The following is a 71,278-nucleotide window of genomic DNA, read 5'->3' as shown; positions in this document are numbered from 1 at the left end:
CTTGATCAACACCGACACCTTATCTCTGAATTGCGGCGGGATCTTCCGAACTCGTTGAGCTATTGGTTTCGCGCCACCCACGTCGATATCGCAAACGACGCCCACGGCCGCGGGCGGCAGGGCGTTTCCCTTTCCCGACCAGCCACTTCAGTCTCTTCCAGATGATCTGACGCAGTCGGTCTTCCTGTCGCGCGACTTCTTCGGTCGACTCTCCGTCTGGCGTCCCGACTTTCAAGTCATCGATTTTCACCTCGGCCGTCAACGAGAGATCCGGCAGCAAGGCCATTTCCGACTCAAGGTCTTCGGCGAAGAGGTCGGATCCTTCATGGATCAACACCGCGTCGTCTTCGTTTGTGTCGTCGTTGTCTGGCTCGGTCTCCTGTTCCGACCCCGACGTTGTCTCCTTCCGGACCTCTCTCGCCGCGGTCTCCCCCGTCACAACTGGCGAAGTGTCCGGTTGAGCTTCCCGTTCCTTCTGGGCCGATTCCCTGGAGCTTCCCTCGGGCAGCGGTTCCGGCTCTGGTTCCTTCGGGGCTACTACGGCGACGACAGCCAGCATTGACACCAGTCGCTGTCGCGCGTCGGGCTGTTCACCTTCCACCTTCGGTTTCGGTCGCAGGATCTGCCTGGGCGCTGGGGAAGTGGGGCGCTTAACCATCGGCACGTCGAACTCGACCGGGTCCCAGTTCTCGTCCGCGTCACACGTCGCGCCGTAAGCCAGATTCTTCCACTCTTGGTAGTGGCGAGACCCCAACTGGGCAAAACCCCGCGCTCGCGGGAGAACGTCGATCGGCGTCCACCACGCCAGCGTCTTGTGGGCGTCAAGTGTTATCGCCGAGTCTCCCACGTTCGTCACGCGCAGCTATGTTCTTCTCCTAGCCTTGCCTTTCACGAATGTAGTGACCCATGACTCCTCTCGCGTTACCCACAGGAGTGGCGCGTTCCGGTCTGGCCGAAGCATGACCTATTACGTACGTCCCGGGTTCAGCCTTACAGGCGACTTAACGTTCACCGCGTGCATATTGGCGCCATATAACGGTCTCCTCACAATCATCTGAATGGGAACCTCGTCCGGGAGACACACCGTGCCGGCCGCCGTATCGATGCGCACTCCAGCCGGCACCATGAAGTTCATCCCCAAGATTGCCTGTTGGCCAGCCAAGTCTCCGACCCACAGGTGCATATAGTACACCAAGTTCCCAGCCAAGGTAATTTTGACTTTCGCTCGCCCCACTGTGTAATATGTCTCATCGCGGAGTCCCACATACTCTTGCGTGATGTCCGTGTCGATCAGGCAGCCTACCTCACGAGCAAAGGTGGTGTCCACAATGGACACCTCGGCTACTGTATCAAGCAACAGCACAGCGCGGCGATTGTCCAACTTCCCGTGAATCTTGGCCTGTTTGTACCACTTGTGCGGCGCGTAGTGTTTCCAGTCCCCGCGTCGCTCTCCTGGTTGCAAGTCTATCTCGTCCAGGAGCGGCTCCCGTGCGAACTCGTCGTCCGTCCTAAGTCGGATAGCTGAAACTCGGGGTGCACGTTCTCGCGTGGTACATTCCAGGTTCGATTCACACGTATTATCATTCAGGGAAGTCGGGCTCTCACTAACCACCTCTTGCGACTTCTTGGCCACATATGCATAGACGGAAACAGGTCGCTCGTCTCGTACTAGTTTCCAAGCCAGCGAGCGACTAGTTTAACATCTTCTCGGCTGTCGGGGGCAGCATTCCTGCGTGTTTGTGCGGATCAAACCACTGGCGAAGCTGGTTGAAGAACTCTTCGAACGGGCATTCTCCGGCATCATGCACATCACCGCAGGCCTTGCACACTTTCAAGCATCGATCTGTCGGATGGTGACCTCCACACTTCTGGCACGTCAAAGACGCCAACAATCTCCATCGTCGTGGCGACGCGACCCACAGTGACCGCATCGGTGACGATCACGTCCCGAGCCTTCCGAGTCGAGGTTGCGACGCGGGGCCCCGGCGGGAGGTGCCAGGCCGGTAACGAACAGTCTGGCCCGCTCTTCTTCCTCCTCGCCCTGGTCGTACAGACGATCATCACCGTCGTGACTTTCGCGTCCTGAGTCATACTCGTACGGCGCGGCTTGAAAAATCGCATGGACCACTCGGGCCGGTTGGGATGATGGTGTCGGTGCCTTCTGGCGGAACTTGTTCGAGCCGAAGAGCGTTTTCCTCTGGCGGGCCATCCCGCGGTGCCGGGCACGCAGCTTCTTTTCCAAGGCGACGGAGTCCGGGACATCCATCAGTGTGAGACGCGAGGCGAGCTCTTGCCCCTGAGTACTCAGCGTCTTGACGATGTGTTCGGCGTGTTCTCGCTTCGCTTCCGTTGTGCCATCAGCGTACGGGATATTGGCTCGCAGACCGGCGACGTTGAGCCGGTACAAGTAATCCAGCGGAGTCTCGTCGGGGCGTTGCATCGCGTGATAGTAGCGACTCGCCATCGACACCCCTTTCCCGCAGTACTGGATGCGAAATTACTCCATCAGTTCTGTCCATGACGTTTTGACCTTCTTCACAAGCTGGAGGTACCATTGACGCGCCGGACCGTTCATCAGGACGCTGAATAGCCCGCAAACTTCTTCCCCCGCCATTCCGTCGCGACGAGCTGCACACTACAGATGTCGGAGCCACGCCCGGGCATTATCCTCACTGGCATCTCGATCCTGAAATTCCTTCAGCTCGGAAGACGCCGAGAGACGCACTCGCGTGAGGACCGTGCCGGTCGTTGCAGTTGAAACCGCGGCCGCGTTTCTGGGCGTCCCGATGTCCAAGTCGAACAAGGCGTCGGGATCTTCGTCCACCTCACGTCGAGGTTCTGATCCCGACGTGGAGTGTGAACTGACGGATTACATGGCGACGTCGGCCGGCACTGGGTGCCGCATCATCGCTGGCGCGGAACGTATTGGCGGAGGTGGCTCGGAGTGAGCCGCAGTCGCCTGAGGGTTCGGCGTGTGCATCGCTGTCGACCTCATGAGTCGGATGATAGCGTCTCTTAGCGTCGCGGGGAACGCCTCTCCCGTGGTCGTCGAAGGGTCGGTGTAACGGGGTTACACGTACAAGTGGCTGCAAGCCACTTGTGAATTTAACAGATAGGTTATCTGTTAAAAGTTTTGGATACTTCCTCACCTTGGTGTAAGACACACCAATGGATACATTGAAGTGGGCCACCACAATGAGTGGTCCACACCTACCCAAAGATTCTATTGGTAGAAAACAGAATATTTCTACCAATTAGAGACGTGCATATTAGCGGGGTTCTGACAGCCAGCCGCTGCCAACCCTTTCATAGATGATAAACAGTTTTTAGCAGATTTTAGAGGAAGATCAATTTACAAACAATACAGCTCTCATTTTACCTAATCTAAGTCACTTGGAGTCTTATCTGATTTAAATTATATTTGTGTATTCAAATATAATTAACGCAAGTAATTATTAAGTACTTACGCTTCCTCATACACGTTGCGCAACGTGTAAGCTAAAGTAGTGAGTCAAGTTAGACCCACTACAACTGGTAGCACTTTGTAGTCCGTCCAACGACCGACTGCTTGACATTCGTACGAGGCGTACGAACGCGGAGCCGAGAACCACTTGAGCACGGAGGTGCCCATGGAGAGCTCCAATACGCCTGCAACGCATGTTGCACGCGCTGACTGCCCCCACCTGTCTGACCCAGAGTGGGAGGCCCTCCAACGACTGTCAACAGTCATTGGAGAAGCGGCGATAGCTACAATGCTGCGTACGCTATCGCCGACGGAGCAACATGGTGTTGCTCTGGGGTTCATCGTGAAGGAGCAGCGTGATGCTGCTTCCTCAGTGACGGCGTCGTCAGGGACGACACCGCGTGCTCAACCATTAAAGTTGAGCGTAAGCAATTACGTGGGAAGAGAGGGCGAGCCTCCCCTCCGATGGCTTGTCGAGCTCGACACAGCCATAGCGGCTCGACGCATCGTCGACCCGCTGTCGAAGGTCGCGTTCGCCATGTCCTGCCTTGGCGGACACGCAAGCGGTTGGGCGTATGGGCACCGACTCTCCGATCCTACGTGCTTCAGCACGTACGCAGTGTTCAAAGAGGAGCTCAAACAAGCGTTTGAGCCCCCGCAAAACGAGTTCCGGTCGAGGGCGGAGTTCCTCGACCTTCAGCAGGGCAAGCATGACGTCCATGCTTACGCACAGCGCGCACGATATTTAGTATCAAATATCGTGACTAACCCGATTGACGAGGCGACCAAGGTCGTCACGTTCATGAAAGGACTTAGAGATGGGCCCGTGAAGACCTATCTCTTCCGAGAGTACCCGAGTACTCTCGAAGCTGCAATCACTCTATCGATGCAAGAAGCGTTTAGCCTGCGGCAGGCTAAACTGCATGTAAACGTGCCGAGGCCGCAACCGCGCCCGGTAGCGAGGACGGGAGGTCCGGAGCCAATGGACCTCTCGAACGCAACAACTGCTGGTTACCAGCAGCAGGGAGGCAACGTGCGATGCTTCCGTTGCGGAAGGATCGGTCACTTTGCACGGGAGTGCACAGCCCCCATGCCCCCTGGAGGTGGCCGTCGTGGCGATGCTAGGCATCGCCGCGGACCAACAAAAAACGCGAACATCCAGTAGGCGCGGGGCGCCCTACTGGCAATGCAGTCGCGCGTGCCAACATCGGGCACGCGACACTGAGGACTGCAGCCCCCAGTGAGACCAGCTCTCACTGCAAGAAACAAGATGACAGACCGAACCTAGTCATCTTGAAGGTCTACTCGAAGAGAGCGAGTGACTCTCTTCGAGCTTTGGTAGATTCAGGCGCGTCGAACAACTTTGTTTGACTACGAAGCCTGCCGAGTCTTGACTTCGAGGAGGTAGATACACCTCGAAGTCTTCTGGAGGTACGACTGGCAACAGGTGCCATCGTAAACACCGAGAAGCGCGTCGTGAACGTGCGCTTCTCGTACAAACAACAAGTGTTTGTCGAACACTTTATCGTCCTAGACCTGGACGATAAGTTCGACGTGGTAATGGGCATGCCGTGGCTTGCACGGCATGATCCGGTGATAGACTGGAAGAAGCGCACGCTCGTGCGCTTCGGTCGCGACAGCGGAACAGAGAGCGATGGCCCTGTTACCGCAGCGCACGCACCTGTTGGTGCGTGCGGCTCACCAGTCGAGACAGCGCTAAATGCCGCTGTCCCGGAGTGCCCAAGGAGTGCGCGAGGGCGCGCACAAGTGAGGCCCACGTCAGCAATGCTGCCGACGTCGGAAGAAAAAGATGTGTTGGTTCCGGGAACCAACACCCACGTTCAAGCGTGTAAGGGACAGTCCCTGACCCGAAGAGGTCAGGTCGACAACGACGCGTCGGCTCCGGGAGCCGACGCACCCTCGGTCATGAGGGGCTCCGCCAATGAATGGCGTCGAGGTGACGAAGGCGTGTCAACTCCGGGAGTTGACGCTGCAAACAGTGCGGACGGTTGCAAACGTACCGCACTGACGCAATTTGCATGCTGTCGTGCGGCCGGGCTGCACGACGAAGCGCCATGCGATCAAGCCGGGCTTGATATCGCGCGCCCGCAGACAGGGTCCGCCGGCGAACAACTGTCCACGGCCGGACCTGGACCAGAAGAACAACTGTGCGGAGCCGGGCTCCGCACAACAAGAAGACGGCGCAAGCGGGGAACGCTGCGCAAGTCTCGGTCCGTGACCGAGACGCATCAAGAGCAGTCCGCTGGCAGGACTGGGGCGGAAACGCCGGATGTCGAGACGCTAAGCGTCTTGACGCGCACCGATACTGGATTCCAGTATCGTGAAATGGGACTCGCTAATCCTCCGACGACGGCGTCGGAGTTGACTTCGCTTCCAGCCATGAGCTGGAAGCGCTTCACGCGCGACCTGCGCGATGGACGCATCGAGCAGGTCTGCGTTTTTTCGAACAGCGAAGAACGGAGAGCGAGAGCGAAGAGCTGAGACAGCTCTTCGTGGGAAGTACCACTGAGAGTAAAGACACTCTCAGTGCGAAGACGAAGCGAGAGCGCTTCGAGGAACAAGGTTGGGACTCGCTGAAGTCGAGTCGCTATTACAAATTATTGAGGGAGTACAAAGACGTACTCCCGGAAGAGATTCCTGCGGAGCTTCCGCAGGATAGGGGCATTCAGCACGAGATTGATCTCGTGCCGGGCACGAAGTACTGTGTCACGCGGCAGTGGCCACTGCCGCGAGAGCAAGTGAAAGCGATCGACGACTTCTTTGAAAGTCGTCGCAAAGCAGGACAAGTGCGGGAATCAAAGTCCCCGCACAGTGCTCCGACGTTCTGTGTCAAGAAGCCACAGGGCGGATGGCGCACCGTTCATGCGTATAGCAAGCTGAACTACGCGACGGTACCGGCGCAGACGCCGATACCGCGAAAAGATGTTATCATCGATTCGATGGCCGGGAGCACCGTTTACAGTGCTCTCGACTTGCGAGATGGATTCTATCAGATCCTAATGCGAGAGCGACATCCCTCTCACGGCAGTGAGCACGCCAAGCGGCATGCTCTGGGAGTGGCTAGTAATGCTGCAGGGGCTTAAGAACGCTCCTGCGACCTTCAACAGGTGCGTGACGCACTTGTTGCGCTCGGTGCGCGACTTCGCACCGAGCTACTTCGACGATGTGTTCATCCACAGCCGGACTGTGGACGGGAAGACCGACGTAGAGATGCACAGGGTGCATCTCCGGAAACTACGAGCTGATGCGAAAGCATAAGCTCTACGCGAACCTGAAGAAGTGTATCTTCGGGGCGAGCGAGATACCCGTCCTCGGGTGTCTCGTAGGGAAAATGGTGTTCGCCCTGCTCGGAAAAGGTCAGAGTGATTAATGAATGGCCAACGCCTTCAAATGTCAAGGAACTGAGGCAGTTCCTTGGCTTGGCCACGTACTTGTGCAAGTACGTGGAGGATTATGCGGGCAAGATCTGCCCGCTGTCACAGCTTCTTAAGAAGGAAGCTGTGTGGAATTGGACAACCGATTGCCAAAAAGGCATTCGATGCAGTCAAGTGAGGCTTGACTGAGGCGCCGATAGCTGACCAAGATCGCCCATTTCACGTAGTGTGTGACGCATCCGATTTCGCGATCGGATGCGCGTTGATGCAGCACGATCACGAGGGCCGTGATCGTGTCGTCTACTACCAATCGCGTCAGCTGAAGCCAGCTGAGCGCAACTATCCGGTACATGACAAGGAACTCCTTGCCATGAAATACGCACTCGCAAAGTTCCGAGTGTATTTGCTTGGAAGTAGACCGTTTGTGGTCTACACCGACCATGCATCACTGCGCACTGCAGTGAAGTCACCACACCTTTCACAAAGAATGGCGAGATGGCTCTCATTCTTTGCGGAGTATAACTTCCGGGTCGAATACAAACCCGGAAGATTGAATGTGGTGGCCGACGCGTTATCACGTCGGCCGGACTACGCAGAAGCTGCTGACGTCATGCGATCGAGCAAACCCACATCGCCTCTGTTGGACGATGTGAAGGCCGCGTACGCGCACGACGCGGACGCGAAACTCCTGCTGGCCTACGGCACAGCGCCTTCTGACAAGTCCTGTCAGAAGCTGCCCAAGCACCTTCGAGCGCGTGCACACCGCTTTCGAGTGCACGACGGAATACTGCTTTACAATACAGTCGACGACAACGCGGATCGCGTTGTCGTGCCAAATGACCATGACCTGCGACTCAGGATCATGTACGAGTATCACGATGCCCCGACTGCGGGACATCTCGGACGTGAGAAGACATGCGTCCGTCTCACGCGCGACTTCTACTGGCACCACCAGTATAAGTGGGTGCGCAAGTACATCCGTGCTTGCGAGGTATGCCAACGCGTAAAGCGTGCGCCATTCGCGCAGGCTCCTTTGCAATCACTACCGACTCCGTCGGAGTGTTGGAAGTCCATGTATTTGGACTTCATCTTTGGTCTTCCCCCGGATAGCGGAGGGAACACCGGCGTTGTGGTCTTCGTAGACCGCTTCAGCAAGATGGTACATCTTGCTGCGGTGCCGGCAGAGGTGGCCGCGAAGCAGACGGCCCGTCTGCTCGTCGACATGGTGTTCAAACACCATGGCATGCCGACCGACATCGTGTCGGACAGAGACCCGCGCTTCACAGCGCACCTGTGGCAAGAAGTGTTTACACTTCTTGGGAGCCAGCTTTCCATGTCGACTGCGGATCATCCGCAGACGGACGGTCAAACCGAGCGCGTGAATCGCGTGCTCGTCGACATTTTGAAGAGCTACGCTCACTCGTTCCAAAACTGGAGCGAGTGTTTGTCGATGGCGGAATTCGCCATCAACAACTCGGTGCATGGCTCGACCGGGCATACACCGTTTTATGTGAATGCCATGCGGCATCCCCGTCTGCCGAGTTTACTCGGAGTGGTGGCTCCCACTTTAAGTGGGGGAGGATCTACGACTGCAATACAGCAGCCGCAGAAAACCGCTGACACTTGCACAGTGTCAGCTGCAACAATGGACAAACCACATGAGTCTGTGCAGGGCGCAGACTCCTCCACCGACAACGACAACGACAACGACAACGGGTCTGCGCAGGGCGCAGACACCGCAAAGAACCACGCAGAGGCCGGGCCTCTAGCGGAGAGCGAGCTGAATGACTTCAGCTCGGATGCAATCAGTTTCATCACCAAAAGACAAGCCGTAATTCGGTTTGTCCAAGACACAATAGCAGCTTCTGTTGATCAACAGAAGCTGAACGCAGACAATGTGGGCGGAGGCAACACAAATGAATTTAAAGTTGGTTCATTAATTTTGTTAGCTACACAAAACCTGCCTAGACATGCAGTTTCGGATTTCGGAGCAAGCAAGCTTGCTCCGCGCTTCATCGGGCCGTTCACTGTGTTGGCACGGCACGGCAACGCTTACGCGCTAGACATACCGTCTAGCATGCGCCTCCATCCGACCTTTTACGTCGGACGGCTGAAGCCATACCTGCAGCACGAGCCATCTAGCTCGGCTGACCCGAAGCCTCGGCAGGAGCCGAGGCAGAAGCGGAGGACTTGGCCTCGGCGACGAGCAGCCTCTCCTCCAGCGCGCGGACGCGCTAGAGCAACCCCTTCATCTGGGTCCCCAGCTCGACTTGGATATTCGAGGCGGTCTGCGAGACCGCCGCGACCTGGGCCTTCTGGTTCGCCAGCTCCTGTTTCAGGGCGGCGAACTCAGCGCCCTGCAGACGCTCCACGGCGGTCACCCGGTCGTGGAGAGGCGCATACTGATCAGCCCGGGGCTGATCATACCCGGGGCGTGTTCCCACCCCCGCCACCGCCGATCCGTGACGCCCACGGCTCAACCCGCTGGATTGTTGAGCGGATTGTTGACCATAGTATCCCGAAAACGAACCCTCAAGGGGCTCGTATTCGTATTCGTTGGAGAGGATTTGCTCCCCATCAAGATACATGGGAGCCGCGGAACGTCTTGGTGGAGGACGTTCCGGAAATGGTGAGGGCGTACGAAGAGCAGTACGTGCTGGCGCAGCGGAAGTAACACGAGCGCTGCGATCATCGCTAGCGCCCGAACCCTCACGTGCTAAGAATTTAGCACGGAGCTCTTTGAGACTTTCGGGCACACGGAACGACGTGTACCCGTTCAGGTCGCGGTCGCTCAACCGGACCGCGCCTGGGAAGCACTTCGTGCACTGAAAGCCCTCGGGCACAGCGCACGGCACATTTGCCTCCTCCGCAGCAACGTGGAGTTGCTCCAACTTTCCACGCTTCGAGTACGTCTCGAAGCGATCATGGGCTTGCTTAATCCGATCACGGTAAGCACTCGGCCTCTTGTTGAAGTTCTCAACAAAAGCATTCCAACTTTGACAAAGTGCCTGCCACTCGGGCACTTTGCTGCGAGAAGAGGTCTTCTTGCTTTGAAACCATCGGAGCTCATAAAAGAGTCCGATGTAATAATCGTGCCTTTGATGCGTTTCCACATCAAAGTGCAGCTCGGCAGCCACAGCGTCATCTTTGATGGCGCTGCATACGTACAGCGGCACCTCATTCGGAGGTACCGAGTTCCCATACCGGTCCGTGATCTCGGACGCGGACGGCATCCATGGATCGCGCGCTGCAGGCGCAGCGCGGAGAGCCTTGAGCTTTGACATCACGCGCTGCAACAGCAACGCACGGAGAACTGAGAGCCCCAGCGGAAGCGAGTGGGGTATCGCTTTCAGTTCGCGAACGCTTCGAGCTCGAAGCGTCCGATTCGTCCCCTTCGCGCGGGCGAATATTCTTGGCATGAGGGTTGAGCGATTCGCTCGACACTGAGTCTTTGCGCTTTGAGGACGAGTCCTCCTCGCCCTCCATATCTTCATCGTCGTCGTCGAAGTCGACGACGTCGCCATACTTTGCCTTTTGGCGCTCGAAGTAGCCATCGATGGAGAGATGACTCTCCACCGACTTCGGAGTCTTCTTTTCTTGAGGTGCGCTCATCGTTGAAGTCGACGACGTCGCCGTACTTCGCCTTCTGGCGTTCGAAGTAGTAGTCGATGGAGAGATGACTCCCCACCGACTTTGTGGACTTCTTCTGAGGCGCGCTCATCGTTGAATGAGCGCGGATTTCTTCTCCAAACGCGGAGAATTGACGAATGGTTAATTCCGAAGATTGACGTGCGGAGACCCCGCGCGTCTAACCTTAAGGGGGGGGATGGTGTAACGGGGTTACACATACAAGGGGCTGCAAGCTACTTGTGAATTTATCAGATAAGCTATCTGTTAAAAGTTTTGGATACTTCCTCACCTTGGTGTAAGACACACCAATGGATGCATTGAAGTGGGCCACCACAATGAGTGGTCCACACCTACCCAAAGATTCTATTGGTAGAAAACAGCATATTTCTACCAATTAGAGACGTGCATATTAGCGGGGTTCTGACAGCCAGCCGCTGCCAACCCTTTCATAGATGATAAACAGTTTTTAGCAGATTTTAGAGGAAGATCAATTTACAAACAATACAGCTCTCATTTTACCTAATCTAAGTCACTTGGAGTCTTATCTGATTTAAATTATATTTGTGTATTCAAATATAATTAACGCAAGTAATTATTAAGTACTTACGCTTCCTCATACACGTAGCGCGACGTGTAATCTAAAGTAATGAGTCAAGTTAGACCCACTACATTCAAGGGCATACGCTTAGGCGATTTCAGGCTGCTGTCAGAGTCTACGCTCGACTGGTATCGAGGCGGGGGCGACGGTGTTGTTGCCGACATTTGAGTCGTGTCTGCCACGGACGGGGCTTCATCGCGCTCGACGGATCCCGCTAGAACCGCCAGGGGATCCAGCACATCGCGGATCATGCACGTCCATGCCTCAGCATCCCAGTGGCACACCTTCTTCATCTCAAACGCGCCCAACACGGAGCCAGATTCGCGCAGCATCTCGAAGAGCGTCGGCGCCGCACGCATGACACTCGTGAGGCTGTCGAAGTCTGGCGCCAGGAATGGGCCCGTGAACTCGCTCATCAGCTTGGGCTTGATAAAGCTCAGGATCAGGTCACGCTCCAGTGGCCGAAACAGCCCTGTGCGGACCAGCACGTGGCGCATCTCCGCAGCGGTGTACTGGCGTCCCGTGTCCTTGCCTTGCGGCTTGGACAACGATTCGTCTGCCGAGTCCGGCGCACGCAACTTCTTCCTCTTCTTCTTCTTCTTCTTCTTCTTCTTCTTCTTGGGCGACTTGCGTTTGGCGACGGCCTTGGTGGGGGGGGGGGTTGTCGGTCTTCAACCTTTTCAGGCTTCGGACCGGTACTGTAGTGGGTCTAACTTGACTCATTAATTTAGGTTACACGTCGCGCTACGTGTATGAGGAAGCGTAAGTACTTAGTAATTACTTGAGTTAATTATATTTGAATACACAAATATAATTTAAATCAGATAAGACTCTAAGTGACTTAGATTAGGTAAAATGAGAGCTGTATTGTTTGTAAATTGATCTTCCTCTAAAATCTGCTAAAACTGTTTATCATCTATGAAAGGGGTTGACTGCGGCTGGCTGTCAGAGCCCCGCCAATATGCACGTCTCTAATTGGTAGAAAGATGCTGTTTTCTACCAATAGGATCTTTGGGTAGGTGTGGGCCACTCATTGTGGTGGCCCACTTCAATGTATCCATTGGTGTGGCTTACAGCGAGGTGAGGAAGTATCTAAAACTTTTAACAGATATTTATCTGCTAAACCATAAGTGACTGTTGTCACTTGTGTGTGTAACCCCGTTACAGGTAGGACCACGACTTGCGTCGTGGCCCTTCGTGGCTCTCTCATGGGGAGTCACATCGGGAATCGCAAATTGTTCTTCGTAGCCCTCTTGATTGTCGCTGGCTCCTTGGCCTGTCGTGAAGGTTCCCTCCGAGCTCCACGACGCGTCAGGTCTCTCTCTGTGCTCACTTGCTGTCGGCGACCTTCCAACCGACGGCGCACCTGCCTCAGATGCCTGCTTGATCGTTACCCTGTCGTTCGAAGTGTACTCCCGAGTCGCGGCACCATTGTGGAGTAGCGCCCTCACAGAAAACCGTAATTTACTGTAAGTTCGTCCTCGCACAAACCATGCACGACCAATCCGGGGCGTGTCGGGCTATTTCCCGGTCCTGTGGGTTGCGTATCTTCGGGGGGGGGGGGCATCCATCGTGTCGCCTTGCCTCATCGGCGGCAACTTCTGCGTTTCCCCGGGGCACTCTTCCACATCATTGTTGACTGTGATATGGGTGACGGTGAGGACGAGAGTGACTACGACAGCGATATCTCGAGCGACGGTGAGGAAGAAGTGGAGCCCTCATATGAGACTACCGAAGACGAGCCCCGTGCGTTGACAGCTAGCGGGTGGAGCGTGTACGACGCTGACCACAGCGGTGAGTCTATATTCTATTGAATTGTGTGCTATCCCAGTTCTTATTCTGTATACGCCCTGTGCATCGTGGTGATCACTCGTTGGTCGACACGAGCAGCTTCTATGAATCCGAAACGCAGTCGAAGTGCCGACAATATCTTTGCACGCTGTGCTCTGCTTTCACCAGTGGAAAGCCACACGGAACTAGCTACTTCTGTCCAACATGCAGTGCCTACTTCGGCGGTCGTGTGCCGTTGTGTACGAAGATCCGTCGCCTCGAAGATGGTAACACGCAGACCTGCGCCCGAATATGGCACGATGTCTGGAACGACGGCAGGAATATCCTGGGGCATCTGCACCAGATTCAATTCCTCAAGGAAAAGCGAAAGAAAACTCGGTTAGGCACAGAGGAGATGGGAGACAATTAATCAATACATTTTTTTGCTTCGTGGGATATGCCATCTTCACTGGGAATGGGAGGAACTTGGCAATTCTTCCTTTTGTATTTCCTCGTGGCGTTCTCCCATCCAGTCAGCGCGAATGACCCCTATGAACAGTTTCAAAGGGGGTTATCAAGCTAGAGGTTTGTTACATCTATGACATCCGCTCAAAGCCAATAAAAACTCGAGGTTGCACCAAATGTTCTTCAAGTGAAACTTTTTTTTGTATCTGAAACGCATTTTTATACTGCAATTTTGTATAGATAGGTCATATGTCTCCTCTTTTTCTTAGAGGACTTCCACCCAGATATGTTTTGGTCTGCCTACAGCATAGTGAACACAAGTGGTTTTCATATTCTGTTGAATACAGAATAAAAGCCGGGAGTAAAGGGGTTAAGCAAGTACAGTAGACCTTCCAAATCAAATACCCTAACAAATATGCAATTGTCAGTACTTGTATCTTGCTACTGGTTAGCAACCAACTGGCATGTCCTCGAGTGCGGCCACCTTGACGTGGAATCTTAGTGTGTGGCGGTAGCATGACGCACAAAGCTGCGCGGTCGCAACGCGGGGGAAGAGCGTTTCGACAGCCTCGATCAGGAAGCGTTGGCGGTGCGCTTTCATCGTTGTACCAGGCGGAACAGCGAGGATCTCCGCCCGGCGCTCTGTCATGAAGTCCTTCACAGCCGACTTGAATCCTGAGAACACGTTCTCAATCGGGTTAAGCACAGGTGAATAGGGGCCCAAACGTAGGAGAGTTGCTGCCGCAAACTCCGGCTCCTCGAGACGGCCTCTGCGCGGGCGTGGCATGGTGTATTGTCTAGCACCACCACTTTCTGGTACTACTGATATGTATTAGATTAATATTAGTGTTGGACTGTCATATAAAACTTAAGTCAATCCGATATCAGTAGCATAGTACGCTAAAAATATTGTGCGTTTCATTCAAAATTCTCATGGGCGGTTCATCGAACCGATCGCCAGCGAACCGCCGCCCAATCGTCCTCCTGTTAAAAAGAATAATCTATGCTTTTTATAGATAACCAGTGAGGGTAGATCTCACTTGCGCCAGAAGCAGCGATGGCGAGCGGCGAGAGTTCTGCAAGCGAGGACTTCACGGGGAGCGAGAATTCCGCGGCTAGCTTATCACAACAAGCTCACGCACGAAGCAGACGAGCTGCTCATCGAATCCACCCCTACACCGGGCGTCCTGCCGCGAGGAGGTCCTTGCAAGAAGTCTTAAGCCCCGACGATATTCAGCTAGCGCAAGATTCACCGCAGTTTGCATCACCGACCCCGAACGCCACCGCCGGTGGCCCCACGTCAATGAACCCGTCTCCTGCGATTGATCACGGCCTCTCCCCAACGCAGCACATAGCAGACAGCCACTAGGCACGATTGAACTCGGAGAAGACTCCACCGGTAAGGAGGTCGCCTCGGTTAGCTCGGCTCGCATCTGCGGGAGCGGACGCCGACACTCCCGACGCAGTATTGACGGCGCGTGTTGGGCCGGTTGGGTGCAGATCACCCCGTTTGGTAGAACGTCGCGCACATGCCGGCAGCCGCAATTCTGGAGGGGAGAATGCAACCTGTAATGCTTTTTTGTACAGGCTAATAGTGAAGCCAATTGTCAAGCAGGCAGTGAGTCAGCGTGATGCTACAGGTGAATCACTGGAGAGTTTCGTTGCTGAGGGTTCAACCTTCAGCGACATGCAAAAAAAAAACCGTGGGAAAAGTTTCGTGAAAACATGAAGGGCAGAGCTGTGAAAGCAAACGGCGACAATTGGTCTATCCTTGAACTAGATATTAACGACTGGACTAAGATGATGCAATTTAAGTACAAACGTCACCTCATTGACAGCGACAAAACAGAGCAGCAGTGGAACTCGTGGCTGATCAGTCATGAGAAGGATGCAGTTGTTGTGCGTGTATTGCTGTACATATACGAGTACGGCAGTAATATTGATACTCTACAAGCTCTTGTTTCTTTCAAAAAAGCGTGCATTGATCCCGTAGCAACAGATCGAGCTGAAGCAGCTAGCGAGTCGACTTTGCAGGAGATTGCTGATCAACTGCAGTAGAGATGGAGCTCAACATTTCAAGGGGCAGCCATATTATGGAGAATGTGGGCAAATGATATTACTCGGAATCTAAACAGTTCAACTTGGAATGCAGCGATAGAGCAGCCTCCGCCTGGATACGTTGCAAGATTGCTCCACCCAGCTGAGTCTAATCTCGAACAACGAATATCTGGGATGTCTCGCTCAGCTAATCTAGCATTGGATTGTGTCAATGCAGCTAATTCCTTCCTTGAGCAGCCGAGATTGTAGTAACCGTACAGACAGTGTAAAAGAGTGTTGGGGTGCGCATGGTGTTTTGTCGCGGCAGCTTCCATCTTCACCCGATGCTGCGTCGCGGGAGACCACTGCAGACAGCTCAAATAACTGAGATCTAGTATAGGGTCGATTGGCCGGCGATTCACCCCAAGAGTCACAAATAGATCCCAGAATGGAAGTTTGGCCGAAAACGACAACAGTTAGTTGTTTTTTGTTTTTGCAAATTATACCTCTGTAGCGATGACATGATGACATGATGCGCGCTTGGTTTGAAAAAACTTCTCGTGAAATCTGGACCACATCGATTTTGTGCTGGAATCAATAAGACTTGTAGCAAATTCCGTGTTCGTATGTGACTTATCAATAAAGACCCCCCCCCCCGTGGACGGTACCTAAACTGGACTTACTCAATCCCTTGACGAGCGCCTAAAACTCACCATCTTACGCTTCCATCCTTGCCTGGCGTGTGCCTAGAGCTCGCCAGAATGCTCGCTGTTGTCGGTTAACAGGACGAGAAGAGCGTCTTCTGGGACGATAGTCCGATCGTGGGAACCCAGCCACATCGCAGCAAGGTCTTTACTAGAGAATGATAGCTGCTTTGGCTTTAGAAGCACCGATACATAGGGGCCCCACAGGGGGAACCGACTCATAAAGAGAAATAGGACAAGAACTATCAGTTGGTGCAGTTGGCCAGCTTAGCACAAGCAAAATATCGATAACCGGATTGTAGTTAGTATTCGCACAACCGTTTGAGAATTTGTAGACACTTAGTTTAGTTTAGGGTGTGCAGTAGATACTAGCGTTTGCAAACTGCTTACTAATTGTAGAATATGCTTTGTGGTATATGAGTGTTTGAATAGAACCATCGTGAAGCCCTCGCAATGCTTGACAGGCTGGGCTGCGGATTTGTATTTCACGATTAACACTACTGGTCTCGCTGACGTGGTTGTCTTTGGTGCAGACCAACGTGGGTAGAAGACAGATTCGCTAAGAAGCAGTATTCCGAGCAACGAATTTGTCAATAGGATGGCAAACAGGCAAGCCCGTTTGTAAACGTGTATATTAAAGTCACAAACTTGTCAGCGCGGTACGTTACGTACTGTGCATCACTACGTTGATTAAGACGTGGGGACTAGGCTGGGTGCTAGGCGCCAGCTACACTATTACGGTGATACTACCCCTGCATGGAGCAGAGTGATGATGTACATCACCGATCCACAGCGCCAGCTGAACCGAACCTAACGAATCATATTCAGCAGGTATTTCGATTGGAGAATAATTGCACATGAGTGGCATCCGCCTAAGGACTCTGGATAAAATCCAGAGAACTTAACAGTCTACGCGCCTTCGCGTTGGGGATTATGGATGCGTTTCGCATAAGTTTAGAGAAGGTGTTTATAATAGTCCATCGGCGACGAAGCATTTGGCGGTGTTTGAGACTTGTGTCGTACATTGGTTGGTTTGAGGTGGCAAAGGTGTAAAGAATTGATGACCAGCTACTTACTTCATGGGCACTCCTTGTTGAATATAACTGTTAGTTGACGGGTCGTCCCGTAAACTTCACCTTTGAAACCGTCCCGTAACTCGTCCCGTAACTCGTCCCGTAACTCGTCCCGTAATACTATCATAAATTATCGTAAATTATCGTGTAATTGTAAATTACGTGCTCTGTATAATGCAACGAGAAGCACTGCGACGATCTTCTTTTCATTCTTAGTTTTCCAACCTACTACCGAGAAACTCCAGTTACAACGATGAAGTTCTTCTTTCAGGCTGTGGCGGCGGCGGCTATGCTACTGGCAAGCGGCACCGACGCGGGTTGGGAAAGATATCGATTGAGCGAGAAATTCGGCGAACCACACGGCACTTTTTTTTCGGATACGAACTTTGCCATCGCTGGACAAAGCGTGCAGTCCATCACGATCCGCACGGGCGAACGTGTGAATGGCGTCGGAATAGACGTTACAAGCCCGGACGGGAAGACGAGGAACAATCCGTTCCACGGTGGTAACGGCGGCAACCCAAAGACTCTCACTCTGAAATCTGGTGAACGCTTCCAGTGTTTGGAGGCCCACTGGGGTAAATATCATGGTCGTACGCGCATCCGGTACATTAAGATCACCACTACTAGTGACAGATCGATTGATGGTGGTACCCCCACGACCCAGACTGGAAAGGTTTGCGCACCGGATGGTTTCCAACTGGGCGGTTTTGAGGGTTCGTCGGGCGTGGAGCTCGATCAGGTGGGTGCCGTTTGGACCATGAACTAGGCTCGGATCAAGTTCCTGCTCCAGTGCATCTGAGTGGTGGATTTCTCAAGGTGAGGCTACTACCGATTACCGAAGGCGCATGGAGATCAATTCGTGTAGATGTAGCGAGCGCCAAACCAGCTACTCCGATAATTGACAGTTTCCCGTTTGAAATCAGTTTTTTTTTTTTAATTTAAGCGGTCAACGCTGGTGGCGCACTGTAGTAGTATCGTATTGGAGAGGCTGACTGGTTGGCCCCTTTGGCACTGTCAGTGACTAATCCAGAGCCTATTCTCTGAAACTTATTTCAGAGTCAAATACCCTTCAAAATACATATCGCATATTGGTTGTAAAGAGATAACCGCTTTTTCCCTGCTGGATATAATAAAATGCACAACACCATATACAGTGTACTACCTGAATGTTACCTGTGTCGTCCACCTCAGCTAAGTGCGAAATCTATTAGCCAATAGGCTTTATCCTTGAAATCTATTAGCCAATCGCATTAATCAGATGTAGCACGAAGGTTAACCCATGCGATGCCACTCCAAGCGAGCGGTTCCCGGAGTCGTCTAACTGCAGAGATGTTTATGCTCGTCAAATGGCGTGGAGATGAGGATGGAGGAGGTGACCGCTGATCCTGTCGTCTAGTCACATGAGCATTCGTCGAAATTCTGCTACGGGACCAACGTTACCAGTTCTCAAATTTCCAAAGTAACCGAACCCGCCCCATTATCTGAATAACCAGACCATGACGTTTCTGCCCTCCGTCGTCGTTCTCCTGTCTGTCGCGGCTGTCGTGCCCAGCTCTGCTACGCGGGACCTGGGAGAACAAGCTGCTCCAGATAGCGCCTTCTTGTACGTACTCGTTCATGATGGCATGCTCATGTACTGCTCGGATCCTGTGGGTCCAGAGTTGAGTCTGGATGACGCTGCATGCGACCCACCAAATTTTGCGGTAAGGGGGTTTGCCAATTTAGTGCACTTTTCAAAAGGCATCAGTCAAGGCGCGGTAGCCGAAAGTCTACTGTGAGTTTTAGTGTGCAATATGCATGCCCAGACTGGTGTTTGTTTACTCTCTTTCACAGATTAATTCTGGTATGGAGAGGCTCTTATTGGGTAGTTTGGATGGATTGTAGTGAATGGCCTATTTCCTGCTGATTGCCAGTTTAGTGCTCCTTTTTATCTTAGTATTTGTATGAACCAGCAATTCTCAAACTGGGACAGTGTTTCTTTCGTTCAGTGGTTAGGTAACCTATAATACACGATAAAAACGCAAACACATCAGTATTGAAAGGATATGTATCTTGGAAATAATTTGTCATTTCGACAGTGCTGACAGCTCAGTCGGTTAACGATGCTGGCTTAATGAGGGCCCTACGGGGAGCAGGGTTGTCGCGGGTTCGAGTCCCCTCGGACACGTTAATTTTCCGCACTGTATAAAGGTATGATTATCTGCTCATCTGTGTGTGCAATTGACTTACAGTAACAAACATTGATTTGCTTGTCTGTCTTATCTCTTGACTAAACTATTGCTTCAAACAGCGATTGCTCGGGTGCGCCTGGAGCATTTTCAACCTCCGTATGAACCGGTGTCAGTCGGGAACCTTTTTGCCGTGCCTTTCGAGGCTTTGCTTGTATGTTCTCTAGTAGTTCACGGGTTAGCAATCGTCCACCAACTGTCGCTGTCTTCCGCTTCCTGCCTTTCGTGCGTGGTGGTGGGAGGACGAGAAGCTGTTGTTGGACGATTTTCTTCACGTGAAGCCAAGCGGCTTGCTTAATCGACGCCGGCGCCGCTTCATAAAGCGCCTGTACCAGCCGCTACCAACGCCAGTGCCCGTGGTCATCTCAGCGATCGTGCTGGCCTTGGCAATGATTTCCCCACGCTTAGCCGGCTTCCCGATAAGCTGTCGCCCCATTATCCACTCACAAAGGTTTTGCTCTGCCTCAGCTGTCAGGCGTGGTTGAGGGCCACGCCACTGAGACTCCATCGATTCGCCTTTCTTGCGCTTGCCTACCCACTTAATTAGCGTGCGGTAGAGTTTAGCTTGCTTTTGGTGTAGTCTCCGCGCTTCTTGGTCATGATTCTCGGGGCGAGGTCAATTTGGTAGTGATAGTCAAATAGTTAAGCTCATGCCACTAGTACTAACTGCAAAGCAGACGAGACAAATCGGGTGGTCGAGAAGGAGCTGTATACATAATGGCAGGTTTTACGGTTTCGATTATTTCATCCAGTAATATACCAGAGCTCATAGGGTTTTGGTGTGATTGGTCGTTTCTATTAGTGCACTAATATGCTTCTAGTGCACTAAAGTGGCAGATTCCCTTAGTATCCGGCCACTTCCTCAAGACTTGTTGGAGATCGTCCCGTACGGAGGAATTTCCATAAATCAGTGATTTTCACTGAGATTCGTCGAAACGATTGTGAAAAAACCAAACTATTGACTCAGTGATTAGGGAGGTAGTACTACAGTAGTACTGTAACTGTACTATCATATTCCTGATCATCAAATGTGATGTTGGATTACCTGTCCTCTAATTAAATTATGCTGGTGTGTTGACCCATCCAGTTTTTATATTAAGCTAAAAAATCTATTATTTCTAGTAACTTGTACTCGAGTATGGTGTTGTGCATTTTATTATATCCAGCAGGGAAAAAGCGGTTATCTCTTTACAACCAATATGCGATATGTATTTTGAAGGGTATTTGACTCTGAAATAAGTTTCAGAGAATAGGCTCTGGATTAGTCACTGACAGTGCCAAAGGGGCCAACCAGTCAGCCTCTCCAATACGATACTACTACAGTGCGCCACCAGCGTTGACCGCTTAAATTAAAAAAAAAAACTGATTTCAAACGGGAAACTGTCAATTATCGGAGTAGCTGGTTTGGCGCTCGCTACATCTACACGAATTGATCTCCATGCGCCTTCGGTAATCGGTAGTAGCCTCACCTTGAGAAATCCACCACTCAGATGCACTGGAGCAGGAACTTGATCCGAGCCTAGTTCATGGTCCAAACGGCACCCACCTGATCGAGCTCCACGCCCGACGAACCCTCAAAACCGCCCAGTTGGAAACCATCCGGTGCGCAAACCTTTCCAGTCTGGGTCGTGGGGGTACCACCATCAATCGATCTGTCACTAGTAGTGGTGATCTTAATGTACCGGATGCGCGTACGACCGTGATATTTACCCCAGTGGGCCTCCAAACACTGGAAGCGTTCACCAGATTTCAGAGTGAGAGTCTTTGGGTTGCCGCCGTTACCACCGTGGAACGGATTGTTCCTCGTCTTCCCGTCCGGGCTTGTAACGTCTATTCCGACGCCATTCACACGTTCGCCCGTGCGGATCGTGATGGACTGCACGCTTTGTCCAGCGATGGCAAAGTTCGTATCCGAAAAAAAAGTGCCGTGTGGTTCGCCGAATTTCTCGCTCAATCGATATCTTTTCCCAACCCGCGTCGGTGCCGCTTGCCAGTAGCATAGCCGCCGCCGCCACAGCCTGAAAGAAGAACTTCATCGTTGTAACTGGAGTTTCTCGGTAGTAGGTTGGAAAACTAAGAATGAAAAGAAGATCGTCGCAGTGCTTCTCGTTGCATTATACAGAGCACGTAATTTACAATTACACGATAATTTACGATAATTTATGATAGTATTACGGGACGAGTTACGGGACGAGTTACGGGACGAGTTACGGGACGGTTTCAAAGGTGAAGTTTACGGGACGACCCGTCAACTAACAGTTATATTCAACAAGGAGTGCCCATGAAGTAAGTAGCTGGTCATCAATTCTTTACACCTTTGCCACCTCAAACCAACCAATGTACGACACAAGTCTCAAACACCGCCAAATGCTTCGTCGCCGATGGACTATTATAAACACCTTCTCTAAACTTATGCGAAACGCATCCATAATCCCCAACGCGAAGGCGCGTAGACTGTTAAGTTCTCTGGATTTTATCCAGAGTCCTTAGGCGGATGCCACTCATGTGCAATTATTCTCCAATCGAAATACCTGCTGAATATGATTCGTTAGGTTCGGTTCAGCTGGCGCTGTGGATCGGTGATGTACATCATCACTCTGCTCCATGCAGGGGTAGTATCACCGTAATAGTGTAGCTGGCGCCTAGCACCCAGCCTAGTCCCCACGTCTTAATCAACGTAGTGATGCACAGTACGTAACGTACCGCGCTGACAAGTTTGTGACTTTAATATACACGTTTACAAACGGGCTTGCCTGTTTGCCATCCTATTGACAAATTCGTTGCTCGGAATACTGCTTCTTAGCGAATCTGTCTTCTACCCACGTTGGTCTGCACCAAAGACAACCACGTCAGCGAGACCAGTAGTGTTAATCGTGAAATACAAATCCGCAGCCCAGCCTGTCAAGCATTGCGAGGGCTTCACGATGGTTCTATTCAAACACTCATATACCACAAAGCATATTCTACAATTAGTAAGCAGTTTGCAAACGCTAGTATCTACTGCACACCCTAAACTAAACTAAGTGTCTACAAATTCTCAAACGGTTGTGCGAATACTAACTACAATCCGGTTATCGATATTTTGCTTGTGCTAAGCTGGCCAACTGCACCAACTGATAGTTCTTGTCCTATTTCTCTTTATGAGTCGGTTCCCCCTGTGGGGCCCCTATGTATCGGTGCTTCTAAAGCCAAAGCAGCTATCATTCTCTAGTAAAGACCTTGCTGCGATGTGGCTGGGTTCCCACGATCGGACTATCGTCCCAGAAGACGCTCTTCTCGTCCTGTTAACCGACAACAGCGATTACAAACCTACAACGATGCTTGAGCGTGTAGCACTGGAGATTGTAGCCCAGCTGGAGTACGAATATGGGGGTGGGTATCAGCCAAAAAGAGTACGACAAGCTCATCAACGCCGACAGAGTCGTGCAAGACTCTGTCGATGAAGAAGGCGTATAATAGGTGGGCAGTACATGCTCACGGTGAGCTCGAGGGACAGGGGCATGTTGGCAGCGAGCGGGACGCGCGGGCCGGACGCAAGCGTTCACAAGTGGCGAGTGAACAGCAGTCGGTAGTGAGTGACGACGAGCAGTCACGGACCGAGGTATCACGAATAGCGAAGGCACGCAACTTAGGTGGAGAGCGGCCGGCACCGTTCAAACCAGCAGTGAACGGCGCACGACGTCGTGCAAGCGGAGATGGGGTGCTTGAAGTACCTCATGGGGCTTGATATGTGCACCCAGTGTAGGCAGTGCATGCTAGCAAGCGGCAGTCAGTTTAGAATATTGCGCGCGAAGCACAAGCGGCAGTCCGTGTAGAATTCGCGTGGCGAAGCAGGGGCAGTAGCTAGCTCTATCCGTACCAGTTAATACAAAGCTGGACGGCCGCGGTCGTAGGCGAGCAGTCCGGAAGGGGGGAACCAAGTGGGTTCCTGACGGCTACCAGCGAGTTCGGGTTGAGCGAGGCGACCAATGAGGACGCGATGCAGTATCAGCACTGGGAGCCGTACGGCTCACAAGCAGGTGTCAATTATATACTTGTTACAGTAGTTTTGGAAGGCGCCCACTAGTTTATCATGGTTAGCCGTCGCAACTAAATTAACAGTAAACGCTTACATTCACTATATGATCAAAGGAAACCCCTGTGCTGCAACGCATTTTAATTCGCAGTCCGAAGAACTGTCGTTTGGGACTGTTTCATGTCATCAAGTAACATTGATGCAACATTCTCTACTCCAGGGATGACATCGAGTAACAATGGTGTAACACCAGCCATCTATGGAATACAGGGCGGTTAAAAGCCAACAACGCCCGCGGTCGTCCAGATGTCTACGACTACTTTGTCATTCGACAACTCGTGGGCCATGATGGACGTGCTGGTCTAGTCGCTACAGGGAGAGTGCGCCTTCATGATGCATTCGACAACTCGTGGATCATGAGGGACGTGCTGGTCTCGTCGCTGGAGGGAGAGTGCCCCTTCATGATGCCGCCGCCGCACCGACTGCACCTCCCGCTCACTATGGCCACACGACCGGTTTCTTCGTCTGGCTCATCGTCAAGCCCGTGAACACCTACGTCGAGCATAATTTCGAGGTGGGCGTGGACGAGATGCACAAGGATGTTATGGCCAAGAATGAGATGCACTGTCCCCATAAGCCGTCCAAGCTCCGGTCAGTGATGTTGAAGCTGGAGGCTGCAATTTGGGAAGCGGTACGGAGCAACGAGACGTGGCACAGTTGTATAGCAAGCTGTCTGCGGTGCGCGAGCAAGCTGTGGTCGGTAATGTTGAAGCCGTAGGTTGCAATTTGGGAATTGTGCGGAGCATGGACAGGGTAGTTATCCGCACGGTGCACTGTAGGAGCCCAGCATCCGCCGGTCTTCGTCCCGTTTTGCAGTGTGGAGGTTTGTAGTGGGTCTAACTTGACTCACTACTTTAGCTTACACGTTGCGCAACGTGTATGAGGAAGCGTAAGTACTTAGTAATTACTTAGGTTAATTATATTTGAATACACAAATAGAAGTTAAGTAAGATAGGATTCCAAGTGACTTAGATTAGGTAAAATGAGAACTGTATTGTTTGTAAATTGATCTTCCTCTATAATCTGCTAAAAACTGTTTATCATCTATGAAAGGGTTGGCAGCGGCTGGCTGTCAGAGCCCCGCTAATATGCATGTCTCTGATTGGTAGAAAGATGCTGCTTTCTACCAATAGGATATTTGGGTATTTGTGGACCACTCATTGTGGTGGTCCACTTCAATGTATCCATTGGTGTGTCTTACACCAAGGTGAGGAAGTATCTAAAACTTTTAACAGATAACCTTTCTGTTAAATTCACAAGTCAACGCCTTCAAGTGTCAAGGAACTGAGGCAGTTCCTTGGCTTGGCCACGTACTTGTGCAAGTACGTGGAGGATTATGCGGGCAAGATCCGCCCGCTGTCACAGCTTCTTGTGAAAGAAGCTGTGTGGAATTGGACACCCGATTGCCAACAGGCATTCGATGCAGTCAAGCAGGGCTTGACTGAGCCGCCGATCTTGGCAGTGGCTGACCAAGATCGTCCATTCCACGTCGTATGTGACGCATCCGACGTCGCGATCGGATGTGCGTTGATGCAGCACGATCACGAGGGCCGTGATCGTGTCGTCTACTACCAATCGCGTCAACTGAAAGCAGCTGAGCGTAATTATCCGGTACATGACAAGGAACGCCTTGCCATGAAATATGCACTCGCAAAGTTCCGAGTGTATTTACTTAGAAGTAGACCATTTGTGGTCTACACCGACCATGCATCACTGCGCACTGCAGTGAAGTCGCCACACATATCACAAAGAATGGCGAGATGGCTCTCATTCTTTGCGGAGTATAACTTCCGGGTCGAATACAAACCCGGAAGATTGAATGTAGTGGCCGACGCGTTATCACGTCGGCCGGACTATGCAGAAGCTGCTGACGTCAATGTCATTGACGTCATGCGATCGAGCAAACCCACATCGTCCCTGTTGGATGATGTGAAGACCGCGTACGCGCACGACGCGGACGCGAAGCTCTTGCTGGCCTATGGCACAGCGCCTTCTGACAAGTCCCGTCAGAAGCTGCCCAAGCACCTTCGAGCGCGTGCACACCGCTTTCGTGTGCACGAAGGACAACTGCTTTACAATGCAGTCGACGACAACGCGGATCGCGTTGTCGTGCCGAATGACCATGACCTGCGACTCAGGATCATGTACGAGTATCACGATGTCCCGTCTGCGGGACATCTCGGACGTGAGAAGACATACGTCCTTCTCACGCGCGACTTCTACTGGCACCACCAGTATAAGTGGGTGCGCAAGTACATCCGTGCTTGCGAGGTGTGCCGCCAACGCGTAAAGTCTGCGCCGTTTGCGCAGGCTCCATTACAATCACTACCGACTCCGTCGGAGTGTTGGAAGTCCATGTCTTTGGACTTCTTCTTTGGTCTTCCCCCGGATAGCGGAGGGAACACCGGTGTTGTGGTCTTCGTCGACCGCTTCAGCAAGATGGTACATCTTGCTGCGGTGCCGGCAGAAGTGACCGCGAAGCAGACGGCCCGTCTGTTCGTCGACATGGTGTTCAAACACCATGGCATGCCATCCGACATCGTGTCGGACAGAGACCCGCGCTTCACAGCGCACCTGTGGCAAGAAGTGTTTACACTTCTTGGAAGCCAACTTTCAATGTCGACTGCGGATCATCCGCAGACGGACGGTCAAACCGAGCGCGTGAATCGCGTGCTCGTCGACATTCTGAAGAGCTACGCTCACTCGTTCCAATACTGGAGCGAGTGCTTATCGATGGCAGAGTTTGCCATCAATAACTCAGTGCATGCCTCGACCGGGCATACACCGTTCTACGTGAATGCCATGCGGCATCCACGTCTACCGAGTTTACTCGGAGTGATGGTTCCCACTTTAAGTGGGGGAGGATCTACGACTGCAACACAGCAGCCGCAGAAAACCGCTGACACTTGCACAGTGTCAGCTGCAACAATGGACAAACCACATGGGTCTGCGCAGGGCGCAGACTCCCCCAACAACAAGGCCAACGACCACGGGTCTGCGCAGGGCGCAGACACCGCAAAGAACCACGCAGAGGCCGGGGCTCTAGCGGAGAGCGAGCTGAATGACTTCAGCTCGGATGCAATCAGTTTCATCACCAAAAGACAAGCCGTGATTCGGTTTGTCCAAGACACAATGGCAGCTTCTGTTGATCAACAGAAGCTGAACGCAGACAATGCGGGCAGAGGCAACACAAATGAATTTAAAGTTGGTTCATTAGTTTTGTTAGCTACACAAAACCTGCCTAGACATGCAGTTTCGGATTTCGGAGCAAGCAAGCTTGCTCCGCGCTTCATCGGGCCGTTCACTGTGTTGGCACGGCACGGCAACGCATACACGCTAGACATACCGTCTAGCATGCGCCTCCATCCGACCTTTTACGTCGGACGGCTGAAGCCATACCGGCAGCACGAGCCATCTAGCTCGGCTGACCCGAAGCCTCGGCAGGAGCCGAGGCAGCAGCGGAGGACTTGGCCTCGGCGACGAGCAACCTCTCCTCCAGCGCGCGGACGCGCTGGAGCAACCCTTCATCTGGGTCCCCAGCTCGACCTGGATATTCGAGGCGGTCTGCGAGACCGCCGCGACTTGGGCCTTCTGGTTCGCCAGCTCCTGTTTTAGGGCGGCGAACTCAGCGCCCTGCAGACGCTCCACGACGGTCACCCGGTCGTGGAGAGGCGCATACTGATCAGCCCGGGGCTGATCATACCCGGGGCGTGTTCCCACCCCCGCCACCGCCGATCCGTGACGCCCGCGGCTCAACCCGCTGGATTGTTGAGCGGATTGTTGACCACAGTATCCCGAAAACGAACCCTCAAGGGGCTCGTTTTCGTATTCGTTGGAGAGGATTTCCTCCCCATCGAGATACATGGGAGCCGCGGAACGTCTTGCTGGAGGACGTTCCGGAAATGGTGAGGGCGTACGAAGAGCAGTACGCACTGGCACAGCGGAAGTAACGCGAGCGCTGCGATCATCGCCAGCGCCCGAACCCTCACGTGCTAAGAACTTAGCACGGAGCTCTTTGAGACTCTCGGGCACACGGAACGACGTGTACCCGTTCAGGTCGCGGTCGCTTAAGCGGACCGCGTCTGGGAAGCACTTCGTGCACTGAAAGCCCTCGGGCACAGCGCACGGCACATTTGCCTCCTCAGCAGCAACATGAAGTTGCTCCAGCTTTCCACGCTTCGAGTACGTCTCGAAGCGATCACGCGCTTGCTTAATCCGATCACGGTAAGCACTCGGCCTCTTGTTGAAGTTTTCAACAAAGGCGTTCCAGCTTTGACAAAGTGCCTGCCATTCGGGCACTTTGCTGCGAGAAGAGGTCTTCTTGTTTTGAAACCATCGGAGCTCATAAAAGAGTCCGATGTAATAATCGTGCCTTTGATGCGTTTCCACATCAAAGTGCAGCTCGGCAGCCACAGCGTCATCTTTGATGGCGCTGCATACGTACAACGGCACCTCATTCGGAGGTACCGAGTTCCCATAGCGGTCCGAGATCTCGGACGCGGACGGCATCCACGGATCGCGCGCAGCAGGCACAGCGCGCGGAGAGCCTAGAGCTTTGGAATCACGCGCTGCAACAGTAGCGTGCGGAGTACTGAGAGCCCCAGCGGAAGCGAGTGGGGCATCGCTCTCAGTTCGCGAACGCTTCGAGCTCGAAGCGTCCGATTCGTCCCCTTCACGCGGGCGAACGTTCTTGGCGTGAGGGTCGAGCGGTTCGCTCGACACTGAGTCTTTACGCTTTGAGGGCGAGTCCTCCTCGCCCTCCATGTCTTCATCGTCGTCGTCGAAGTCGACGACGTCGCCGTACTTCGCCTTCTGGCGTTCGAAGTAGTCGTCGATGGAGAGATGACTCCCCACCGACTTCGAGGTCTTCTTCTGAGGCGCGCTCGTCGTTGAATGAGCGCGGATTTCTTCTCCAAACGCGGAGAATTGACGAATGGTCAATTCCGAAGATTGACGTGCGGAGACCCCGCGCGTCTAACCTTAAGGGGGGGATGGTGTAACGGGGTTACACGTACAAGTGGCTGCAAGCCACTTGTGAATTTAACAGAAAGGTTATCTGTTAAAAGTTTTAGATACTTCCTCACATTGGTGTAAGGCACACCAATGGATACATTGAAGTGGGCCACCACAATGAGTGGTTTACACATACCCAAAGATCCTATTGGTAGAAAGCAGCATCTTTCTACCAATCAGAGACATGCATATTAGCGGGGCTCTGACAGCCAGCCGCTGCCAACCCCTTTCATAGATGATAAACAGTTTTTAGCAGATTATAGAGGAAGATCAATTTACAAGCAATACAGTTCTCATTTTACCTTAAACTAGCTACTTGGAGTCTTGTCTAAGTTAACTTATATTTGTGTTTTCAAATATAATTAACCTAAGTAATTACTAAGTACTTACGCTTCCTCATACACGTTGCGCAACGTGTAAGCTAAAGTAGTGAGTCAAGTTAGACCCACTACAGATGGAGCATCAGGAATTCGTCGTGGGGTTGCACTCACCGGGTTATCCGGTGCGCTCCCTTCTCCGTTGGAGTTGTATGCGTACACCTCAATGTAGTACTGCTGTCCGATTATGAGCTTCTTGGATGTCTGCGTCGGCAAGTAGTAGCATTGATCGCAAGCACTACCGAATATTTGCACGGTTGCATCTTCCGGGAACAGTCTTGGCACCTTAGCCCAAATGTAACTGAGCGGAGACGACACGCTCAGCAAGTCCACAGTCCACACGTAGCCCTTCGTCGACTCATACACCGTCACCGCTGTTTGTGGCGGTCCTAGAAACCCCACGCCTAGAACAAACCAAACCAAAATTACCAATGAGCCAGGTTCGAAACGGTTTCATGGTTTGGTTTGAATCGACTGAGACGCTGCAAACCAAAGCAAACCACGAGAATGTGGTTGGCTAAAAACCTCGATTAGAAACTGTTTACGATGCGGCTCTTATCGAGAAGTGCCGCGCTGCACAGCCAAAAGGCCGAGCGTCGTTGAAGGCTGGAGCCGCTGTCAAAGATGTAAGCTGCATCAGGGTGAGATGCTCACCGCCTTCGGGAATGCAAATCCTGCCATCCAGGAGGTGCAAGCGGATAAGCCAACCTTGCTACCGATACCAGCCGCCGATTCTAATTCTTCGGGTATAGCGCTGGCTTGGGCGCGGCCTTTGAAGAGAGCCCGCCGGGAGTACAGAGAGTCATACTGACCAACCAGGCAGCGGAAAAAGCAAACCATCGGTTGCAGCTGAAGCCCAACTCCAAACCACGAAACTCCAAACCTCAGGAATGGTTCAAGAGCGTTGGTCGGGTAACGTTCAAACCAAAGTATCGGCGAAAATTGGTTCAAAGGTCGTGAAATTTAACTTCGAACCAATAGTTTGCACTTTGGTTGGTTTGGTTTGTTCTAGGCGTGAGATACCTGACTTCATGTCCACTCAAGTCTCCCAGGTACTGCCGAGTGCTCGACAGCCCGGAGAAACCAAGTCTGTGTGAAGTGTGTACCAGTCACCGCCGATGCGGATCCGATACCCCGGCAGCACCGAATAGGGGGGTAGACTCGCCTCGACATTATTCAACATCGCATTGTAAAGATCATCATTGCGGGAAATATCTTATTCCCCTTGAAGGATGAAAACCGAAGTTCAAATAAGGAAGTTAAGGGGTGGTTTAATTGTGTCTGTTTTGTGGAGTCGTTAATAGGGCTGTGAACGTTCAGCTTCAGAATCGGTTTACGATCTGAACGTTCACGGACGGTAAAGTCGTTTTAAACGCACCGTGAACCTCCGTGAACCTCCGCATGATTTTGACTTGGAAAAACTATACTCCGCGATTGTGTAAGAAACACTACCCAGCGATTCTGATCCTGTCAGTGTAGCGGCACTCTCCGCATTAGCGAGTGGCACGTTGGAGCCGATGAGGAGTACTGTTGCCTAGCCCCAGATAGCCTTTCGCAGTGCTGGCCAAGTTCGCCTCGATATGCTGTTCAAGGTGTCCTGAGTTGAGCTACGCCATGATATGCAACGTAGTGGACGACGTCTTCGAGCACAACGTACGGCGCATCACGTTGTCATCCGCACTTCTCAGACTAGCTGCAGGCCGACATCATATTGTGCTCGATCGACTGTTTGTTGAAATGTGTTGCTGCGATTGATGGGAGTGCTGCTATTGGTGTTGTGGACGGAGCTGCAGTTGTGGCTGAAACGGCGAAAGAATACCATTGCTGATAGTTGGTGTGTGCTCGAGCTGCGATCTAGCTGCTTGCACCGGTAGTGCTGACGCCGACGCAGGACCGAATGAAAGTAAGCGATGCGCACGGCGAGCCGCTGATGGTACAGGAGGACCTCGACGTAGATCGCCGCTCTGCGGCGTCTGGCAGTGAGTTGGTTGCCAGCCTTCCATAATGGAAATGAAGTGTCATTTCGATAGCTTTCGAGGTACTTACATACTTCAAAACTGTATGTGCATGCTGAAGTCTAGTGTACCCATGCGGGAGGTTCAGGGGGGGGGGGTAAAAGGAGGTTTGGAGAGGTTCAGAAACAGCAAAATCAAATCTCCGTAGTAGAGGTAAAGAAAGGGTTCGCGAACGTTCAGAGGCTGAACATTCACACCTCTAGTCGTTAATACGAGTGCATTCCGACAATTGTCAAGAGAGTAGGCTCAATCTAATGGTGCTAGGTGGGAGTTGAACGGCGCCATCAACAGGTTCAGGGAACCCCAGGCGCAAAACTGTCCTGATCCCGTCACTATTAGGGGGACTCAAACCTGCCGAAAATAGCACTAGTTTCTCGTTTGGTTGATCCCTGGTTTTCGCCACGAAGGGTTGCTGGTTTCGCCGACCTACGCTTTTCTAAACATGCAAGTGCTGGTTTCGCGCCAAAATCTTCTTCTCGAGGCGATGCGCTTGCGCGCGAAGGTCTTCGCGCCCAGAATCGATGAGGATCTTGTAACGGGGCGGGGGTATCGCCTTCGTTCACATTTCAACTTGCCTACCAGCGGCGAAGACTCTAAGCACACGCAGCCCCCTCCCTCCTACCCCCCTGTCGTTCATTGTGGGCGCGTCATGGCCTCCAGTAACGAGGCGAAGAACATACATCTTACGGAGGCTGACATCAAGGTTCTGCTGTCTTGGATCGAGAAGCCAGCAAGCTTCGAGAGCATATACGGCACAAGTGGGAATACTACAGTAGGGGGGAAGGCTAAGATCACGAAGTCGGCAGCGTATGCGCAGATGGCCGCACATCTCCGCAGCAAAACCAAGAAATACGAGAGTCTCAAACCAAGAAATATGTAGCAACGTTGGGAGAACGTGGTGAAGAAGTTTCGCGAGGTGCTCAAGCTGCAAGGCGGAACCGACATGGGCCTAACAGCTGCCGAGATACGTCAAGGTGTGTCCCTCCCAACCAAGTTGGAGAACATGTGCCCGTGCTTCTACAGGCTGGAGGCTCTTTTCGGTGAGCGGCCAAACATGAACGCGCATGCTACGGTCGAGCTCGGCGCTGTTGTATGCACTGCAGTCACTGAGAGCGTGCCTACCGAAACGGAGGTCCGAGCGCTAGCTTATGCGTACGAGAATGATGATGCATCCAGCTCGAGCCCTCACACCAGCTCTTCTGGAGGCAGCAGCGCTATTAGTGATGAAAGTGACGACATCGTTGAGCGCCCACAGCGCATGGCTGGTCTGGCGTCAAAGACTGCAACAGCAATGTTTTCTCCAGGTACACCGAATTCGCCATCGCTTGACGAGTTTCAAGACGATGATTTTCCTCCCAATCCGCTTGTCCAGCCGAGTAACTCTACGCCTGCTACACCACAGCCAGCGCTACCGCAGCCATCACTACAGCGCAAGCGAGTCGCGAAAATCGAGATAGCCAAGTCTGCAAAACGAGCAAAGAAGGACAAGCAAAAAAAGACAGCAAAGAAAACCATGTTGACTACCAACTCAAACGCTCCCCAGCCTCCGCAAAGCAATTCTCAACCGGCCGACAACAAACCCACACATGCTTCTGCTCACGAGACGCGCATGTCATTATCTCAGGCTTATGCTAGAAACGCAGAGGCCAAGATTGAGTTTCTTGGAGCTAAACTCGAGGAGGAAAAACGCCAGTGGAATGAAAAGCAAGCTGTATTGCGGCAACAGAATCTGGACGAGCTACAGGAAAAGCGTTCTGCCCGGAAGCAAGCTCTGCTGATTGAGCTGATTCGCCAGAACAAGTCCGCTGAGGACATTGAAGTCTTCATGAAAATGGTTGAGTGATCACAAGTTATGACCGCCTCGCTCTCAACGATCATGCATATCCTCTCTGGTCACGTGCCCAAAGTATTCCGCCATGCTCACGGGCCTTCCGAATGGAGCGACGCTTAAGTTCGCGTCGAAAACCAAACTCATCTTCATCGGTATCAATAATTGTTTGATTTTCTTCATCGTCCAATTCGCTGTCCGACTCGCTTTCATATTCCTCAGTCCATTCATCAGCAAAATCTATGAGCATGTTGTGCAGCACCACGCAGCCGGTTAACCACAGGGTAATTCTCTTTACGTCTTCTTTCTTGCGTATTTGAATACGAAGCTCTTTGAGAGAGCTCCACCTCCCCTTCAGAACGCCGATAGTGTGCTCGTTTACAACTCTCACGTGGGCCACGCATGTGTTAAAGTCTTCATTCGCATAACCTTTCATGTTAGACTTGTACGAAGGGACCAGAGTATTGCAGACAACATCAGCTGGGTAGGCCGAATCGGCAATAAGATACTCCCCTTGCGAGAAAAACAAAGGCTTGTTCGTGTTGTTCGCAATTGCCATCTCGCGATACACGGTACTGTCGGCGCAAGAACCTGGCCATCCGGAGTAAAACGCAATAATTCTTCGACGGTCATCGCAAACTACTTGAGCATTGACACTATAACGATGTTTCCGATCGAAGTAACACTCACCATTGACTGCAGGCTTTTGGGAAAGCGGAAAAGTAGTACCATCAATGAAGCCGACACATCCACGAAAACCCTGTTGTGCCATACGGTGAGATGTCGACAGCCGCCTCGCATTATCTGGCCACACGACATACTTAGCAGAAAGGTCCTTCAGTGCGAGAAGAACACGAGTGGTGTAAAGAGCGCATGTATCTTGGCCAATCCCCCAGAGCTTCTGGGTTCTTCCTAGTGACACGCCGTTGCCGTAATTTCTCAAACGATCCAGCGCAACCGCTAGCTGCAGCCACACCGGTGCCTATCCGCAAGCAGAATTGTTTTGAAATATTCCGTGACACTCGATGCCCGATACGATACGGAGAAAGCTGGCATGACTAACCCTCGTCATTTGGCGGAACTGCTTAGGTGAGAGAGACTGAAAACCGCTTTCACGGAATTCGATACTCATAGGAAGGCGTGTATGGCCCTCCAAGTATCGACGAGACTCCACCAAGACGAGTAGAGAGGTAAGCTCCTCAGTTGACGACGGAAGCTCCTCGGGATCAACCAGTTGCCGCGCCATGTCGTCACAGCTTAGGTCATGTAGCTCTTCCTCGTCGTCCTCTTCGATACTTGCAACAGCCAAAACGTCAATGATTTCGCCGAGTAAGCGCTGGCACTCGCTCACACGTAGCATGCTGCCGTCTGTGCGGGGGGATCTTTTCAAAAGTGGCAAGCGCCGTTTGAATGCTCCCTTTGCGATGCCAAACCGCTGCTGGTTTCACGTTCTCGGAAATGCTGGAAATCAGAACGCGCGACTGCTGGTTTTGATTGGCGTTTAGGCAAGGTTTGAGTCCCCCTATTAAGATTAAACTCGGTTGATCGGCGATAGAGGTGCTGATAGTGGTGTTAGTTGAGCAGCTCAAACGGTGAATGTATGGGCTGATCGCACCCACACGTGGAAATAAATATCGTTCCGGAGGCACATGGCTGTATAGATGCGCCATAGAAGGATCTCACCAAAATGGCGCCATTCGTCATGGACATCGCGGTCGTACGGGGAGATCAGCAGCTACCACCCCAGGGAGCATCGAAAATCTGGAGCCCATGGTTCTGTCACAACACCTGGACGGGGTCACACTCGAAGAGGCAATACGTAGCAGCCTCTATAGCCCGGCAGCCAGGGCGCACACAGTGTTGCGCCAGCGGTGATACTGCACTCAAGTGACCCTGGCCTGTAGACTGGAGGTTTATTGGCTAGACTTTCGGTATTTGCCAGCGGGGGCACTTTTTACAAATTTATTGCCAATAATTGGGTCAATTTTATATTGTATTGAGGTCAGTGTAGGCCAGTAATAAAAAATTATATTGAAAAAACTGATTATTTATTGTATTGCACTATTTTTTTCCGACCTCTGACCGTAATCACATTGAAGCCTTCCAATCGACTTATCCTATCTTTTATCCTACCGTAGTTCCGGGTGCGGCAGCATCCTCTGTGTGCTGGGCGAGCGTTCTCATTTGGGGAAACGCTGTGGTGATAGGGAAATGTAAGTTCATTCTCCATTTTCCATCCTACTCCCCCAGCACCAAGTTCAAGCTACGACAATGAGGTTTTTCTTCCAGGCCCTGGCATTGGTCGCGCTATCGACAAGCGGGGCTGTTGCGGATGTGGAACCTGCTGGGGAAGACCAGACTATCCTTAGCCAGACCTTCGGCGAATCGCTCGGCACGATGTTTACGGATACGAGCTTTGCAACGGATGGACAAACCGTGCACGCCATCACGATCCGCTCCGGTGTGGATGTGAATGGCGTCGGCATCGACGTTACAAGCAAATTCGGACACCGAATCACTCAGTACCACAGCGGAAATATCGGTACCTCGAAGACGCTCACTCTGAACTCTGGCGAACGCTTCCAGTGATTGGAGGCCCACTGGGGTACGTACCATGATCACACGCGCATCATGTACATCAAAATCACCACCACTTCGGGCAGGGTGCTCGAAGGTGGCACCCGCACGGCCAAGATCGGAAAGATTTGCGCTCCAAACGACTTCCAACTAGGCGGCTTCATTGGGTACGCAGGCGTGGAGCTCAACGAGGTGGGTGTCGTTTGGACCAACAACAAGATAACGGGTCCTCAATAAGTGCGGTACCCAGCTTCCAAGTAGGCAGCTTTATTGGGTACGCGGCATGGAGCTCAAAGAGGTGGATGTCATTTGGGCCGACAACAAGGTAATCGTAGTCTAGATTCGGAACAGAATCGGACACTCCTGCTCTAGTGCATCTACGTGCGAGTTGTAACACCGCACAGTGGCAGGTTTTGGACACAAAGTGAATATCTTACTGAAAGCTGTCCAAGCGAATCACGAGGAGAAGAGCAAGCTACAAAAAATATACGCACTGTACTTCACTTTCCCACGATCTACTGAATAAAAGTCCCCAGCACTCATAGCGGCTGGGCGTACACAAAGCCGCCTGTGACGACAGTACCGTCTAGTAACACTTGTTGGTCTGGACAGAGGAGGCTTTGTGTGTTAGTGCGCTTGCAGAAGGCGCTCCTCAATGCTTGAGCATTTTCTGTCAGCACTTGCACGTAGTATGTTTTGCCCGACACAAGTCCCGTGAGCAGCAAGGTTACGACGGTACCCGCCGTCGAGCTCTCAATGGGGGACGAAAAATCGCTCTTTTCAGAGTATTGTATCACGTAATCTTTGACGTCGACGCCGCCGAAGACCATATTCGTGGTTCCAACGATGGGGCAGCTCCCCGGTGCCTGCAACGTCCCTGCACATGGATAACCATGAGCTGGAATCACCGGCGCTTGCCATGTCACACGTAGCTGCCCCGTTACATTCGTAGCAGCTAACGTCAGCGAGTTTGGTTTGCCTGGGTTCGTCACCACTGGGACGAAAGACGCAGGCGTCGATGTCTGCGGTGTGCCCAACCCGCCACGGTTCTTGGCGAACACACGCACGTAGTATAGTGTGCCAGGAGTGAGGCCCATAATTGTGTAGGATTGCTGCGTCGGATCGCTCACAGTCACTGTCGTCCCCATTGAGAGTGCGAGCGAGTCGAAGCCTGCCGCCACATCCCACTGCACTACGTAAGCGGAGATAGTGTCGCCTCCATCGTCGCTTGGAGGCGCCCAGCGAACTGTGAGCATTGTCGCGCTTGTGATACCTAGTGCAACTTGCGTCGGTGCACTCGGCGTCGTGTACGGCTGCATCTTCGTAGGCGAAGACTGTTGGAACACACCAAATCCCTGCGAATTTTGAGCTCGGACGCGAATGTAGTAGGGGGTTCCTTTTGTGAGCGACGAGATCACCCGTCGGTACGGTGCTATCATGCCGGTTATGATCGTCACGATCACTGAACTTGGCGTCGTGAAGACGCTGTCGAGCGAGTACTGAATCTCGTAGGCTGTCACCGTGTCGCCACCATTATCATCTGGGGGACTGAAGAGTACGACCAGCTCTGATACCGAGTACACTGCGAGCGTGACTGCAGTCGGTGGGCCTGGTACAACCATAGGCTTTTGCGGGTTCAGAGCGACTCCGGGTTTCCCGAAGCCGACTTCATTATACGCAGACACGCGCAGATTATAGAGCTGCCCTTTGATCAACGCGCCCGTGGCTGGGACGATGCAATTGCCAACGCAAGCAGCAGGCAGCACGCCAGCGCGCACTTTCGTAGTGATCACGTTGTACGCCGCTGTAGGACACGTCAGCGGATCGTCGCAATTGAGCTTGATATCTTTCGCGACCAGAGCAAAGCTGTCGCCCGTATCGAGAAACGTGATCGACCAGGTGTAGCCTCCGTCCGCCGCTGCAGTAGGACTGCGCTGGACATCGACTCCGTTCGTAATTACTGAGAAATAGTTGAGCTTGGACTGCATCGAGCCAGACTTCTCCAGTCGTCCGAACGGGAAGTTACCGTTGCTGTTGCATGTCGGGCTGGCCACCGTACAAAACACTTTAGAGCTCGAGATGACGGTGGAGGCTACTTCGTCACGCGACAGGGCGACAGCGTCCCACGGAATGGGGTCCGAGAGGCTGAATGCGCCGAACCGCGTGAGCTGTAGACGGAAGTATCCGCTGGAAATCGGTTTAGTTGTTGGGTCGCTCGTGCGGACAGTTTGTACACGCCAAACCGCATACGTTGGCGCCCCTGGACACCACGCGTCCTGCTGGCCTCGGTTTGTAAACAATGGAGACGGGTCGAATTCAACACGATACATCCGTACAGGACTGCCACCATCACTTGTCGGGGCTGCCCACGTCGCTAAAAGCTGGGTAGCTACGCCCGGGTTTACATTCACGGACACGTTGGTCGGTGGACCAGGTACCTGGAGCGGTGGGATCACACTCGTCGGCGATGTTGATGCACGAATTCCCAGTCCGAGCGCGTTCTTGGCTGTGACTGCGACGAAGTACGTCTTTCCTGGTATCAAGCCTGAGATTGTGTAGGTTAGTGTGGCTGCATCCAGGGTTTCGTAGAACGCGTAGTCCACGGCTGCTTCGCCCTGAACGGCTAGCTCCACCACTGATTTTTGGGGAGCAGTCTGCTGCCTCAAGGCAATAACGCCGAGAGGGAACGATCCTGGACACGCTATGATGTCACTTCCAGGCAGACACAGCACCCCGTTCGCGTCCACAGCGTTGTCACCGTCTTTGACGCCCATGAACGCATCCACTGGCGTTAACGTTGCCGAGTCAATAGTAAGCGGTGGCAAATTGCCCACATTTGAAATGAAAGTGATCGTCCACACCTGCCCGAACCTAAACACTTGTCCGGCAGCCGCCATGGTCTCCAGATTCACGTTCACAGCGCCAATAGTGGGGAGGGCTTCAAGCGCGAGCTTCAAGTTAGCCCCACTAATAGTGGCAGGCAAGTAGTTCGTCCAAGGAGAGCCCTTGTATCCCAATCGGAAGTACCCGCCCACCGTTTGTGTGGCATGATAGGTCACTAGAACTTGCACCTCTGACTTCCCCGGGAACGTGGTTGAAGCAGGCACAGCAATGCCCGACGTAAGCTCGAAAACTCTTCCGGTAACGTCTGTACTGCCTATCACGTTGTCAATTTGGAGCTGAAGCAAGGGCTGGCTCCCAGGATTCATGTTCACATTGGCGAACGTCACGGTCCACTGGTATCCCAAATTGTTGTTTATCGTAGAGCGCGAGACCTCCACGTTCCCCACCGTAAGTGCACCTCCTGCAGCGATATTCATGAGCGCGCTGCGTAAATTTTCCGGCGTGATATCCATGGCCAACTGCTCTGACGTGCCACCAGCAAAGGCGAGAGTGAACGGCGCCTGTGTTGGGATCGTCGTCCACGCGAGCTCGATCACTTGAACCTCTGGACGCGACTTGGCTCGCCACCATTCAATTTTGTAGCTGGTCAATCCCAAGCCGCCGTTGGTCGCAGGCTTCTGCCATGTCACGGTGGCCGAGTCAATCGGAGTTGACGAGACCGTCACGGTGGACACCTTTGCATTGATCGGTCCATCCGCATGTCGTACCGGCGCGACTGGAGCCGGTGCCAACGTCGCTCGACTGTATCCGATGGAGTTCTCGGTCTTCACCTGCGCGAAATATTGCGTTCCTGTCGTAAGGCCCGTCAGGTAGAAGATCCGCGGACCTCCAGCATAGAGCTCTGGGATCAACCCGCTACTAACAAGCACCTCGATCGGCGCGCTTTTGCCTGCTGAATCGAACGTCGAAACCGTGTCGATATCGATCCAGAACGCAGTGATTGCAGCACCTCCTGTCCCCTTTCCATCCCGAGTGGAGGGCTGAACCTGCAGTTGGAGTATTGTACCAGAGAAGGGAAATAGTTCAACAGAAAGAGGTGCATCGGGCACTTGATCTTTCGTCATCACGGATAAAGTCACGCTCCACTGGCGGTTGTCAGGAGGGTCACCGTCCAGAGCAATTTGCTGGACTGGAACTGAGTTCACCGCTGCGACTCGCACGTAGTATGTAGTCGCGATAACGAGGTTGGATATCAGGTAACGGTACGGCGGAGAACCTTGGATCAAAGCGCCTGCCACGGACGCTGGTGGGAATATGTAGTACGTCAGTGAGTATGTTCGTGTGTTGAAATTGGGGCAGTCGTGGCCTCCAACGACCCGCACCACCGTATCACTCACGATCGTATCAACTTCCATTACGCACCCCAGCTCAGTCACCATGAACTGCGATCCATTCGCCAGTAAATCGGAGAGCGGGGTAGTGACTGTCAGCACGATTCCAGTTAAAGCTTTCGCGCACCCTGTACAGACCGAAAGTCCATGTTTGAAGGTAGCGGCGAGGTCCCACTGCACGATGTAGGACGAGATGTCCTTGTTGAAATCCGGACTCATGTTAGAAGTCGCCATCACAGGCGGAGAGAAGAACACCTCGATCTCATGGCCCGAAACGACCTGTAAATCCATGTCCGATGGAGCATCAGGAACTCGTCGTGGGGTTGCACTCACCGGGTTATCCGGTGCGCTCCCTTCTCCATTGGAGTTGTAAGCGTACACCTCAATGTAGTACTGCTGTCCGATTACGAGCTTCTTGGATGTCTGTGTCGGCAAGTAGTAGCATTGATCGCAAGCACTACCGAATATTTGCACAGTTGCATCTTCCGGGAACAACCTCGGCACCTTAGCCCGAATGTAACTGAGCGGAGACGACACGCTCAGCAAGTCCACAGTCCACACGTAGCCCTTCGTCCATTCGTACACCGTCACCGCTGTTTGCGTCGGTCCTAGATACCCGACTTCACGTCCATTCAAGTCTCCCAGGTACAGCTGAGTGCTCGACAGCCCCGGAGAAACCAAGTCCGTGCGAATTGTGTACCAGTCACCGCCGATGCGGATCGGATACCCCGGTAGCCCGTACGCAGCAGCGTAGAAGTTGCACGTCTCGCCAGCCGAACACGTCACGAAAATCCCGCCCTCCGTCACATCCACCTTGCCCTCTAGCGGTTGATACGACTGTTCTTGGGCCACACCAACCGTTTGGATGGTGTCGAGGTCCTCCAGCGCGTACCGAAGCTGGTCCGCACTGGACTCAGCGTTCAGCGGACGTGTGTACTGGCCCTGGTAGCCCACCTGGAACGTGCCACTCATGGTGAGTGCGGGGTTGTCGTTGTACACGCCGTTGATGGACGCGTCTGTATTGGGCGTAATGACAGCGTTGGGGTCGGTAGCGACGACGGTCATGCTGATGTCTCCGTACACACGGTCGAAGCTGATCGTGATGTCCGCCGGATTGGCCGTGCTGCACAACACCGTCTGCGCCGGCACGCTCGACGCGCTCGACACGCTGAGGCTTTCGGCTTCGGCACCGAAGAGCGTGAGTAGACTCGTCTCAACGTCAGTCAACAACGCATTGTAGTTCGGACTAGCGCTCGTTCCGTTATATGTAAACTGCACCTGGCCCGTAGTCGCCTGGCACGAGAACACCATAACCTCTTTGCGGAAGTTGGTTGTCCCTGCTTGAACCTCCACGACCGACGCGACGGTTGCATCAGATGGCTGTAGTGGTGGTAGATCACCGGGCTCTGTCGTGAACGTGATCAGAAACTCAGCGTTCACTGCTAGTGCAGTAGCAGCCGAGGAAATGACGACCGATCCGACACTGGAGAGCGCCTCCAGAGCTGCGACGAGGTTGGCTAGCGATGTGGCGCCCACCGTTTGGGCCGTTGCTCCTGCTGTGAGTGTTGCGGTTGCCACGCCACGGAATTTCAGAGTGAAAGTCCCCACTGCGAGAATCGTGAGCTTTTGGATTTCAGACACCGGAGACTGGATCATGTTGTTGGACCACGCCAGACTGGGGGCCCCCGTCGTGATGCGTTGCGTCCGGTACAAAATATCCGCGTCCGTGATGAAGACGTCCGCGGGATTCGCTGTGAATTGCGCAGAGGTATCCCACCGCACCTGGTACTTGGTGATGGGACTGCCGTTGTCCGTCGCTGGCGGATCGAACGACAGCCACAGCTGATCGCCCACCGCATTGGATCCCTTCGTCATCTCCTTGGTGAAGACAACCGCACCGACGCCGGTCAAGTTACTAGCGTCGCCCTGTAGCAACGGCAGGTCTCCTAAATTCAACACGTCGTCTAGGAACGTCACAACCCAGCTGTACCCCCCTTCCTTGTCGGGATCCGAACGCTGAACACTGACTTGACCAACAACATCCAGCGCCTCGAGCTTCTCTTGCATGGACGAACCGTCCGGACTCGCCGTCGCAGCCATCGCAAGGGCGCCAAAGTCGATCGGATCCGTCACAGAGCTGTAATACGCGAGCGTGAAGTTGCCACCTAGCGCGTTTCCCTTCCTCACTTCCTGCACCGAGATTTGGCTACCCGTTCCTACCAATGAGCTGGTAACGAGTAGCGTAGGTACGTCTCCCCTATAGTCCAGGAACGTGATCGTCCACGTGTAGCCTAGCTGTGGGGATGGAGCTGATTGCTTCACCTGTACTGTACCAACCCACGACATGGCCTCTAGCGCTGCTTTCATCGTTCCAGCGTCTGCATTGAACGGAATTGGAGCAGAGGCTTCAATAAGGAAGCTTCCACTCAGAACATTGCCATCCGTAAGCGTGCCTGTTTCGCACCCAGTGCCAATAGCAGCGGTGAATGTTGCGTCCACAGCACAGATGAACTGTGGTAAATCCCCTTCCGAGTCGTTGAATGCCACCGTCCATAGGTATCCACCTTGCTCATCCACGAGTGACTGCGACACCAGTACGTCACCAAAAACAGGGAGTCGATCCAGGTCTGTGGTAAGCTCGGCTGCCGTAGCTGTGGCAGCATCGACGAAAGTGTTAGCTGCATTGAAGCCTCCATAATCCACCATGGAAATGCTCACTTGGCCGTTGACGCCAACATCAGTGAGCGCATTTCTCTCCAGTGTTTGGAACGTTGTGTTGCACGCTACGAATTCGAGCAGGTTGACATCGCCGTATACCCCGTTGCCGTGGAAGAAGATCTGGTAGACAAACCCGTTGAGAGCGATCGAGGCGTCGCGCGTCCGTGTGACAAACACCTTGTCGATGTTGTCCATGCCTTCCAGAGCTGCGTCCATGATACTAGCCGACGCGTCGAATGAGATGCAGCCTGAGGTCTTTGAGGCGCCAAGGTGATTGAAGCGCAGACTGTACGACCCCGCCACCAATGGTTTGCTTGCGTTTACTATCACTTGCTGCACAGCTGTATCCGTCCCCATTGCTATGTCAGTGGCCATATCCACGACGCAGCTATACGATGCATTGCCTGTGGTTGTAAACCCCACGTCTCCACACGTGATCTGTGAGGTCTCTCCAGCAACGTTGTTTCCAACGAAAGTGATCTGAAACACGTACCCATAGCCAAAGTCCTCCGATGCATCACCATCACGCGTGACCACGATGTCACTGGCAGTGACAGCACTGTTGGTTACTGCCGCCAAAGCAGCCTCGACATCACTCGCATCGGCATTCCAGAGAATGGCAGCAGTTTTGGCGCCAATCCATTTGAACGAGCCTGCATTCGCCGGATCCGCGATTTGCCTCGTAAACAACAGTGTAAATGTTCCTGTGGTGATCGCTGCCTGCGCCGAGATAGTCACCGTTTGAACGGTGGGAACACGGAACGCAAAAGAGCCTCGGATGCAAGAGCCACTAGGACACTGGGTCGGGGACGCGTAAGTTTGTAGTGTTTGGACCTCCGCGATGCTCGCCGCGTCGGTTGTGATCTCCTGGATCTCCGTGATGTGGGTAGCTGCCAGTCTAACCTCTTGTACCTCATGTTGGAAAAGTGCGTATCCTGCTGCGATATTCTGCACCGCGGACGCGGTACCGCTTGGAATAATGGAGCCTGAAGCTGTGAATGGGCCAGTACCGATGTCGGTCATAGCAGCAACGTGGACGTAATAGTTTATTCCAGCCAGGAGGTTTGAAATCACGTACGAGTTGGACGCGGATCCTGGGATGAAGTCGTCGATGACCGTCAGGGTCCCTCCGGTCAGTGCGTTCGTCTGCTGGGTAAGCTTGGGGATGTTCCCAAGCGATGACTGAAACTTAATGGTCCAGAGAAACCCGTTCACCTTGAAGACATCGAGAGTCGTAGCGTTGGATAAATAGCTCGACCCCGCGTCTGGGTTATCAGGAAGTGCCAATGGGATGGAGTTGCTAGTAAAAGATGGCACACCGGTGGCCCCGTCTTGGATAGTCGATACCAGGATGTTGTTGGCGACAAGGTTTATCAGGGTCCCCGTGGCTAGAGGCTGCAGGTTCCCAGCTACCGAAGCTCCGCTGAAGTAAACCGTGTACACATAGCCCTGTGGGGCCAGGTTTGCATCTGTCCGTCTTGTGACCGTAATGTCACCCGCCGTCACCCCAGGGACAGTCAAAGCTGCCTCCAGGGCGCTTTCAGAGGCGTCCCAAGGGATGGTTCCAGTGGCCTGGTTCACCAGCGTGAGTGTATACGAAGCTGCAGCGTTGGTGGGGTTCATCACGATGAGCTGCTGGACTTCGAACTGCTCGCTCATGACGCTAAACTGCTGCGAAATGCTGTATGCTGTGTGAGGTACGCCGGGGGCTTCACCGTTGTAGTAACTTGTAAGGGCAAATTCACCTGAATTCGTCCCGCCTTGTGTATCCAGCGCCACGGACGCTTTTACTGTTGGGCCCGGGTTGAGGCAAGTCGAAGTAGCTTCTTGTACTGCCAAGAGGGGTACGCTACCGGTGACCAGGTCTCCCACAAACGTGACGCGATGAATGTAGGCGTCGACCCCAACCTTCACATCTGTATCTGTAGACACTGCGACGCCACCTGACCCAATTGTTGATAGTGCATTCAGCGCACCCTGCACAGCCGACGCATCCGCACTGAAAGGGAGACAAGCCGTTGTTTGACCCAATAATGTCAGCTGGAATCTACCTGCGGCATTCTTGTTGTAGACCGTCAAGACTTGAATCTCGCTGCTGCCACCAAAGTCGATCATTTCCACGGAGGCTAGGCGAACGCTTCCTCCGTTCTGAATCCATCCCGTTGTACACGCAGGACCTTGGCCTTCGTGCTGCAGATACAGCTGCGGTATCGTCGCGGCCGCAGTGTAGTTCATAAAGAAAATGTCGTACGTGTACCCGGGTGATCCTTGCCGCACCGTTTCCATGATCAAGGCCGGGTGGCCACCGATCGCAGTCGACGAGCAAGGTGTTTGCGCCACGTTCACGATTTCGAGCAAAGGGACATTTCCGAGCACGGGGCTGTATCCACCAGCCACAGGACCTCGGAAGTTGATCAAGTACTCGTAGCCGAAGCCCCACGTTGACGAGCCATCGCCATCGCGAGTTACGTTGATGTGGTCCGCGGCGAAGTTCAAATTGCTGAGACCATTGAGCTCCTTCTCCAAATTATCGGCTGACACTCCATAACTGATGCAGTTCGTTGCAGCAGTTTGACCTTGTAGCGTGAACTGCAGCTGGAAGAGACCAGTGGTGTCCGACGTGACTTCAGCGTCAGCAGTCATTCGAAGACGCTGGACTTCTGTTTGCGATATCCCTCCACCACGCCTCGTTACTATCACTTCGCCAGTGCTCAGCTTGGTCTCAAGAGCATTCTCCACGTCGCTTGCAGCTGCTCCCCATAACAGACAATCTGTCTCCTTACCATTGAGAGATATCTTGTAGTATCCGGTAGTGTCAATGACTTGTCCGGAGTCTGTAGCTAGAGACAGCCGTTGGTGGGGCAAATTTCCGCCTTGCGTGACTACGCCGACTGCAGCACTGCTAGCAGTAACCCCCGTACAGAAAATCCCTCCTGTTGTGATCGGGGTGATCTGTAGTGTTGCTACATCTCCCGACAACGCATCTCCGAAATAGTAGACAGTATACACGTATCCCGTCGTTGTCGCCGTAGTCACAGGACCGGCTCGAGACACCAGCACGTCTCCAGCATTAGCGTTCATCAAAGTCAGTAATGCGGCTTGCAGATCCGAAGCCGCTTCATTTGCAGGAAAACAGGCCGTGGGACCGTAGATAACTCCCGCCCTGGAAAACGTGAGAGCGTAGAAGTCTATACCTTGTTTTGAGTTCCAGGAACTTGTAGGAATCACCACGGTTATCGTTTGGATTTCGTGTCCTGAGCGCTGAACCTCGTAAGCAAGACCGTCGATTCGGAGCGTCATCCCAGGATACAAAAGCTTCGTGGAAGCAGGGGTGGAAGCCACGACGACAGGGGATAGATCACCCACGGTCACTGACGATGTTGTCGTGACTGTGGTGAATGGAGTGTCTCCGTCGGAGCCCACGAGGTTGTCAGGTGATGTAGAGCCGAAGCGAATGACGTCTGTCGGAGAGATAAACTGCCGGATGTCGTCAACGCCAGTGATTGTCGCACTAACGCTGTCTCGAGCTATGCTGGCAGTCACTCCGGGAATCTTCTGGGTTAGCAAGTACCCCTGCGTCACATCCACTTCGCCGAATAAATCCATCGCCTCGATTCCCTGCTCAACGGTTGCGGCTGTGGACGAGTAAAGAAGTGAAGGAGTCTGGGCGGTGGCAGTGCCGAGCATGAAGGTCCCGAGAATGGGCAACGAGCCTGCCGTCTCCGTGTAGACCTCAACTGTCCGACCACTTCCATTCAGAGACGTCAGGTAGTCGACCGTGAATTCATCCAGGTTGCCACTACCTGGCGGAAACGTGACGCCTTCGTATTCCCCGGTTACACGCAGAAAGCGGATCCTCCAACGATATCCTCCTCGAGTCCCTGGGTTTTCAACGGGTTGGTCATCCCAGCCGCCAGAACACAACGAGTCTGTACACCCGGTGTCGACGGAAGGGTATTCATACCGCTCTACAGCCACCCTGCCAATGGTGTCCATCTCGTTCAGCTTTCGTTCCAGACGTTCCGAGTCCTCGTTAAAGGCCATTTCACGAGGCCCAAACGAAGAATGAAAGTCCAAGAAGAACGAGCCACTCAAGCCATCCGACCCGCGGGTCACCTCCGTCACGCCGATCGGGTTGTAGTTCAGTGGCGTCTCCGATAGAAAAGATGCGGCGATAAGTGGTAAATTGCCAGCCCCCAACGGTGTATACGACGGGTTAGAGATGAAGTGAACCAGCCAAGACATCTCGCCGTACTTCCCGTGCACTATTTTCTCGACGCTCACTATCCTCCCCGAGTCAGTCGCTGCTGCTTCCAGCACTCGCTCGACAAGACTTCCGTCTGCGTTCCACGGAATGAGGATCGATAGACCTACTGGCGCTGCAGTATTGCCGGAATTCAACGCAGCGCAGTCTAACGACTGCACGTTGATGTTTGGCGGCGTCACATCGACGACCTTGAACATGCAGCTCGTGAACGCCCCCACTATAAAGCTGTCGTTTGCCAGGAGGCTCGTTTGGATCGTACTGGTTCCAGAGTTGATTGTGAACGTCGTGACCGTGCACGGTACATTTGATCCCGGTGTGTTTGCACAGTTGACACTGACTGTGTACTGTTGAGCGACGCCTGTATCGCCCTGGACCTTGAAATCCGTGAAATCACCTCGTAGAATAGCACCGGTTTGGGTAGTGGAGACCGTGGCGTTGGGGTTGGACCCATTCAGTTGTGTTACAACTGTAGTCATTTGAGGGACGTTTCCGGGGGAGTTGCAGAGCTGCGTGCCGTCCGCCAAAGTCTCAAGCTGCTCGCACGGGTGGGTGGGGTCACTAGCATCTCTCAAAAAGGTCACAGTCCACTCGTAGCCGCCGTTGGTGTCGTTCACAAGACTTCTCGACACGTCGACGTCCCCCACGTTAGCCATTCTCTCAAGGATCTCTTCAACTGACGAGCCTGAATTGCCACTCTCTTCCTTTGTCGCCCACGCGTTGTTTGCAATCGGATCGCTCGTTTCAAGGGATTGCACGGCCAAATGGGTCGAAAGTCTCGAGTCCAATGAAACGGCAAAAGTTCCAGCTAGCGGACCAACTCCTGGAGTCACTACGGACGTGTTACAACCTTGGGACCCATCGTTGGTAGTTGTGATCAAACTGCTTTTATCGCACTGAATGAGAGAGGGGTGGCCGACTTGACGCCCCCAAGCTTTGGAGTATCCTGTTTCCCAAACCGCGTCCCAAGCTGCTGCTGCTCCCTTCCAATTGCCGTCGATGCCGGCGGAGTGGTCGATTGTCGGATCCGCCCACACGGATGAGTGAAACGTAATGAACCACGTGTATCCCATCACTTGGTCTGACGTTGGCGGGCCACGAGAGACGATCACGCTGCTGGGTTTGATGGAACGCAAACTATTCAGCTGAGCTTGCATCGCTGACGCATCGGCCTCTGCAATGATCGGCCCCGTCGTCTCGCCATTGAACACCAGCTGAAACGCCCCAGCGAGCTCGTTGCCTTTCAAGACTTCAATTACTGAAGTACGCCCGTCATTGCTCCCTGCAGTTGAAGTAAGCTGTGTCGCTAGCACAAGGCTCGGCACGTCACCGCCTGTACTGGGATCGATGAACGTAATAGTCCAGTTGAAGCCCAGCGCCTGCGAAGCCGGCGAACGCATAATAGTGATCGTTGGGATCTTGAGATCGTTGATGAAGAAGTTCTCAAAGTTTGCGTCCTCCACAGTTTGATTCAGTGTGACCATCGACGTATCCACACCAAGCGTGCACGTTGCCGTTATCCCCTCAAATGTAATGTCCATGGTCCCGCCGATTTGGTTCCCATTGTTGCAGCTTACTGCAGGGTTCAACAGCGGGTTTGCTGCATCGCCAACAGTCATTTGGGCCGTATAGAGGGTGTCGTTCGAGCTCTTGAGGCCTGTGTCGTCCACTTTAATGGTTGGGATATCCCAAGGGCGACTGGTAAATGTAATCTGCCACGAGAACCCACCCGACCACTTGTTACCCGTGGGAGAATAGACGCTCCTCTGGATGTTCACAGTTCCAAAGACCACTTTGCCTACTTGTTGATCCACAGCTTCCAACGCGGCTTGCATAACCGACTCGCTAGCATCCCAAGGGATGTCACCAGAGTACACAGCCTGTGCGTCAGTGTACGCAGCGTCCGGGTTGTTCACATCCGTGTCATCTTGACTGAGCAATCCAATCTTGAATGTTCCCGTGAGTGTGCTACCGATGGTGCTCCGTGTCACCAAGCAAATCGCCGCGGTACCAAGCTGGAGAGGACTGATACTCGACGAATCGCACTCAAGCATGGGGATTTTCCCTGACCGCTTGGTGAACGTCACGGAGTAGACAGCCCCAACAAAATCGGAGGTAACAGCAAAGTTACGCTGAACTGTCACGGAATCAATTACAGGCGCGAGGTAGCCCTGTATGTCTCCGCCGTCCGCTGCCACCGCTGCCGCCAGCTTGATGGGAATGCTCGATGCTACCCTCTGCGGCGCCATGTATAGCGGAAATGCCGCACCAGTGAAAGTACTGCACAAAGCGCCCGGGTCGTCGGCAGTGATGCCAATCGCACTTGTTGTGGTAAACGTGATCGAGTCGGCTTCAAACGAGCAAACACCAGCGATTAAGTTCATCCCTTGCGTGATTAGAGTACTCACATCGCCGGTTACGGTAAACGTTGAGCCGTCGAAGTCCGTCACGCAGGCATCGCACACCTCGTTGATCGGTGTGCACGCAGTGCTGTACGATGATGCCATGTTGGGGTCTGAATACGATTCGCAGGTGTATGTGACCGAGATCAAAGAATACGCGGGTGGCTGGTTGACGTCAAAGTCGGGTTCGTTTCCCTGAATCTCTTGTTGGATAGCTGGCGTGATGGTACTGCTGTTGAACGTGATCGTGCCTCCAGCTGACAGTAGCGGCACGTCTCCTCCGACATAATTACCAGAGAATGTGATCAGGTAGATGTAGGTAAGGTCAGCTCCTGATATGGCGCTGCTTCGACTTACGGTCACCGAATCAATATTGTCCAGTCCCGCCAGTCCCGTTGCTATGGTTCCTGCCGCAGTAACATTGTCGGATTCTTGTAGAGACGAGAGGAGATCTCCCGTATCAACGCTGTGTTTCGTCGTTGACAGACAGTATGTGCAAACGGTGCTGTCGAACGTAAGGTAGAATGTCCCCGAAATTGATCCCATATTCCCAACTCCCCCAGGGAACGCTAGCGTGACGCTTTGGACTTCATTCACGCGCTGGACGCCGACTTGTATGTCCTGCACCTCGAAGCCTTCCGTGACTGTGGTTCGTACTGCCTGGACCTCGTCGATATCGTCGTCGTCCAAGCAAATCTCCTGAATCTCATTGCCATCGTTGGCTGTCGTCACCACTTGCTGGACTTCGTCCACCACGGCATCATTCGTGGTTGTGATCACCTGGATTTCGTCGACACCTGTAAACGTGCTTCGTACCTCCTGCTCCTCGTTAACCACCTCCACCGTAACATCCACGAACTGCTCTTCGTTCACGACGTCGCCCTGAAGAATCACCGACTGCATCTCACGCACAATTGGGATCGTTGCACTGGAGCTCTGTCCACTGGAAAAATCGTCCTGCTCATCCCATTCAATCTGGTACGACTTGAGGCTCGACCCGCCATCAAACAAGGGGTTCGTCCAGCCTGCTTTCACTGATGTCGCTGAAATGACACTGAGCGTGAGGTTTTGCGGTGGGCTTGGAGGCTGATTCGTTACCACGACTGAAGAGGGGACTGTAGGCTGGGGAGGCCCGGATCCTTGTGCGTTGAAAGCGGTGATTCGGATGCTGTACGAAGACCCGGCAATCAGAACGTCGGACCGGACGCCCGTGATGGCGTCGTCGCCGCCGATAATGAAGGAGCGCGTCTTCCCATTTACGAGACCGAATTCAGCGGGCGAATCGAACGCTGGGGAGGTGTCCCATTCGATCATGTACTGAGTGATAGGGGATCCGCCGTCTCCTCCGTAATAGTACTTGTCGGTCGAAGACGCATTCCACTCCACCAAGATGGCATAGCTCGAGAGGACGGTAGCCATCGCATCCTCGACTCTACCAGGGGTACGATTGGCTGGCCTGGCGTACTTTGGAGCAGGAATTGCGTATGGACCATCGCCCTGATCGTTCAAAGCGAGTACCCGTACGTAGTAAGTCGTCACGACCGGCGCGAAAATATTATAGAAGTAGGGGCCAGTGTCGGTGGAAGTTACGCTGACGACGGTTTGATAGTCGTAGTTGGGGGTGTTCACATTTGGAAAGGTGCTAGCTGTGTCCCATTGGATTTGGTAGCCCAAGATGGCTGTCCCACCATCGTTCGTGGGAGAAATCCAGCGCAACTTTAGGTAGTTGCTTGATAGCACCAATAGTTCGACGCTTTGGGGGGTGGAAGGCGTCGACCGTGGAATCTGAAACGCGGGGGTGATACTCGCCGTATAGCCATAACCTTCACTATTGTGCGCTCTCACTCGAATGGCATATTCCTGACCTGTTTGCAGGTTCTGAATGACGTACCGCAACTTCCCCGGCATGTCAACCTCGGCAGGAAAGCCTGCAACCCCGTTTTGCTCGCAATACAGAAGTGGTTGGACTCCGGCAAAGGTTCTAGCAGCAAGAATTCGCGCCCCAGGGCCTTGCAACTCTGTTCCATCCACGCTCAAAAGCGATATATCATTCTTGAACTCTGACAGGAAAGTGACAACCCAGTTGTACCCGTATCCGTTGGCAGACCGGGTCACATTAACAGCTCCAATCGTGATCAAGTCTTCGAGTGCAGTCTGTAAATCAGCTGCCGAGATGTTTTGCGGCAGGGGCGGCGAAGTATCTGATACCCCTCCGCTGGCAAAGGCGACTCGGAAAGTTCCACTAATCGGTTGCAAACCTTTCTGAATGGAGTCAACAAGGATGCCGGGATTATTGCCCGTCCAGCTATCGCTCGGAGATACTTGAATCAGATCCTGCGGACCAACGTGGCCTGCCAAGAACGTGATCTTCCACTCGTAACCAAACGCGCTCTTGAAAACTGGCACGGGAATCGTGACTTCCAGAGCTGTGTCAATCGTGAAAGTTGTAGCGGATGGAAGGGTCAAAATCGATCGTTGGTTCCCCGCGATCCAGATTGTGTCTCCCACTGCTAGATTAGAGTAAGCAACTGAAGCTGTGACTGTAGTGCTGGTAGCGGTCACAAGGAATCCGCTAACGACTCTGGTCGATTCTTGCTTCGAAACAGCCACCGTTCCAACCGTCGATAAACGCTCCAATCGTTCCTTCACCGAGTTCAAGCCAATCGCTGGTGCATCCCAATGGAGGTTTTCTGTCACCTCCCCGCCAAAAGACAACCTGAAGTATCCACTCAAGGTACGTGAATCAGCAAAGTTCACCAAGCGCTGGATCTCTGGTAGTCCCTTCCCAGCTGACGTCGTAATAGTCTGCTGTTCCTGCGTTCCTTCCGCGCGATACCACTCAATCTTGTACTTGTCGACGCTACAAAACTCACCGTTCCCAGCACTCGCACTCCAGTCCACTTGGAGCGTTGATCCATCCACGACGCTGGCAGTAACAGACTGGGGAGGGGATGGCTGGCTACAGGTCACGGCGCTGGCGAGTGGCGATGTTGCCGACCCGAAGCCATCTTCATTGTAAGCCATCACGTGCGCGTAGTACTTTACGCCTGGCCGAAGGCCAGTAAGCGAAAACCGGAACGGGTCCGACCCTACGACCTTGTTCGCGACGCGCACCACGGCGCTCGTGCCGGTGAGCTGCGGATTCGTGACAATCATGGTGAATATATTGCCAGCTCCAACCATCTCCTCGCCTCGAAGGTACGCGAATGTAACAGACCAAATCGCGGTGTTGATTACCGCGTTTCGTACAGTCTGAGTAACCTTGATGGAGTACGCCGTAGTTGTCGCTTGCAAGGCTGCTTGCATGTCTAAAGCTGACGCGCCAACTAAGATCGTCCCCGTTGTCTTGCCATTGAATGTCAGTTGAAACGATCCACCCACCGCCTGTACTCCATCCGTGAAAATCTCCTGGACTTCGTGCGTAAAGTCCCCGATGGCTACATCATTGAAGCCCTGGACAAGCTCAATAACCTGGATCCGAGGGAAATCGCCTGTCAACTGCCTCCCATTGGCGACAAGTGGAGCTAGATCGCCGGGGTTGTGCAGGAAGGTGATTTTCCAAGCGTACCCCCAGGACACCTGCGCTCGAGAGACTTTCACTGGGTCGACTGCGACATTCGTTGTGTCCGAAATGATGGCAAGCGCTTTAACCATGTCCGCTGCACTGCAATCGAACGGTAACGGGGACGTTGTATGCCCACCCCAGGACAGTGTAAAAGTCCCCCCGGCACCTACAGAACTACGATAAACCGTGGTCACTTGCTGCACTTCGAACTTCTTCTGAATGCTCGCCACACCATAATCAATACTGGAGCTGTCGAAGTTCGGGGATGAATCCCATTCTATCCGATACATCGTCACATCCGCTCCTCCGGAATAAAACGGGGCCCAATAGTTGATCGACAGCCAGGTGGATCCATGAAATTCTCCAAGAGCCACACCAGTAGGTGGGGTGGGGACTATAGAACTTGTCGGCGTCTGATCCTGGAAGATCGACACCGAATCGCTGAAGCCCTTGGAGTTCTCAACAAAGATGCGGAAGGTGTAAGCTTGACTGTTTTCGAGGATCAAATTGTCCTGCTTGGTCACCGCAACAGCATCGTTGCCACGAACGTAGGCCATTAAGTTACCAGAGAGGTCGGGCGTGACTACGAGCAGTGGCAACTTTTTCATCGGGTAGGTTCCCCAAAACGAAATGGTATGAATGACGGTGCCCGCACTTAGCGCTGATGCGACACTTACGCCATCCACGCTATCCAAACTCTCGAGTGCAGTCTTCAGATCGTTGTCGATAGTTGTCCACGGAATATTTGTCGGATTGGTGGTTCCTGCATCCACAACTGTTTCACCGGCAAAGGTCAGCGTATACGGTGTTGCGATCCCGGTATTAGTGACCTCAAGAAGAATCGTCTGGGTAGCAGCAGGGTTCCCCACGTTGATTACATTCGGAGAAACAGCTTTCGGGCTTCGCGTGCCAATGCGGGCGTCCGTGCCGCGCCAGTCATGTCCGGGAATGGCGTCAACAGTGTCCAGACTGCCATCGTAAGACCGAAATACGAGGTTCCACCTCCGTCCGTAAGAAACTTGGTAAGCTTTCGTTCTTACAATGGCATCCGTGATACTTCCAGTCACCAATACGTATCTCTGCGTTACTGCGGTAACACTGTACTTGGTCATATCTGCCGATACAGAGGGAAGCCACAAGTCATCGCCCGCAACTACGAGATTCCTCAGGTCTTCTGTCGTCTGGAGTTTGTTGTCGAAAAGATACACTGCTGGGCTTCCGCTAGCAACACTGTCACCTGGGTACGGCACATCAGTCGTGACACTAGCTCCAGATACTCCAGTGACCGTGAACATTGTACCAGCGATGAAAAACACGCTGCTCTGAATAAACCCATGATCTGAAGGCAGCTGAAAGGTGTTCAGCCCGTTCGTCACAGCAACAACTTGCATGAGAGGCGAGATGCCAACGAACCCGGGCAACGGCTTCGTGTGCTTCGTGATCAAGCCAGCCGACACATCATAATTCTGGATTGTTGCCGTGCCAGGTAATGGGTTCGTCAAGGTGATATCCACGGGTGTTATAGCCTGAATGGTGTTCGCAAGATTTGTACCGACCACCAGTGTTTCACCAATGGCTAGAAAGCGGGTGGGGTCGATAGTCATTCCGCCAACCTTGAGCTTGACATTGGAGAGCGTTTGGCTGCCTCCGGTTGCGTCAGCGGTGAGAGATAACGTGTAGACACCAATGTCACCTGCACTCGGATCGCCAAGCGCCACCACAGAATCCACGACAGTGAGCTTTTGCAGCTCCTGGGTGACCTTCATGTGAGTTGCTGTGAAGCCAATGGGCTCGGTAATTTCTCCGTTAAATGAGATTCGGAACGAGCCGCTGATATCGTTCTGCTTGGCGTCCGTGAACACAGTGACCGTGGGGTATACGCTTATCAACGCGCTTTGACCGGTCAGGCGCGAGTGCTGGATGAAAATGGCATCTTGCTTTTCATCTTGCGCCTCCACGAAGGTCACGTGCCACGCCTTTCCGTAGGCACCGTACTGGCTCACGCTCACGTCGACAATCCCTGGTGCAGTGATCGAGTCGATCGCATCGCGCATTTCACCAGCGCCTGTTGTTTGAAACGGCAGTGGCGACGTCACTTCTCCCATGTACGACAGTGTAAATGTCCCGCCGATGGTACTCGACGCGTCTGCGAGGATCGTTTGTATCCCGTGTTGACCTTGGGAGCACACGCCTTCATATTTAACAGTATGAACTTGCCCGTACACCGCTTGATTAGGCACGGTTGGCGCCCATGCCGCACAACCACTGGCGCCAGTTCCAAATGTTGCTGAATCAAACTGTAGCGTTGGCCACTCGCCTGTCGGGTAATGCCCCCAGAAGCGCACATTGTAGTCGTAAAAGTCCAAAATCTTCAGAGATCGAGCTTCGCCGGTAAAACTAGTGCAGGTCCCAGACCCAGCGGTGGTAACAGAGATCGTTGTATCACCGACGGCTGGAGCCGCATTGATAACAAATCTGCAGGAATGCCTCGAGAAATCGTTGGGATTCCGGCTTACTTGGATGACGGTGTCTTTGAGCAGGACAGCAACTTGGCCAGTGGTAAGACCACCATTAGGCGTTACTGAAGTATCCGTGCTAACAACAGTGAGGGAGTTCTGAATACTGTCGTAGGCAGTAACTTGCGATGTCGAGGTGCCAGTCAATATAGACACCTTGAATGCAGGCACTTGCTCCACCGTCACGTTGAACACGAAATCGAGGGATTCCAGCATCGTCTTCATATTGGTTGGCGTGCCTTGCTTCCCCAATGTGATACAGCCAGTTGTCTCGCTCCCGAGTGTAAGCTTAAAACTACCGGCCGTTGCTGTCGTAGGGCCGAACAGCTGCACCACTTGAACCGGCGAAGGCGATCCGACAACGTACGTATCGCACACGTGCTCGTCGTTGTTGATCTCGAAGTAGCCGTAGTGGGTAGCGAGGACAGCAGCTTGGCCAGCAGTAATTCCAGTCGTCAGTGCAGAACCTGTTTCGACCGAGGTCAGTGATGAAAGTAGCTGCAGACCGGGATATTCGCTATCTATAACGTCTCCAGCATCGTTGTCGAACGAAATTGTCCACACGTAGCCATAAGGGCCATGTGCACTGCCCGAGTCGTCCAAATTGAGTACGGCCATAGGCTGGAGGGCCGCGTTGAAACTCAATACTCGGTGTCCAGGCTCCACGTTGATACTCGAGTCACCCACTATTGGCTGCGTTTGAACTGTAAAGCGAGCTCCCCCAACATCAATAGCTGCACCTTTAATCAGCAGTGTGCACTGAGTTGCTGTCAAGACTGTCGTGGTGAGGACATTGGCGTTTGCGTCAAACGAGGTCACGCCATTGGTCGCTCCTCCTGCAAGCACATACAGTGCGCGTGTGACTGACACTGGCCGCAAGCACGAAAGGCTATTCAAGGCACTCTCAAGAGCGCTAGCTGTTGTCTCCACTGTCATGATCGAAGTGATGTCGTCACCATATTGCAAGCGAAAGGTCCCAGCAATGTCGTCTTCGAGAGAATTAAAGACAGAAACCTTCTTGGTCGCAGGAGTTCCAAACGAGTCACCTACAGCATATTCAAACAAGTACTTCGAGACAGGATCGCCATGGGCCACTGGGCTGGAGAGACGAAGCTCCATCTGCGAGCCTGACAACGGCCACATCCCAGTGATGCCAGGCGCACCCGGAGAAGTTGCCACGGAAGTTAAAAGCGGCAACGCGCCTCGCCCGCGTTGCTGCAAGTCAGTTGTGCTCGCGCCGTATCCATTTTCATTGCGGGCAAATGCACGCACGTAGTAATCCTGGCCCGGGACCAGTCCATCGATAATTGTTTCCAGAGGCACATCCACGCCTTTCACAACCTCTTGCACAACCACATTAGCCCCTGTCCCTTTCAGCAGCTGCGTATTACCAACAACGAGCAGGGGCAAGTCCCCCATATTGGATAGAAAAGTAATTGTCCACGTCACGCCGAAGTTTGCATTGTCCGCTCTGGTCACGTTCAGCCGCCCAACCGTCGAGAGGTCCTGAAGTTTGGTCCGAACATCGGCTGCGGTATCGTCAAAATTGATCACCGCCCCACCAGCCCCTTGAAAGCTCACCGGGAAAGAGCCGCTGATGTCGTCTGCACTTGCTGTCGTGGAGATCGACTGAACTTCAGGCACCACTCCTCCAACTTCTTGAGACGCTACAATTGCGCTGCCTGCGTAGCTTCCGTCGATCGCGCTTAAGGTGGTGACTTGCGTAACATCCTTCACAATCGACGCCGTCACTGAGCACGTAGCGCAGGTAGCGCCATACACATCGACGAAGTTCGTAGTACCCGTCGTTTCATCGACACGAAAACACGGGGACGTCGGGCAGGTGCTGTCCAGCGACAGGAACGTGACGTACCAGTGATATCCATTCGACAGTGAGGGCCCAACGCGCGAGACGTCAATGGACCCAATTCCAGGCAAGGCACTCAGTGCACGCTTCATCTCGGCCGCCTCCGCGCTCACACTCACCGTCGCCTTCTTGCGGACGTACGCCGTCACGTGCAAGTTGGAAGTGTCTGGCCACGCGCTCGACAGCGTAATTGAACCAGTGCTAACACTCGCCACGGCGATGTCTCTGGTGCCGATTCGGATCTGCTCTCCGCCTGCAATTCGACTGGTAAAGTCGCTCGAGGTGACCACCGACGTGGATCCACTCGCGACCTGAACATTGCCCAGCGCCGTGTCCATGACTTGAATCGGAGCGCCACTCGCACCGTGCACGTGGTACGAATCCAGCGGCAGACTGGTGTCTGTGAACGGGGCGGTGGCGTGCACCCGGAACTCTTCTCCTGCAATTCGCACGCGGTCTCCTCGATTCACGCGTCCGAGCATCGACGCACTCGTCGTCGCGGTCCTCGAGCCCGCGCTCACCGTGGCCGTCACCGCGGGGGCGGCCGCCACCCAGACACCCTCGAAGCCCACCGACAGGTCGAACGTGCCTCCTCCTACCGCCTGCGCGTTGGCCGAGTCGGTGGACACGACCTCCCACACCTCCGGGTAGAAGCCGGGGACGCCCGTCGTTGTGTGCGCGCCCTCGAACGACAGCGCGCGGTTGGGCGGCTGCACGTCCTGGCAGGCGGTGGCGTCCCCCACGAGCGTGTTGGGCTGCGGGCCGTTCACCAGGTACGCGCCGTCGAACGTGACCGTGTACACGAAGCCGCTTTTGGCCGCGCTGTAGGGCGAGCGCGCCACGCCGACGCTGTCCACGTTGGGCAGCTGCTCCAGCGCCGTCTCCAGCTCGACGGCGCTCGCGTTCCACGCCACGCACGACGTCGTCGCCGAGCCGCGCGCGTTGGCGAAGGTCACGCGGTAGCCGCCGGCCAGCACGGGCCCGTCCGCCGCCACCGTGAACGTCTGCGCCTCGTCCACGCGGCGCGCCAGCTCCACGCGGTAGCCCAGCACGGGCGCGCCGTTCACGCCCTCGGGCTTGACGTGCAGCGGCGGGAAGAACTGCACGCGCACCGCCGAGTCGCTCGCGGGCGACACCAGAACCTTCTCGGGCGGACCGGGCACGTCCTCGGGCGTGAACAGCTGGGCGCGCACCGCGACGAAGACCAGCAGCAGCGCCACGCACAGCATCCTAGTGATGAAGCCTGTAGCTGCGCTCGGCCTAGTGCACCGAGGCCTGCGTCGCTGCATGAATGCTCGGCTGCTCTACCGTGGACCGAGATATCTGCTCTCCTCGTCTGGATCGTCACGTGAGACTGGTGCGAAACGGCGCGATCTTGGGCGTGGCGCACACGAAGCTGAAGCGAGCGGAGGACCATTTTGGCGGGCGCGTCGTTTGAGGGACGTGTTGGGTGGACGGTGGGGGAACAAACGCAATATTAATTTTCCTACTGTACCAGTTTTGGATAGAAACGTCTTGTTTTGGAGTGGACAGCTTTAGAAATAATGCAGTGGTATTGTACCAGTTTTGTTAGAAACGTCAAGTGTTGGCTAGAAACGGGGAGTGGGCAGGTTTAGAAATAATGTAGCCGCGTCGCGCAACGGAAGAAGGGATTATTTTGCGATCGTTTGCCACTGATTGCATTCGCCTCATGCACAACCTGGAGAAGCACTTACGAATAATGCAGTACCGCACACAGCAGCCTCAGACGCTGATAGGCAGCCTTACTCCCTGTAAGCTGTGGACCACTAAGGTACTAATCCACTTGCCTTCGAGCGCTCGTACCGATCGCATATTTTCGTTCGAAGAGCTAAAGACACTGATATCAGACGGGAAACTGTCAATTATTGGGATAGTTGGGCTGGTGCTCGCTACATGTACACGAATTGATCTCCATGCGCCATCGGTGATCGGTAGTAGCCTCAACTTCGTGCGAGAAGCCCGCTACTCAGATGCACTGGAGCAGGAACTTGACCCGCGCCTAGTTCATGGTCCAAACGGCACCCACCTGATCGAGCTCCACACCCGACGAACCAGCAAAGCCGCCAAGCTGGAAACCAGCCGGTGCGCAAACCCTTCCGGTCTTGGTCGTGGGGGTACCGCCACAAATCCACCTATCATTAGTAGTGGTAACGTTGATGAACCGGATGCGCGTACGACCATGGTACTGACCCCAGTGCGCCTCCAAGCACTGGAAGCGTTCACCAGATTTCAGAGTGAGAGTCTGCGGGTTGCCGCCGTTACCGCCGTGGAACGGATTGCTCCTCGTCTTCCCGTCCGGGCTAGTAACGTCGATTCCGACGCCATTCACACGCTCGCCCGTGCGGATCGTGACGGAGTGCACGCTTTGTCCAGCGATGGCAAAGCTCGTGTCCGAAAAAAAAGTGCCGTGGGGTTCGCCGAATGTCTCGCTCAGTCGATAGATTTCCCAAGCAGCGTCAGTCCCGCTAGCTAGTAGCATAACCGCCGCCGCCACAGCCTGAAAGAAGAACTTCATCGTTGTTAATTGAGTTTCTTGGTGGTAGGTTGGAAAATTGAAGAATGAGGTGCTCGTCGTAGAGCTACCCGAACGAGAACGCGCCGAGAGCCTGGGAGTTGCCGTTGACTCGACTGTACGGATACTGAACCTAACGTATGGCATCGACCCACGCTTATCAGGCAAAGGTGCTGCAGCATCCACTACGACAGGATAAAAGATAGGATCGGGGGCATTGCTACAGCCATGTACTGAGCACGCGTTTCACACACATCTCTACGTATGTATTAGAGCGTGTACATATGTATTCATGACTCAACAAAAACGAGGTGTAAAAACGAGTGGTACCATTTCGCCCCCGATTCACTCGCTATTAATATGATCGCCGCAATGACTACGCAAACTAAATGATAGCGTGTGGTTCGGTTCGTGTTCATGCAGCTCCGTTCACATGTCAAACATCAGTCTGGTTTAGATGGTGCCCGAAGTTGTACCCCGGACACTGTTTGGTATGGCGTAAGTACCAGAGAACACATACTCTATTGTGTTTTGCAACGATTTGTTGTTTTCTCTCGTCGTTAGATGTTATCATTTGAGTGATCAGTTTCCTAGTGAGATCGAATTTCGTTCTCAACGATTCATTTTGCGTTTTCAAGAGACAAGTCGAGGCATAGTACTCCCCGGCAAATCTGGAAAGGTCGGACCAATAGAGACTGCGAGGTAGCAAAGCTTTGCACAGGTGTGGACAAAGATGCAAATGTACTGAATTACTCGATTAGTGGCTAAGAATGTCTCATGTCGGAAGTTGGCGAGGAAAGCGCGGTATATTAAGGCTTCAAGGCTTCTTGTATTCCTTCGGCAACTATAGTATGCAAGTATTAGTATATGTATATGCATATGATTAATACAATAATACATAATACAACAGTAGAGACCTTGTGCAACTGTCATTTTACTGTGAGAGAGCTCAGGGACAAAAATTAACCTAAACCTCGAATTGCTCACTGTAAATTCCACATAGAATAGTCCAGTGATGACCCACCTTGTAACATGAGGTCTTATGCGAATTGTAATATTTCATGGGTTTGTATAACCTCTATACTCTCTGTAGCAGCCTTCTACAACGTACATGTATAATCTACATGTACAGTTCAAATGTACTGTGCAACAGATGAGAGGGTCCTCCAGTGAAGGCTTTACCACCAGAGAGAAGGAGCTGCTGACTTCGACCACATCCCATTGATAATACCAGGTGTATCTGAAGAAGTTGACCAGATACGTTTGTTGCAAGTTGTGATTGCGGCCCCGTGTGACTCACTGGTACAGTAGGTAGTCTTGGCTAGATACCTTCCAAGGTCTTTGGAAATCATCGCCAAGGGCTGAGGCAAAGTCATATCCACGCCTTTCACAATCTACGACACTCGCTTGTGCCCCTTTCACCAGCAGCTCCCGTTTGTTGCCACCAGCTACGGTACATGCAGTACCGGCCGGTTCACCAGACTCGATAGAATGGTGTTCACGTCTGCTCGTCCGCACAACCGTAGAGAGACTCTGATTCAGAGTCTCAATACTGTACAACAGTAAATGTATATGCATAATACATGTATAACTTATATGAAGCTTATACAGTATAAGCTTCAAAGTTTCTTCGCTGACTGCGACCATGCCAGTTGCCGTCGATTGCATGGTTGTACACGGTACACCATCACCATTGCCGTCGCTGAGCACGTATTTCAATACTTCAACAATGTAGAGATTTGACAAAAAGCCACAAAATAGTGGCAAATTGCAAATATCATGAACCAATCAGAGGTCGAATTTTACAATGTCTTAATTACGCTGCGATACAATTCTACGGTTCTACATGTATTTTGCCTACCTGTAATTTGATTGGCTCGTCCAGTTTTGCGTTTTTTTAATGAAGCACTGGTTCACGGGCTTTAGGGGCCCGCTTGATTCGTAGTTCGATGAATATTCTATTTTGGAAGTTGATTGGGTGAATGTAGAATTAACCGGTCGTGAGTAAAACTAAAATTCGTTCTTTTTTCCCGAACATAGCGATAAGTCTAGTTTGTGCGCTCCACCGGTTTAAGTAAATTGAGAGAGATTTGCTGAAAATTTACGCGGACCGCGGATTTGAGCATGTTCGCTCACCGAGAGGGCCTTGAGAAATCCATGAGGAAAGCTCAACCACCTGTTTTGCTGAGGTGGCCGCCACGCACACACAGCCAACGCCCTCAACGCTCTCCAAATCTAGGCACGATATCTGGTTGTCAGCACGCCATCGACACGCTGAGTAGCAGCGCTAACCCTCCTGATGCAGGTCAGCGCTGGCGATTGTACTTGCGCCCTTCTTGCCGAGCACTGCTTGCCTTTGCAACTTGCTTCCTTGTTTGCCTTGCAACTTCCTTTGCCTCGTCTACATTGTTTCTTTTACTGCTTTCGTGCTGCTTAACAGTAAGTTGCACGATGACCAGCATGACCAGGGGTGCAACTTATGTTGGGTAACGCTGGTGTTGCCTAATGTAGCGTGAATGTAGCTGAATGTCGTTCGATGACAAACTCGCCTGGAGCAGCAAGCACAGTTCTAACAAACTCCGAATAGTATAATACGTAAACAAAAAATCAAAGATGGCATAGGTACAGTGATGCCCACCGACAGGTCGAACGTGCCTGCCAGCACCTGCGCGTTGGCCGAGTCGGTGGACACGACCTCCCACACCTCCGGGTAGAAGCCGGGGACGCCCGTCGTGACGTGCGCGCCCTCGAACGACAGCGCGCGGTTGGGCGGCTGCACGTCCTGACAAGCGGTGGCGTCCCCCACGAGCGTGTTGGGCTGCGGGCCGCTCACCAGGTACGCGCCATCGAACGTGACCGTGTACACGAAGCCGTTCTTGGCCGCGCTGTAGGGCGAGCGCGCGACGCCGACGCTGTCCACGTTGGGCAGCTGCTCCAGCGCCGTCTCCAGCTCCACGGCGCTCGCGTTCCACGCCATGCACGACGTCGTCGCCGAGCCGCGCGCGTTGGCGAAGGTCACGCGGTAGCCGCCGGCCAGCACGGGCCCGTCCGCCGCCACCGTGAACGTCTGCACCTCGTCTACGCGGCGCGCCAGCTCCACGCGGTAGCCCAGCACGGGCGCGCCGTTCACGCCCTCGGGCTTGACGTGCAGCGGCGGGAAGAACTGCACGCGCACCGCCGAGTTGCTGGCAGGCGACACCAGAACCTTCTCGGGCGGACCGGGCACGTCCTCGGGCGTGAACAGCTGGGCGCGCACCGCGACGGAGACCAGCAGCAGCGCCACGTACAACAACCTAGTGATGAAGCCTGTTGCAGTGCGCGGCCTAGTGCATCGAGGCCTGCGTCGCTGCATGAATACTCGGCTACTGTAAGTGGTTCGCAGGGGCTGCTTTGTCAGTATTTTGTAGCTTCAATCAAGGAGTCATAACTACTACAGTAGTAGTACTATACTACTACCGAACTACTGCCGGTCGACTGACGAAATTCCCACTTGTCGTGAACCTATACTGCATCTCTGAAAAGGGTGTCACGCAACACTTGCCCCACCTCCTGGAAGCCCAAGTCCTGCGTCGCGAAGTCGTGCTCGTTCACGGCCAGCAGCAGGCTACCTACGGTCACGCAGCCGCTGGCCTCCATGGCGCCGCGTTGCCGCGAAGCCCTCGAGCACGGGAAGATCCAGGTCGTCGCCGTCCAGCAGCACTCCCAGCGGGACGGCGGGCACTGCACCTCCACCACAGCGTTGTGGCCGCCCGGCAGCCAACGCGCGCTCGTCGCCATAGCAGCCTGAAACGGTCTGTCTGCTTTGCTCGGGGTTGAATCGACTAATGCGCCTGGAATGCCAGCGCGCCACCTAAACCTGCATGAGCTTTAGGGCTATGCATCAAGAGGGAACATGAAGACTCGAGCGGCGACGACGTGCGGGTGGGTGGGTGAATGCGGCCACCAGGCGATCCTTTGTTTCGAACGCGCACGGCAGAGCACTCAGGAGTCGATACCGAGACGTCCACGCGATGGCTTGGTCGTCAGTTTAGCAGCGTGACTGGCTCATGAGTAGCTGGCGCGGTAATGCCAATGATATCGACGCAGCGGAGGCAACTATTCGTCAAGCTGCGATATATTATACAATAAACAATTAGCCGTGAACTGAGAAACAACTCGAATGAGCGTACCCATATCAACACCTCAGGCGGAAGACAGGGCCATTGAGAGCTCGACTTGGGCATTGAGAACGTAAGATGGCTGTCTGGCGGTTGCGAAGAAGATTGGAGAATGAGCGAGTGAGCCTCACATGCGCAGATCACGGCCCAAGCGGCCAATGCAGGTATCCATTCTTCCATGGCGTCCATTCTTCCAATCCGCGTGATTCTCGGCAGTACAAAATAGTACTGTACGTTCGGCGGGGTGAAACTACTAAGTACTATCGTAGCAGATGGCACGAAACTACGCAAACTACTGATTGCAGTAGTAATAATACTGCTACTGTTTTACTGTTTTGTACTGCACAGTCGGATTATTACAAACGCAATTTGCGTTTGTTCCCTCATCGTCCACCCAACACGTCCTCAAATGATGCGCCCGCCAAAATGGTCCTCCGCCCGCTTCAGCTTCGTGCGCGCCACGCCCAAGATCGCGCCGTTTCGCACCAGTCTCACGTGACGATCGAGCAGATATCTCGATCCACGGTAGATCAATAAGGAAAATGTGCCAGTACTGTCAACCCCTGAACGCAATACATGTACAGTAATGTGCCTCGATAAGGAACACCTGATATGTACGAAAAGATAAAGATATATTTAGCATTAAAGGTTTGTCTCGTCATACGACAACTTAGAATATACTGACTTAATGCAAGATGAAGTTCAAGTCGGTCTTCGCTACCAAGGTCGAGTGCAAGCAACAGTTCGTGATGGCCTTGGCCAACAACTCTCGCCAGTCTTCTGCACTCCACTCAACGGCCTTGAGCGCACCAACTTTGTAGAGATTCGCCATTCCTAGATCGTGTGCGGCGAAACAAAGTTTGTTAATGATGCAGACATGCATGCCTGATCGTGAATACTCAAGCCTCGGCGATGGCGACGAACCTAGCTTTCACGCGCTCTGTCGTTGTCGTGGGATCCCTTCGAATTCCCGCTCTCGACCTTAGATTTTTCTTGGCTCGGTTTCTGCGTACTGATTGGCGGAATCGTGAAGGATGCGAGGTGGTCGGTTAAATACATCTTGCTAAACCAGTACATCTCAGTGGTTGTGGGTGCAACTAGAGGTGGATGCGTTGCTGCGGATTATCAATTGTTGCCTGTTCCTTATCGAGGCACCTTAGAGCGTCTCCACCCCGTGGCAGCAAATGTAGCAGCAAATGTGAAATATAACCGTCGAATGATCAGTTGCTACCAGCACCAAATAGTTGCAACTCCACCGCACAAATAGCAAATAGCGACTCTTCAGCGCCCGCATCCAGCCCAGAGCCAAAATAGAGGCTAGAGACGGGGAGTTGTAGGCGTGTGGCACCAGCGACGATGATGAGGTCAGGTGCGAATGCTTTATTCTACTCCAAGCACCATCTTACTAGTATTGCCTACTACGTTCACAGGCTTTCATGAACTTGCTGCTTGCCCACGCGAGATAACGCTCTTGCCACCTGAACCTTTCCAACCCACTTCAAAGTTTCATCCAGCATGGAGGTGCCCCCGCCAGTGTCGAGCGGCATGGAACTGTGGGCCGTGGAGGACGTCGCGCACTGTGTCCTGCGCTGCTTCGACCTGTCGACGCTCGATGCCGTCCTGCACTTCGTCCAGGCGGCGCCGGAGCTGCACGGCTATCTGCAGGACAGCTCCCTCTGGTCGGAGCTGTTGGCTCCGCACTTCAAAGCCTAGCGCGACCTGAAGCAGCGCTTCCTGGCGCTGCCGACTCGAGACCGAGGCTGGGACTGGACTGCCAGGCGGCGCAGGTGCGTCGAGCAGGAGTTCCTGCAGTCATAGGGCAGGTGCTGCAGTCGCGATCTGTCACGCGGGCTGCGGTCTCAACGTCCCGTCGTTTCGGGGCCGGTGACCCACAGGCTCCGCGGCGGCGACGCCGGGGTGCCCTGCAAGGAAGTCGCTAATCGAGTCCTGCCGCGCGAATTCGAAGTGGATCTTGAAAAGTCGCAATCGTTGTGACACGAAGCGGCTCCAGAAAATTTGCTCAAGTCTCTGCTCAGTGGCCCGGCCAGCGACAGACCCGTAAGACATGCGATGGAAGAGCACAAGAGAAGAGCAAAGGCACAAGCAAGTCCAGACAGAGAGCCGAGGAAGACTGCTCAAGATCGTCCGGACTCCCGCCATAGTGAAGTCAAGTCAAACTCCAGACTCACTGGTCTCCGGACTCCGGACGCAGGATTCCAGACACCAGACTTCGGACGAAGATCTCCGATGGGCGACCGGTCGCGCCCTGTCCCAGCCTGATTTGTACCCAGAAAGACCTTCCAAGTTTCAAGTATACTCCGACCAAGACGTTAACGACCGACCAAGACGACCGACCATGATGTGTTATGCACCGACCAGATTCCTGCCCTATCCGTGATCTGCTCGACGCGCGACGTGATTACGCAACGCCCCGACTATAGTGAAACCAAGATAAAAGAGCTGATTCCAGAGAGAACAGTGGATACAGAAGCCTAAGAAAAGATAATCAGAGAGTTCAATTTGCCAAGAAGGGCGCAAGTGCTTCCCCGTCCCCAGGGACGAGGTGTGCTGTCAAGTAAGCGAGAGGAACAAGCCTCGACCGGAGGGATTAACCCTGCCGGCGGTCCTAAGCTACAAGACCTGCGTTTGGACGCGTCGTGACCGCGAATACCGCCGTTGAACTCTCCCAAAGGCTAAGACCAAGTTAGGCGGTGATCGCGCGATGCGCGCTCCGAGGTGACCTGTCCTATTTCATATTCAAGTTGTTGGTCCTTCGTCTGGAGGTCCCATTTCATATTAACTGCGTTTCTAGGAGGTTGTGTGTAGTCACCCCTGGATCCGATCGATTGACTACTGTGTGATAGGATTGTATATTGTCCGACCGGAGGTTGTTCTCCTTTTGGAGTTGAACGTTTGGAAAGGCTTCCGCCTGGAGCTAATTATCTCCTTGCGGGAGCTGGTGCGCGTGAGTGAAGGGTGCTTTCGGACTCGACCGGTGGTCCGGAAGAAACTCCAGTAGACCGGTGTACGGGCCCCCCGCTCAAGGGCCCCCAAAGAATAAGTAGCGGCTGTATATTTGTATATTTGCATATTAACGCTCTGATTTTGAAGGTTTGGCTGGAAGGATCTGCTTGTGATCTCAACCCCTGTCGTGGAGACCTACGTTTGAAGTAACGTAAGCGCTCTACACCCAAGACCTTATCATTGTGAAGACAACTCACCAGGTGAAGTTCGTTCTATCGAAGATAAACGACACCTACAGGGATTCACAAGGTCACACTCCACCTCCGTTTGGAGCACCTAGTGCTGCTATCGGAGTCTGACCCCATTGGGAAATCCGGAAGGAGGAGTAATTCTCCGGACGGGCGGCCCCGTGGCATCGTGCTATACACCTGGGCGGCAAAAGGCGCTCACCCGCCTCGCCACAGCTGGTGCGCGTGCCCGGATTTGGTAGTCCGTGGAATTTCACCGAGTTGTTTTTATATTATATTGATTGAGATCTAGGGTGTTGACTGCTAACGATCTTCTAACCGTGGTTGATATGGCTGGGAGTGGAAGCAGGAAGAAGGAAGGGCGACGGCAGCCGGCGGAGTCTGAACCAAGCCGGCAGTCGCGCCGAGTCGCGAACTTGGGAGTCGAGCCGCATCGATCTCTGGAAGACGTCGAACGTGACGCCCGGAAGGCCAACGCGGCAAAACGCAAGGCTGCCAAGGAAGCGAAGGAAGCGTCGGCTCCAGGCGAGACGACTTCTGGACCCGCTGTTCCAGACGCGCACCAAGTGTCCAAGGACGGCGACCAGGAGACGGCTCCGGAAGATGCTGACACTTCCATGTCGGCGGACTCGAAGCTGGGTCCGGACGACGAGGACAAGTCCGCTCCGGACATGTCCGCCAAGGCGTCTGCGGGAGGCGCCGATGTGGTTGAGCCCCCGGTGGGTGGTCGAGTTTCGGACTCCCCCCAACCGGAACATGAGGTCGAGGCTTCGGGCGAAGACGACGAAGTTGAATACGTCGGAACGACGAAGCCTTAGGAGGGTCCGGCTGACGGCGCCGAAGTCATGGAAGTCGATTCGGATTCAGACGATGAAGACGATGAGGAGCAGCTGGTGAAGGTCGAACCGGCGGTCAAGAAGGAAGCCCACCTGTCTGCGGTTCAGGAAGACCAAGTGCTCGAAGACACGGAAGTGTCTTCGCCAAAGTCCTCCGCAACGGCTTCTGCCCGAACGCCGACTCAAGTCCGATCGACACCGGTGTCTCCATCGGAAGTTCAAGTGAAAGCGTATGTGGCTGACCAAGAGCGACGATGGGAGAGGGACGTCTCCGAAAGAAGTGTTCCTCCGAACATCAAGTATGAATGGCCTCAAGCTCATTTGGATTCAACGGCTTACATGTCTGCTATCCTGACTACCTCTGAGCACTTACGGAAGCGGACGTCGATGGCCGTGGAGGCGGACGCTTGAATCGCCGAGATGGAGCTGACACGTCGGACGTTTGGAGTCACCCGAGACTGGACGGCTGCGACGATTCCGATCGGACTCTTCTCCCCACGCGAGTGTGTTGCGGTCCTTCAGACGCAACTGTTCGAGTCCGGCTTCAGTTTTCTGAACTTGGTTCCTGGCTGATTCCGCACGCGAGCCAACAAGGCGCATTTGGACTTGGTCCGCCACGTCGTCGAAGAGATGATCCTGCTGCTGTCCGTCGAGATGGCCGAGCTGAAGCAGCTGATGACCAAGGCATCCGAAGTCCAAGCGCAGACGGCTCGCCCCGAACGACCGCGTCCAGACTCGGCTGCACGGGAGCTTGACGCAGAGATGACCGACCACGAAGATGCAGAGATGACCGACCACGAAATCGAGCTGCTGGGACGCGACTACATCCGGATGCTCAAGGTGTCTGGACTCCAGAAGCCGCGAAGTCCAAGAAGCCCCGCGGTGAGTGAGCCTGGACCCAAGCGCGTCCAACGTGTGCCGGCGCTCGCACCTCCGTCGTCCACCCCGACGCCTGAGTCCCCGCAGTCTGTGTCGTCGTCCGCTTTCCGAAGTCTGGAAGGCGCTCGACCTGGCAGTGTGTCGTCCGGTCCGGATGGTTTGATGAAGTCGGAGTCTCGAGCATCGTCAAGCCTCTTCGGGACGTCAGGTGGCTCGGACGAGTTGCTTGCTAGCGCCACGTCCGGATCGCGAACCTCGAGGGACGGCTCGGCCGGATCTTCGGGACTGAGCTGGGGTCGGGGCGCTGGATCACACATGCCGGCCGTTCCGATGGCGATGACTGCCCAGACGCTTGGTGGGGTGGCTCCGGTCGAATCCGCGATGGCCATGTACGTCACCCAGGAAGCTCTCCCTCCGAACCCGGTGCGCGTGGATCAGGAAGATGTCGTTATGTCGGAGTCCGAATGATCGCACGCCCGGGGATGGAGGTCGAAGGCATTTCGACGTCGCTCCAAGCGCCGAAGTCCGTCGCCATCCGAAAGCTCCAGCAGCGACGATGACAGTCGACGCCGCAGGTCCAGTCGACGCTCCCCGTCCGAACGTTCGTACCGCTCGGGACGATCACATGCTTCATTCAGTTCTGCAAGCACGCAAGTCGTCTTGAACGCCATGTTCCAGGTGCAGGAAGCGGTCGCCCGGATGGAAAAGCACCAGGACTCCGCGTTCGAGAAGCTGAACACCAAGCTGGACTTGGAAGTCGCTCGGAGGTTCGGACCCCGGCTCGGGACCCACCTGCGAAGGTGGAGTCCACCCGGAGTCCGGCCAACGACACTTGGACACTCCGCGAGGCGGAGACCCGGGAAGCCGCTCGACTGGAAGCCGCGCGCCTGGAACGCGAGCGTGCGGACGCACTCCTGGCACAGTACCGTGTCCAGACGGAGGCATGTCAGGCCGAAGAAGCGCAGCGCGTGGCGGCCATGATGGAGTCCTTGCAGCGCGAGCTAGAAAACATGCGCGCGGGGCGGGCCCAGGAGCGAGAGGCGGTTAAGAATGTCCAGAAGTTTCTGACTGGACAGTTACGCGACCTTCGCGCAACATCCGCCCAGACGCGCCGCGACCAGTCGCGTCCGCACCTCATCCGGCAACCGGGGACCCTCATCCGGCAACGGAGAATCCAGTGGCGACCGGTCGCCGGGTTCTGTATCCAGAATCAGGTGGAGTAATCAGTGATGACGTAATCAAGGATGACGCCACCCGGACGTCTACGAACCTCGACGAATTCCTGGCAGCCCAGCTCCGCGCGACACTCAGCGCCGCCGCCAAGGCCGACGCCGCGCCGCCGCCAAGGCCGACGCCGCGCCGCCGCGCGTCAGGACCGAGAGCGCCCCCGACGCCCCCGACGCCCCCGCACGTGGACACGTCGACGCACGCCCTGAACGAACGGCGCAGGCGGAGGGCGTGCCGCAGCGCAAGGCGCATGCTGGCTCGGCGAGGCGGGCGAAGTCTGCGAGTGGCAAGTCGACAGAGCGAGGGGGAAGGGACGCCTCGTCCCGTGGAGAGAAATCGAAGAAACCCCCCAAGCACCGTGGTGATCCGGATAGTTCCGAATCTGGCTCAAGCTCCGACCGGAGTTGTTCGGACTCCGACAGCTCCGATAGCTCGTCGTTTGGAGATGTCGCCCCGAACACACCGACTGTTGCAAGACCTGGAGGGACGCTATTCACGTTCCGGCCGTATGTGAATGCGAACAGTCTGGAGGACTTCGACGAGAAGGCGTCGCTGGTGGTCCGGACAAGATGGCTGGAGAGATTCCAGAGCATCGCGGCTCAGGGCGGATGGACGGACAAGGTCAAGATATACGAGATGAAGCTCAAATTGTCCGCCGCCGTCCGGAACTGGCGCGCGAGCCTCCGTCCGGAGGTGAGGCGAGGCTGGAATAAGTTCCGGAATGATTTCCGTGAGATGTATTGCAAAGCAAAGACCTCAGACTCCGAACGCTACTACACGATGGTTCAGAGGAAGTCCGAAAGCCCGCTAGAGTTTTATTATCGCCTGAACAAGGTGGCAGATAAGGCGGGTATCGACTTCGACTCGTCGTCCAAGCAGCGGGAACGTCATCTGAAGGTGTTCACAAAGAAGCTTTTGGACTCACGCCTTCGAACGACGTTGCAAGGCCAACGCATCCGGAGACTGCGTGACTTGGAGTACGACCTAAAGCGATGACCCAAGGCGATGACTGCGATGCTCCTCCAGCCAAGCGGGACTTCCGGGCGGACAATGTTCCGCACGGACGGTTCCAGTCGAAGCGTTCCGGACGCGCGTACGTGGTTCAGGGCGAAGATGTTTCGGACGAGGATGAAGATGATCGGGAAGTGCGTTTCCAAGATGCGGTGGAAGAAGTTCCTGCCACTCCGTCGATGGCAAGTTCGGCTGTGGGAACTGCGCCGACCGGAGGTGATTCCAGACGAGACGAAGATCGTGTGCAAGATATTTCAGGCACTGTCTTCCGGATTGTGGAAAACTCAGGTTGGAGACCTCCTTCGGGCGGAGATTTCCGAACACCACCTCGGTCTCCTCGTTTCGACACTTCGAACCGCACCAAGTTCTGTGAGCGCTGCAATGATTCTGGACACTCTACGGAGAGCTGCTGGACCGACATCAAGTGTGATCGCTGCGGCCGGAAAGGACACTCCGCCCGCCTGCGCGGAGTTCGACCCTGCCTGTTCTGCAAGAAGTTTCATGAAGACCAATGTGAAGAGTGGAAGAAGATCCAAGCTGTGAAGACTCTCGCTCGTCAAGGTACACTGGACCTTCCGTCCGCTATCCGGAATCAACTCCTGGAT

The 71,278-nt window shown here is 53.9% G+C and overlaps 3 protein-coding genes across 3 annotated transcripts; 1 reads left to right on the top strand and 2 right to left on the bottom strand.

Annotated features, from left to right (window-relative positions):
- Positions 1 to 11,139: 11,139 nt before the first annotated feature.
- On the bottom strand, positions 11,140 to 58,047 carry IUM83_12368 (Titin; the record flags this gene model as incomplete). The annotated part of the gene is made up of 4 exons (XM_067936989.1): positions 11,140 to 11,730; positions 13,782 to 14,091; positions 40,229 to 54,832; positions 55,319 to 58,047. The coding sequence occupies 4 exons, from the start codon at positions 58,045 to 58,047 to the stop codon at positions 11,140 to 11,142; spliced, it is 18,234 nt and encodes a 6,077-aa protein (XP_067800234.1).
- A 3,806-nt stretch (positions 58,048 to 61,853) lies between these two features.
- On the bottom strand, positions 61,854 to 63,128 carry IUM83_12367 (Immunoglobulin-like fold; the record flags this gene model as incomplete). The annotated part of the gene is made up of 3 exons (XM_067936988.1): positions 61,854 to 61,920; positions 61,994 to 62,595; positions 62,898 to 63,128. The coding sequence occupies 3 exons, from the start codon at positions 63,126 to 63,128 to the stop codon at positions 61,854 to 61,856; spliced, it is 900 nt and encodes a 299-aa protein (XP_067800248.1).
- A 1,895-nt stretch (positions 63,129 to 65,023) lies between these two features.
- Positions 65,024 to 65,326, top strand: IUM83_12366 (Macro domain-containing protein; the record flags this gene model as incomplete). Its single annotated transcript, XM_067936987.1, has 2 exons — positions 65,024 to 65,196; positions 65,287 to 65,326. 2 exons carry the CDS (start codon positions 65,024 to 65,026, stop codon positions 65,324 to 65,326), a joined length of 213 nt encoding a protein of 70 aa, XP_067800132.1.
- Between the last annotated feature and the right edge of the window lie 5,952 nt (positions 65,327 to 71,278).

The sequence above is a fragment of the Phytophthora cinnamomi genome, assembly GCF_018691715.1.
Source record: "Phytophthora cinnamomi strain GKB4 chromosome Unknown Contig2, whole genome shotgun sequence".
NCBI lineage: Eukaryota > Oomycota > Peronosporomycetes > Peronosporales > Peronosporaceae > Phytophthora > Phytophthora cinnamomi.
Note: the sequence above shows the minus strand (reverse complement) of the source record. Positions and strands in the feature narration are given on the sequence as shown.